Source organism: Spinacia oleracea, chromosome 6, assembly GCF_020520425.1.
Source record: "Spinacia oleracea cultivar Varoflay chromosome 6, BTI_SOV_V1, whole genome shotgun sequence".
Taxonomy (NCBI): Eukaryota; Viridiplantae; Streptophyta; class Magnoliopsida; order Caryophyllales; family Amaranthaceae; genus Spinacia; species Spinacia oleracea.
The window spans coordinates 119,149,521-119,221,609 of NC_079492.1; the positions used below are offsets into that span (position 1 = coordinate 119,149,521).

The 72,089-nt window shown below is 37.2% G+C and overlaps 4 protein-coding genes and 1 pseudogene across 4 annotated transcripts; 1 reads left to right on the plus strand and 4 right to left on the minus strand.

Moving 5' to 3' along the window:
* Nucleotides 1–14,913: 14,913 nt before the first annotated feature.
* Nucleotides 14,914–15,609, minus strand: LOC130463537 (uncharacterized). Its single transcript, XM_056832697.1, has 2 exons — nt 15,235–15,609; nt 14,914–15,142 (listed from the first exon to the last, which is right to left on the minus strand). Exons 1-2 carry the CDS (start codon nt 15,607–15,609, stop codon nt 15,017–15,019), a joined length of 501 nt encoding a protein of 166 aa, XP_056688675.1. The 3' UTR covers nt 14,914–15,016.
* A 128-nt stretch (nt 15,610–15,737) lies between these two features.
* On the minus strand, nt 15,738–16,445 carry LOC110793452 (protein MAINTENANCE OF MERISTEMS-like). Its single transcript, XM_021998326.2, has one exon. It carries the CDS (start codon nt 16,443–16,445, stop codon nt 15,738–15,740), a length of 708 nt encoding a protein of 235 aa, XP_021854018.2.
* Nucleotides 16,446–21,678: 5,233 nt separating this feature from the next.
* Nucleotides 21,679–22,848, plus strand: LOC110793451 (uncharacterized). Its single transcript, XM_021998325.2, has one exon. It carries the CDS (start codon nt 21,679–21,681, stop codon nt 22,846–22,848), a length of 1,170 nt encoding a protein of 389 aa, XP_021854017.2.
* An 8,237-nt stretch (nt 22,849–31,085) lies between these two features.
* On the minus strand, nt 31,086–37,470 carry LOC110793450 (peroxidase 57-like; annotated as a pseudogene).
* An 18,181-nt stretch (nt 37,471–55,651) lies between these two features.
* Nucleotides 55,652–56,513, minus strand: LOC110793447 (auxin-binding protein ABP20-like). Its single transcript, XM_021998322.2, has one exon. The coding sequence runs from the start codon at nt 56,420–56,422 to the stop codon at nt 55,796–55,798; it is 627 nt and encodes a 208-aa protein (XP_021854014.1). The 5' UTR covers nt 56,423–56,513; the 3' UTR covers nt 55,652–55,795.
* Between the last annotated feature and the right edge of the window lie 15,576 nt (nt 56,514–72,089).

Genomic DNA, 72,089 nt, shown 5'->3' on the forward strand with positions numbered 1-72,089 from the left:
GCCACAAGAGCAACTCCAATGGTGCCTCCCAAGCCAACCTTATTGAAAAGAATGAGGTGATAGCCGCGGTGGTGGTTGAAGCCAACTTGGTGGAGAACAAGGTGGAATGGATCTTGGATACGGGAGCATCAAGACACTTTTGTGCTAACAAGGCTATCATGACGGACTTTGAGGATTCTAGCGATGGAGACCATGTTTACATGGGAAATAGTAGCACCGCCGGAGTTCTTGGCAAAGGGAAGGTCCACCTTAAACTCACTTCCGGAAAAACTTAGTTTTTGAATAATGTCTTGTATGTTCCCTCCCTAAGGAGGAATCTTGTTTCGGGTGCCCTTCTCAACAAAGACGGCCTAAAACTTGTCTTTGAGGCGGACAAGATTGTTATCTCTAAGAATGGAGACTTTGTTGGGAAAGGTTACCTTAGTGAAGGCTTGTTTGTGTTGAATGTTTTGAACAATAATGAAAGTACTTCTTCTTTTGCTTACATCATTGAGTCTATGGATGTTTGGCACAATCGATTAGGACATTTAAATGTTTCTTACATGAAAAATTTAAAAGACATGAACTTGATTTCTTTTGATAAAATTGACAAAGCCTCTAAATGTCCTATTTGTGTTGAGGCCAAACATACTAAGAAACCTTTCAAGCAAGTGACAACGAGAAGTACTAAATTGTTAGAGTTGATTCACTCGGATTTAGCGGACTTTAAAAATTGCACAACTAGTAGAGGTGGGAAAAATTACTACATAACTTTTGTTGATGATTTTTCAAGGTTTACTAAAGTATATCTTTTGAAAACTAAGGATGAGGCCGAAAGTGCATTTTTAAAGTATAAAGCCGAGGTTGAAAATCAACTTGACCTTAAAATTGAAAGAGTTAGAACCGATAGAGTTGGTGAATATGGGAAATGTTCTTTAAAAGAATTTTTTGAAACCAATGGGATCATCCATGAGTTAAGTTCCCCTTACACCCCACAACAAAACGGTATTGCCGAAAGGAAAATCAAATCTTTAAAAGAGACTATGAATGCCATGTGTCTATGTTCCAGATTATCCAACAACATGTGGGGGGAGGCGGTTTTATCCGCTTGTTATGTACTCAATAGAGTGCCCCATAAGAAGTTGGATAAGACACCCTATGAGCTTTGGAAGGGTTATAGTCCTAACATGAGTATTTTGAAAGTGTGGGGGTGCTTAGCCAAGGTTGCTTTTCCAGATTTTAAGAAAACCACCATTGGGTCTAAACTTTTGATTGTGTGTTTATTGGTTATGCTCATAATAGTGCCGCATATAGATTCATGCTTTTAAGTGATCATTCTATTTGTGAATCTAGGGATGCAGTTTTCTTTGAGCATATTTTTCCTTTGAAATCCTCTTTGTCTTCACATGTGCATGAGTCAAGTGTTGATGTGCCTTTGGATGTTTCTTTGCCTAGTCCTAGTGTTCTTCCTCCTCCCACTATAGTGGAAGAAGCCCAACCTAGGAAGAGTAAGAGGCTTAGAGTAGAGACTACCTATGGACCAAATTTTTGACCGTTTTTCTTGTTGAAGACTTTGATGTGGATTGTTTGAGTGAAATGGTTGTTTCTTTGTTTCTCTTAGAAGAAGACCCAAAGACTTATAATAAAGCTATGAAATCCATAGATGTTAGTTTTTGAAAAGAGGCCATTAAAAGTGAATTAGATTCAATCATGTCTAATCATACTTGGGACTTATGTGATTTGCCTAAGGGGTCTAAACCCATAAGTTGTAAATGGATCTTTACTAAGAAGAAGAAACCCGATGGCTCTATTGATAAGTTTAAAGCTAGACTTGTTATTAGAGGTTTCACTCAAAAAGAGGGAATTGACTTTTTTGATACCTAGTCACCCGTGACTAAGATTTCCACCATTAGAACCTTGGTTGCTTTAGCGGCAATTCATAATTTAGTGGTCCATCAAATGGATGTTAAAACAGCCTTTCTTAATGGTGATCTTGATGAGGAAATTTACATGACTCAACCGGAAGGGTTTGTGGTTAAGGGTCAAGAGCATAAGGTGTTTAGGCTTAAGAAGTCTTTGTATGGTTTGAAACAAGCTCCTAAGCAATGGTATGAAAAGTTTGATAGTACTCTTAGGGGTGATGGCTTTGTGACTAATTCTTCGGAATCTTGTGTGTATTCTAAAGTGTTTGATTCCTCTTGTGTTATTATTGGTCTCTACGTTGATGACATGCTTATTATGGGCACTAACATTGAGGTTGTGAATGACACTAAAGATTTTTTGTCTACTAAGTTTGAAATGAAGGACTTAGGTGAAGCCGATGTGATCCTTGGTATTCGGTTGACCAAATCCAAGGATGGGTTCTCAATGAGTCGATCTCACTATGTGGAGAAAATCTTGAAGAATTTCGATTGCTATGATGTGGAGCCATGTAAGACTCCTTATGATGCAAGTGTAAAGATTACAAAGAATAAGGGTTCAAGCGTATCTCAAGAGCAGTATGCCAAGGTAATAGGAAGTGTGATGTTTTTGATGAATTGCACACGTCCCGACATTGCCTATGCGGTAAGTAGATTAAGTCGATATACTCATAATCCTAGTAGTGAACATTGGAATGCACTTCATCGTTTGCTTAAGTACCTAAGGGGTACCATGGAGGTATGTTTGCATTTTAATCGCTTTCCTAATGTTTTGGAAGGTTATTGTGATGCTAATTGGGTGTCTGATAATGATGAAGTTGTTTCTACTAGTGGTTATGTGTTTATGTTGGGTGGAGGTGCTATTTCATGGAAGTCCTCAAAACAACCATGTCTAGCTCGCTCCACCATGGAATCTGAATTCATTGCTCTTGAGTTGGCAGGTCAAGAAGCGGATTGGTTAAGGAGCCTACTAGCCGATATTCCGTTGTGGGGGGAGAGAACTTCCCCGGTATCCTTGCATTGTGATTCTCAAGCGGCGATTGGTGTGGATAATAATAGCAACTATAATGGTAAGAAGAGGCACATACGCCTTAGACATAGTTCGGTGAGGCAACTACTCAAAAATGGAGTGATTGCATTGAACTATGTAAGGTCCGAAAGAAATTTGGCGGATCCTTTGACTAAGGGGTTGGCAAGGAACCAAGTTCTTGACTCGTCGAGGGGGATGGGGCTTAAGCCCATGAAGTGAGTATGATTAGCATTACTAATATTCCATCCCTATGGCACTTTGTGGTTGTAATGTTTGTTGTAGGTTGAATTCGTTAGAGTTCTTCATGGATTTATACTTACGTGGTAGGTGCTCTAGATAAGCATTTGAGAAATCCACCGTTGTAATTTTTATTTTATTTTTGGAGGTTGAGTTTGTTTAAACTCTTAATGAATCCTAAGAGATGTTTGTGTTATTGAGAAGCACAAGGGATTCACCTACGTGGTTGTGAAGACTCGCCATCTTCTATGGAAACTTGGGCGGTTTCATAGATCTTCCATGAGAACTAAGGTAAATGCATGGCTTAAAAGGCATTCACTTTGCGGAGTTTACTAGATTTTTGGAGTGAGGTATGTGTTGTGGGGGGCTTGGCTTAAATCTTAGAGTTTCAAGGTTAGTCCACTCTTTGATCAAGAGTTTAAGGGTTTCAAGGTTTGTCCACCCTTGGACTTGTAAGTCATGATTCCACTTCACGAAGCATTTGGTTTCAATTTACTTAAATGTAACACCGGATGTTATGTATTGATCTCCTCTTATGCCCAGAAATTCATATCCTCTCCATCATTTCTTTTTCTATCTTTAGTGGGGGATTGTTGGAAGTAAAGCTTAAAAAAGTAGGCCACCCGATGGTCATCGGGCGAATTGCGCCCGTTCGGGCGCGCGTTCAAAGAAAAAATGGGCGAGTAATTCGCCCGACCGGGCGGTTGTCGCCCGATCGGGCGGTGGGCGCCCGATCGGGCGGTGGATCGGGCGAAATGCAAAAAGACGTAAAAAGACGTTTTTTGGACGTTAGTTTTGCTTCCTTGGGATTCCTTTTTTGGCAGCCTTATTAAGTATGGTTTAGGTGTTGTTAACCTTTCTGATTATGGTGAGTTAAGTGAGTTTAACTCCTTATTGATTAAGGGGGTTTCAACTCTTCATTTTCATATGTTAATTGTCATGATTAAGATCATTGGATTCCTTTGAGTCCTTTGATTTCCTTGGGCTGTTTGATATCCTCCACTATCCTATAAATACATGCTTTATTCTTTGTGTTGTTTACAGAAAAAACATTCTCTTATCATCTCCTTTTCTTCTTCTCTTTTGGGCATAAGTTCTAGTAACTCCATCTCACACCTAAGAGTGTCATTGTGTGTTGAGAGTTGTGTAAACCTTAGAGAACGAATCAGTGAATACAATTGTGCACCCCGGTTGCACCGAATCTCGTTTTCAAGGCAGTGGTTTGGTTACCACGGCACAACAAGTTCCGTAAGTCTTACTTTCTTTTTCTTCATTTTAGCCTTGAAAACACTTATAATACAACATAAAGTATATATGTACGTATATGAATGACAAATAATAAAACTCTTTAGCAGAGTGCCACGTGACAGACTGACAGATAGACCTTAATATAAACGTCTTTTAATATATACTACCTTTGTTTCTTAATGTTCTTTACGCTTACTAGTTGCACGAACTCCAATGCAATATTTAACAACTTATATATCCAATTTCTTATGTGAAAAAATTATAAAAAGTTGATATTCTCAAAATATATAAAGATACCAATATAACAAGATCTTACATGATAACGTTTTGACGTATATAACAGTGAGAATTTACGTTTAAAATTTTCATACTTTGGACACATATTCCAAATCATAAAAAACTTTTAGAAACGGAGGTAGTAGTATAGATAGAGAAAACTCAAATAATACCCATATAAAAAATAGAAAAATAACCCAAAAGACACAAATAACAAAAACATATAAATAAATGGTCATAACTTAATGAGCTAACATATTCCATAATAATAACAATAAACAACACTAGTACTTATTTCGTATAAGTTAATAGTTTTTTAAAAAAATTCTTAACTACAAAAAAGTGCGTAGTATGAGAGAACTGAACATCTCATCAAAATAAGCCACCAACCTTTCATCTTTCTTACACTCCAAATTTATATAACAACCATTTCATTATATCACTTACACAATAAACTCTATATGATCATCATTTGCACCTCGACTAGATCATCTAATCATTAGAGCATGTACATTGGTTGGCTCTTTAAAAGAGCTCTTGGAGGACTCTCCCCTCTCTCTCTACCACTATCTCTCTACAAGACACACTCAAGAATTCATTCTTGAAAATACCCAACATTGGTTGGTTACTCAAATGAACTCTCCATTATCATTTTTACCATTTGGTGGTCCACAATTAATTGTGTTTTTAACCAAAGTTACTATCCAATTTTCGAAGTTACTCCCCACTTTTCAACAAGAATCAACTCTTGAAAGCCTCTTGGGCAAGAGCTACCTTGAAGTAGCTCTCTACGAAGAGCTACTCAAGAGCCCCTCAAGAACCACTCAAGAGCCCCAATGTTGGCCAAGAGATAGTTCTTGTTGGAGAGCTACTTGAAGAGCCACTCCAAGAGCCCCAATGTACATGCTCTTAGAATTATAGGATAACAGATCTAGATATTCTAACAACTTTCCTGATTTATAGGGGAGTTAGTTATGCTATCTTCTAGAAGATCAACCAAATTGCAAAGCTGAGCATAGCTGATGCTACTGGTGTGCTGCTTTGTTGGTGTGTTGTTGTGTTGTGTTTAACTTAGCCTTGCATTGAGATTAGTTGGTCTGGACTGCAGTATGTAAACCAACATGTCAACTTTTATAATTTTATGCCTATAGAATTAGAGATATTTTTATTTTAAGTCGTGTCTTTAAGACTGTAAAAAATCAAATGGGGCAATCATTTAGGAACAGTGGAAGTAACATATCTTATCATTAATCAACATAACTACTAACTTATTAAGGATAATGCATTTATTAACCTATAAAATATTTACTTTCTCCGTTCCTTTTACAAAAAAATAGAAACTTCATTAGTTACGTACTCTATAATCAACTACTCCTTAAAAACAGTGTGTATAATCGGCCACGATTACGTTTTATTAGGCTGATATATTATTGGTAAGGCTGTAAACGACTCGAGTCGATCTGAGTTTTACCTTGTTCGAGCTAAGCTTGATAAGTATATTTTACTGTTCGAGCTTGTCTCGAAACCGAGCTTTGTAATTTGTTGTTCGAGCTTTGTTCGATCGCTAAACATTAGGATGTATCAAGCTCGGCTCGAGCTCGCTCGTTTAGCTCGAGCTTGAACCCGAGTCTGAGCTCGAGCTAAACGAGCTTTATTTGAGCTTATTAACGAGCTTCGAGAAATCGTCAAATTGATTAAAATCATATAATCAAGGAGAAATTTCACAAAATATACATTTAACCGGAATATTTTATGTGATATTATACTACATGATAGACTCTCTTCCGTTTTATATATTTCTTGACATTTAATGGTCATATTTTTTGTTTAAAAAAAAACTTATATTTTATTCCATTAAATTATTTTTTCAATCTTGAATGAGTTATAAACGGGCTTATAAATGATTAACTAATGAGTTATAAACAAGTTCTCGTGAACATTAACGAGCTGAATGGTGACGTTGTTTGAGCTTGACTCATTTACGTATCGAGCCTGGAATTTTTGTTCAAACTCGTTCATTATGCTTTGACCGAACTTTGACTGAGCTTGTTCACAAATTGTTAGCAAACATATCAACTCATTTGCAGCCCTAGTTATTGACAACTTCCGCCAAAGTAATAATATATTTGGTTCAGAACTACCTTTGGTGTCCCATCTTGCGCACCCCAGTTACATTCTATATATGACTAAAAGTTTAATCCATATTATATCGATGATGATCCCAAATAGTATTCAATCATTAACTTGAAAATTCATGATTCTTTCAAGAAATAATTTCCATGCTAGAATTTAAGGCCTTGATCTCTTTAACTTATAAAACCTTATTTGAATAAGCTTCGGGTCTTATAAATTCATATAAGTTTAGATAAATTCTAACAAATTTCTATAAGTTAAATAAAGTCTTATAAGTTCCAATAATATAAGTTTCAATAAGTTTTTTAAAACTCCGATAAGTTCATATAAGCTCAAATAAGGTCTTATAAGTTCTAACAAGCTAGGTCCAATGAATAAAATATGTACTATTATGATTTTTTTTTTTAAAGTATATTAGAACAAGGTAATAATTTAATAATAACATATATAAATATATAATATTAATATAAGAAGTAAATAATCATCACTTTATGAATTTATAGTTATTAATATTTGCGGTCAATTGTTATAAATATTATAATTGTTAAAAGTTTAGAAATAATATAATCTAATAAACTACGGAGTAGTAAATAAGAACGAATAAGGTTCAATACGGTCTTATAAGGGCATATAAGTTAAATAAGGGCTTATATGTTCAGTTCAGTTCAAATAAGTTTGAATCTTATAAGTTGAAGTGAAAACACCCTAAGTCGGCATATGTATATGACATAAAATATCTCAGCTCCAGACTTTGTAAGTAGTATTGTTAGGTTACGTTCCTATTTTTGGAAATATAAATGCCAATTAGTTTTTGTTAGCTTCACCAACTTTATTTTTATAATCAAATTAATTCAATGAAAAAGTCATATGACATCTACCTAGAGATTAAAAATATTAAAAAAATCATTAAAACTACGATCTTTGAATATGAGCATTCTTTATACCTCTTTTATACTCCCCCGTATTTATTTAAGAGATACACTTGGCCGGGCACGAGTATTAAGAAGAAGGATTAAATGAAATAAAATAATAAAAAAGTGGGGTTAGTTGGGGTAGATATTTTAATAAACAAAACAAGTGTGGACCATGTTATATTAGAGGGGTGGGAGTGTGAAATCATATGTTTAATAGGGTGGTGGGACATAGGATATATTAGATAGATTATTTAATTAGATGGTGAGGTTGATAAGTTACTAAAAATTGCAAGTGTAATTCTTAAATAAATACGACCGGAAAAGACAAATATATCCCTTAAATAAATACAAATGGAGCATCATTGTATTTTATACCTTATTTAACTAGAGGGTATATAGATTTGTTGTATCGGTGATGTAGATGATCTCATCTAATTGTAGTCAAAGGGTTAAAATCTTTTTCAATCCAGTATGAAACTTTACCCAAGAAATAACTTGTACTACCTAAATTCACAAAATTTAACTAAAAATTTATTCTTTGAAGAAATAAAACTAATTATATTCGTTATTAATAAAACTAGATTTTAGCCCGTGCGATGCACGGATTCTATTAAATTGTTAAGTTAAAATAAAATTCCTATATATATATCAACTGTTATATTATTATTTTTGATTGAATTTCATTTTAGATTTATTTTTTAATTATTAGAGTGTTTGATTTCGGATGAAATTGCAGATGCATAATATTAATAATTAATTAATTAAAATATCTACGTGGCACCTAATTATTTATCTACATGACACCGGACTTTTTTAATTCAAAAATAATTTTAAAATCTTATTTTTCACCTAGCCGAAACCATTGGATTTCCTACGTTGCACTTTAGGATTTATGTTTAATTTTGGATTGAATTTTATTTTAGATTAGTCTTTGATTTTGGATGAATTTTATTTCAGATTTATTTTTTAATTATTTGAGTGTTTACTTTTATATGGAATTGTATATATTAGTAATTAATTAAATAAATATCTACGTGGCACCTAATTATTTATTTACGCGGCACTCGACTTTTTTAATTCAAAAATAATTTAGAAAATCTTACTTTTCATTGGCCGAAACCATCAGATTTCATACGTGGTGCTCTAATATAATTTGTATTAGTGTTTGACTTTGGACGGAATTTTATTTTAGATTAGCGTTTAATTTTGGATTAGATTTTATTTTAGATTTTTTTAATTAATAGAGTATTTGATTTTGGATGGAGTTTTACATATTATTAATTAAATATCTAAAATATCTACGTGGCACTTGATTTTTTTAATTCAAAAATAAATTAGAAATCTTATTTTTCATTGGACGAAACCAATAGTAATCCTAGGTGGCGCTCTAATATTTCAACAAATATGCCTCCTTTATATATATAATATATTAGATTTGTAATGACAACTTCAAATACAGGATACGAAGTAGTATAAAAAATTGTTGCTAGAACAGATCGGATCGGATCCGTTTTAAAAGTCTGACCACATTCTACTTTTTTTTATTACGCGGATGATTTGCCTGAGCCTTTAAATACCAAATAACCTAGAATTTATCTTTCTTCTTCAGCCGCTCGCCCACACAAAACAAAACAACAATACTTGTCTCGTTACTCGTACGAATGAAGGAGAATGTTACTAATTACGTTGTTACCTCGATCTTGGCTTTGATTGCGACAATGCAAGTGCATCCGACCGTAGTTTCTCTGTCTAAATTGCCGATGTTCCAAATTTTCTGTTACGTGTTGTCTCGTTCAACACAAGGTATTGTTTCATAAACCCTAGCACATACCTTTTTTTTAACGTATTTTCTAGGTAATCTTGAATTTTGGCATTATCACCATGATTTTATAGTTTAATTGTTTTACCAATGGCGAACCAAAAAAATTACATTGGGATACTGTTAAGATTGTTGATGAAGTTAGAAAAGGAATCAAAATGTTAAAATAATGAATTAAATATATTTTATCAATTATTTTAAAAGAGTAGAAAATTTATATTTGTGCAATTTTTTACGGTAAAGAAATAAATAAATAAAAAAGATTGTTGCATCATTGTTCTAGGCTTCTAGCACTATAGATCGTAAGTTCCTACCAATTTCCAGTTTAGTATATGTAAAGAAAAATGTAAATTGATTTAATTGTCGATGTACAATTAATAATGGTTTGAATGACCATAAATTTGATCAAAAGAGGGATTCATTTATATACTCCTTGTTGTACAAGTGGTTTTTGTAAAAAGGAAAAATAAAATTGTCCCAAATTGTAAACAAATGATCATTACAAAAGAAACAAATGTGATACTTGAAGAGGAGGATGACATTTCCGTACCTTCATTCCATAATAATTTGGTTGCTTTGAGTCGACTGAGTTACCATATCGATTGTACCAATAGAGTGTTTGGTACTTTTATTTACCTTTTTTAATATTCATTTATCTTACATGTGGTTTATTAATTGAAACCCTTACTGTGTTTTAGATGCAATGAGATTGGTTCTATATGTTTCACCGATTGAGCATATTGGAGTAGATTCATTCAAAAGAGACGTGACAATAATGGATACAACGTAAGTTTTCTAAATTATTAAATTGTTATTTACTTATCGAATTTATATTTATTTCATGAACATTTGTCTTAATATTGATTTACTTTTTACTTGCAGATGGACCGTTATTAAATTAACACTTTGGAATGATTTTGTGCCTGTTCTTGGTGATAAAAATCTTAACCAAGTTGACATTTGTCCAATCATTGTTGCATGTGGACTGCATGTCAAGAGCTCTTATGGTACATTATCCAAATTAAAATATCAACGAACATGTAGCCTTTTTAATACTCCGTATATATTTCAGAGTATAACATTCATATGTGATAACATTCATATGTGATAACAATTCTAATTCATACCTATAAACAGGTACATATCTTACCAAAGGATATCACACTAGGGTTTATGTTAACCCGGTTAATGCACTTACTACATCCATATCTGCATGGTATGCTCAAGTTTGCTAAATTCATGTAGAGTATAACCTTAAGTATTAGGCTTAAAAGTTTTTATCAATTGTAGGTATGAATCGGAAAATTTGGCAAAGATAAGAAGAGCATGGTTTTGTTCGTCGACATTTTCGTTAAAGTCGTCTATTGATATTTCTAATGCTCCCCGGATCCATTTATCTCAATTTTCTACTGTGAGAAAGGTATTATTCTAGCCCTTGAAGTCTGAGTGCTGTCGACAAATTAAATACAGTGCTACTTACATGATTGTCTAACTTTACTTATTTTATAGGTACAATATTGCGTTGTCTAACGTATTTATGCATGTCATGCTGATTCGTTGAACATGTTGATCTCATACAAACATGAAAACATTGCCTCAAAAAAAATTACATTTTTCAAGGAGTTTGAAATGTGAATCTTACAATTTGATAAATGTCGTAACTATTTCAAGGTATGAATCTCATAATATATATTCTTAAACTCATATGATAATACAAAATACAAATTTAATATCCGATTTGTTTTTATAGGTTATTACTCCCAATGGCGGATCTTGAACATTTTGTTTTCGGGGGCCAATCAAACTTTACCTTAACATGTATTTCCTACGTTTTTAAATAATTTGGTTCCTATAGAATTGTACGCTACTTAACGCATAATTTGACTATTTTACCTTGACATGTATTTCCTATGTTTAAAGGAAATCTTTATTAATTGGCTACGGCCACCATCTGATTGGTGCGCGTTAAATGTCGACGGTGCAGCAAAGGGCTCACCAGGCCCAGCAGGTGGTGGGGCGATCATTAGGAATCACTGTGGTGAATTTATCTCAGCCCTCGTAGCAAACTTTGGTAATACGAATGCCTTTAGAGCTGAAGCTGTTGCTCTACTTCGTGGACTTGAACTGGCAAGGAGCCTACAGATTGATAAACTCCTAATCCAACTCGATAGCTTGGCTGGTGTGCAAGTCATCAAGAGCAAGAACCAGGGCAGAAATCATGTAAGATGCTTTGAACTGATTGATTGTCCATCATGGATGGTGAGGATTACCCATGTCTACCGGGAAGGTAATAGAGCGGCTGATTGGTTGGCAAATCATGGCGTCACTCAACACATAGGAACTCATATTTTTCATTCGGCTCCGTTAAAACTTCATAGAATTTTAGTCGAGGATGCTAGCTTAGTTCATAGAATTCGCCACGCTTAGTTCTTCAGTAAGCTTTTGTTGTTTAGCTGTAGTTTTTGGTTTTTGCTGTTTCTTCCTTCTTTTGGATTTACATCCTCGTTTGAATAATAAAAAAAAGTTATTAATAGAATTGATATTTTAAAGTTACTTCCGTGATGAAACTAAAATTCGCACGTTAAAATTTTTTTTCAAAATAATATATATGTATAAAAAAAAGGATATCTAAATAATAGATGAATTATGCAAATTTTAAAACGGGGAAGTATGCAATTTCACAATAACTACAACTAAAAATCTTGAATAATTCAAAATCAGGTGATTGTTAATTTTTTTTCCCCTTTGTTCACACGTATTGGGTATTTGGGTTGACTCAATTTTACAACATCATGGAAAAAGAGAGGAGAGAGAAGGAAGGTTAAAACTTAAAAGGGTCACATGGTCATTATAATACCAAATATAATGAGTCAGCATTTTAGGGATTTGTGAAGTGAAGTTGAGAAAAAGATAGTGGGAAGGTCTGATGTGTGATAAACTGATAAAGCTGTTTGGTTTATTGGGTCGTATGACTCGTATAGCCCACCATTTTCTTTTCTTTTCCGCTGGGCTTATTTTACTATGGGTTAGTTTTTTGGGTTTCTACCGGGGGCCAGGCCCCATATGGCCCCCATTGAAGATCCGCCTCTGATTACTCCGACTTATCAAATTCGACAAAAGTGTTACGTTAAGGTTCTGTTTGAAGGAAAACACTTTTTCGGAAAACAATTTTCTATTTTCTTTGTTTGTTTTGGTAAGGGTGGAAAACTATTTTTCCATATGTGAAAAACAACCTATCATGGTGGAAAACAACTTTTCTTTTAGAAAGAAGAAATACGCATTTTCCTTTCTTTTCCTTCATATTTCTTTTAATCTCCTCATATCCCATCTCTCTTTTCCACTCCTATTTTCTTGTAAGGAAACATAAAAACTATATTTTCATGATGTTTTCCATTGAAAATATTTTTTTTATTGAAACAAATAGAGCATCTTACAGTCACAATACTACATGACCTTGTCCAAGATGCTCGGCTACTAAATATCAAATTTTAAGAGCTTCCATGGTACTTAAGAGGCCCTTCATCAATGATTCGCCCTTGCTCCCTCAATATCAAGAACAACACTGCTTATTGGCATCACCACCAATCATCTGTGCAATATATTGTGCTATCTCTATTCACATTCATATTCATTACTCGTACTATCTTTATACATGCGTAGTACTATGTTACGGTACTGCCCGTTGGCCTAGTACTACGTATATTTATAAGTCTACAAATTTTGCCAAGAAATTAAAGTTCGATTGATTTTCAAAGTGTATCGCTATTCGACGTCCGCATACGCTAAAATTGCATGCAATATTTAAGGTGAAAGTACAATGTTACCCTTATAAAAGAGAGAACCCCACTTCACTTTTCACCTTAAGTTTTCACCTCAATTTTTCACTCTCCACTTTCCGGCAGCCCTCCCCACCCCGGTTAAATTTTCCGGCCGCCCACTTATTTTTTCCGGCAGCCCCCAATTGCTAAACGTTTCTGGCATTCCTAATTCTTCTTTGCTCCAACCACCATCTCGACCACCGCCACCCTCCACCGGTCCACCGCCACCTACCACCGACTTGAGCTGACCACCTCATGGACGATTTCGCTCCTTCAACGTCGTAGTCGTCGTTCATGATGGAACCATCGTCGTCGGAGGTTTGAAAATTAAATTTTTTTTTAATTTTTGGGCCGCCCAGAGATGGCGGCCCGTACATGGTTTGGGCCGCCATCTTTGGGCGGCCCAAAAATTCTGAATTTTTTTTTATTACTATTTTTTTGGGAATTGTAGGCTACTTAAAAATATAAATTGTTATAATTATTTTTTAAAAAAATTATTTATTTATTTATTAATGTAGATTAAAAAATAATGTGATTTTTCATATAATTCATTTATAATTTATATAATGTCTTAATGAAAAGTGAATAATTATAATTTTTTATAATTTATATTTTATATAATGTCTTAATGAATAATGAATAATTATAATTTGAAAGCATATATTTGTATATTTAATGTTATCAAATGATATAAATAAGTTCAAAACATATATTTGTTCTTATCGTCGAGTTAAAAAATAAGTTATGAACAACGTTGTAATTATATAATTTAATTGGTGATTTCGTTATTTAAATGGCATGGAAATTGTCAAATTATTAATAGGATGTTTAAAAAATAAATTCAATGCACGCTATATACTATAAATATTTTAGCGTATGCATTAAGTAATAAAATAATATTGAAATTATTTTACTATAAATATTATTTTAGCTTTGCGTTAATTTAAATTAGAGAAATATAAATATCAATGTTGTGCTTTTTTAATAGGTTCCACTTCCGGATTATGGTGGTGACGGTGTTGACTATAGTGATCGATTTGTGACAAATGAGATTTTTGATGGTTTTGAGAACGCGGCGAATTGGGCAAGGCGAGTTGCTATCGGATTAGGATTCATCTTGATAGGTAGCTCGTACAAAAAGACGCGAAAGGATGGTCGAATGTACCGGTACTTGAAATGTGACCGTGGAAGGAGAGAAAACAATTCTAGGGATCCAGAGATCGCAAAACGTCCAAACACAAAAGGCAAGGCAAGGCAAGGCAAAACGTTCGTGAATGGGAATCAAGATATGAGACTAGGATTCAAGCTTGGACTCGATATTCCGACGAGTTTAATTTTAGGATGGGCAGATATTAGTGCAATCATTGTAATTGATTTAAGTATGGTCAAATATTAGTGCAATCATTGTAATTGATATCAAGTGCGGATGTAGTATTAATATTACTACTTTAGTCATTTTTTCTGAGCATAATTCCATAACATGTTAATCAAATAAAATGTCCATAAAACGAAATTACATATAAATCCATAAAGTGTCCACAATATGAAATAAATAACAAAGTCTAAAACGAAATTACATATAAAATCCATAAAATGTCCACAGAATGAAATAAATAACAAAGTCTATAGAAACTCTCATACGATCACATGCTATCACAAACAACCTTCCACTCCTGCATTAACTCTGTAGCGGCTAATGTAGTCGGGTGACTCGGATCATTCTTCTCTTGTAATAACGCATGGATCACTTGCTCATATCGGCCAACCCACTGCAATGCAATATGAATTAAATTAAAATGAAATCGACCATAAAATAAATAAATAAAAGGTTAACGACAATTAAACGAGCATTTGTACTTACATATTCGGTATGAGTCCGATCATGTATAGGCGTAACCACTGGAACTTCACCAAAACCAGGAGTAATGTGTGGATGAGACCGTTCGAGGAACCAGCTCATGTACTGCTCATCAAACGCGTAAGGCACACCTTCCGGAACAGGCGTCAAAGACGAGAGAATCAGGCAAGGGGAGTAACCGGCTGCAAAACGATCCCACCACTTTGATACATATGACAAGTCGTGGAAATCCACCTCATAATGCCTAAAGTTAGGTGGCCTATACGCTTTGCCAATGAACAGGACATCCCGCGGAATACGCTGCATATACCCCAACTGCCTAGTAACACGATCAGGGTTATACATCTCACCGATATCACGATAACATATTGGCCCCATGTAAACAGTTCTCACACTGAACAGCGGGGTCGTCGCAAAATGACGTCCACACAACCTAAGTTAAAACACAAATTATTATTATAACTATGTTAAAAACACAACAAAACCAAAGATAAAACAAATGAATTTCACAATACCTCCTCTAGTGTCAATCTATCCAGCCTAGCACGAAACGAAACCAATCTAGACTTGTCCTTACTCTCAGCAGCATAAACCCAACTCGATGCTAGAGGTTCATCAGGTCCTACATCTTTCCGGACCGAGCGAGGTCGGAAACAAGGAAAATGCTCATAAATCCACGCCTGTAGAAGCGTCAAACAACCTCCGATACCTCGTGACTCTGACCGTGAAGCTACACCTAGCTGGCGGTAATGAAAAGCTAAACAAGCCGATCCCCAAGAATATTTTGGTACATCATCCAGTCTATCGAGATCAAGCAAGATCTTTGAAGAAAGCCGACTCTTACTCTTATCAGTAAACAAACAACATTCAATAGTAGACATCAACCACCCAGTCACTTGGCACGTTTCATCCCTACCCGACGCTGAACATTTTCCCAAAATAGAGGAAACCTTCACACCGCCTTTCACACAATGGGCCCCTCGAAGGCTCTCCTCTCTAACCAAAAGTAACTCACCAACCCGACTAATCAAGGACCTCTCATGGTCTGTCTCAGAGCAACTCAATGCACGCCCATCAATAGGGATCCCCAGTATCGCCTGAACGTCGTGCAACATGATCGTCATCTCTCCAAATGGAAGGTGAAAAGTGTTCGTATCCGGTTGCCACCTCTCCACGAAAGCAGATATCAAAGGAGCATCAATGTGGGGAGCCATGATCATAGGCAAATGACTCACCGAAGAACGAAGAACCTACTCTTTCACTTCACAACTCATGCGATAGAACCAGTCATTAATCCGCTTACAAACCAAAAATCTACACTGGCAATGAAGATTACCTCGATCTAAAGTGCCATCCCATAGACACGCAGCAACGTGAGCCGGATAGCTAGGAATCAGGCTACCAAGTCTAGGACCTCCGCCCATTGGGCCAGTAAAGACAGAATCGTCTCTAGCCCTAACCCTGCGATCTCGACGGCTATGCCCGGTGGTCGCCGAACTCCCCTCAGAGCTACGAACAAATTTACCCTCACGTCTCTAAATAATAACAGGATCCGAAGAGCGATTGGGTGGAACAACACCCGTGACAACCCTCTCCTCAGCGCGCGTGACCCTGTCCTCGGCGCGCGTGTCCTCCTCCTCGGTGCGCGTGTCCCTCCCCTCGGCGTCCTCTTCATCGCACGAATCATCGTCAAAGTCCCCATCAACCTCACAATATCCATCATCCTCAAACCTATCATCATCCTCCTGCTGAGTGGGGTCAACCCTCGATTGACGTGACGAAGGACCCATCGAACGAGGTGGCGAGTAACCCAATGAATGGTGAGGCGAGTAAATCATCTGCGTCTGTTGCGAAGTGGATCCCAAACCACCTCTCTCCCTTCTAACCGAAGCATTTACACAACGACTTCTCGTATGTCTGGCTCTAGATCCGTCAACGACACCATCCACATCATAACTAACGTCTCCCTGAACGAGTTCCGGAAATCTCTATTATTCATCAAACGTGAAATTTGTTAGCTAGTTTCATTTTTAATTTTAATCACTTTTCATAAATTATTTATTCACACAAACTCGCATCAAACCAATGTTATTCGTCAATTACTATACTTATAACATATATATTAGAACATACATTATATATATAATATTAATCATTACTAAATTATATATATATATATATATATATATATATAATATTAATCATTACTAAATTATATATATATATATGTATAATATTAATCATTACTAAATTATAATCATAATAATCCATTAACGTTAATTTTAATAACTTAAAACATATTTATATTTATTCACACAATTATAATAACCTTCATAGCATTTAAATAACATTTATAACATTTATAATATTTGTAATAACGTTATAACATTTATAATAACATTTATAACGTTTATAACATTTATAATAACTAATAACGTGAATTAATAACGTGAATTTGCTAAAATGTTATAATATTAAATTACCATAATAATAGTAACGTTAACATCAAAATATAACAAAAATATTAGAAAATCAAGTAATTCCATAACTGATTTTTTTTTTAAAATATAGTGTATCATCCTCAAACATATCATCATCCTCCTTCCATGAATAAGTAAATATAACTGAATTTCTTAACAACTATTTTTTATAACTTTTTTTTTAAAACAAATATTTCAGAAATTAAATTTCAGAAAATAAATTCAGAAAATAAATATTATACATATATATATATATATATATATATATATATATATATATATATATATATATATAATTTAGTAATTAAATTCAGAAATTAAATTTCAAAAATTAAATTCAATTTTTTTTTTAAAATGACAGGGGTGCCGCCCAGAGATGGCGGCCCCTGCCATGTGAGAGCCGCCCACCGATGGCGGCCACGACCATGGGTCAGCCGCCGCGAAAAATCCATTGTCGTGGCCGCCATCGGTGGGCGGCACTCACATGTCAGGGGCCGCCATCTCTGGGCGGCACCCCTGTTCGAGAAAAAAAAAATGATTTATACCTGACGTTGTGCCGCACGCGTCGTCGTGGCCGGAGGGGTCATCGTGTTCCTCTTCGGCGGCATCCCCTCTACTTCCTCCTCACCGCGTTTCCTCTCCTCCTCCTCGCCGCGTTCCCTCTCCTCCTCCTCGCCGCGTTTCCTCTGCTCCTCCCTTCGCCGCGTTTCCTCTCCTCCCTTCGCCGGCTCTAAGCTTCCCCTTAGGTGTAGTGCGGTGTGTGCTGTGGTGGTCGACTTGAATGGTGGAGGTGTTGGGCGTTAATGGTGGGGGTGGTTGGAGGTGGTGGGCCGTGAATGAGTGGTGGTTGGAGGTTTTCAGATTTGAATGGTGGGGTGAGAGGTTAGAGGTGAAGGAAAGAGGGGTTAATTTTTATAAGGGTAACATGGTACTTTTGTCATTAAAACGAGGACGTTTTTAGCGAAATAGGACGTCGAATAAAAACCCCCTTTGCAAATTGTAACTGCTACGTAGAATACAATTGATTTCTAACTTCTTTTTTTCGTTTCTTTTGATGTTTTATGTCTATCATGAATCTCTAATTTCCAAATGAATAGCATTGTCTTTCTTTTCTCATTCTCATTCTCATTCTCTTACCTGTCACATTATCTGTATACAGCTACGGGCTACCACATCATCAATCACATCATACGATTTTTTTGTCTTGGTTCGAGACCTCAATTTTTCGTATCAAACAAACGAATGTAGATATGGAAAACGTGTTGGATCGAGTTTGTGTTTAATATTTAGCGGGGTGGAAAACCTCAACACTAATCCCAATTGTTTAATTAAGCGTGTCGTGTTGGATTGATGCGGTTAATTAATCATGTCGGAAAATCTTAACGCTAATCCGTTTTTTTTCATGTCCGTTTTGTGTCTTGTTGTCATTTTTCTCATTAATGTTGGCTTCATTCTATAGGTTTATCACCAAATACATTAAATTATTTGGTTGATTTTTCTTAGGCGGTTGGAATCGTCTTGGTTCCGTGTTAGAATCTCAAATTAAAAAAAAATTGAAAGAATTTTAAAAATGAAAATAAAAGTAAAAATAAAAATAGAGAAAATCATAAACATTGAATTAAGATGTATAAGTTAAATGAAGTCATCAATGTATATTCTCTCCCTCCACTCTGTCCTGTCCAACGTCATATTTTCCTCAAAAATTCCAAGAAATCTCATATCGTGCTCAATCACCTTCCTCCAATTTTTCTTAGGTCTTCCCCTACCCCTTGCAATTCTATCACTTTTCCACCCTTCTATTCTCCTAACCGGGGCATCACTTTATCTTCTGCTTACATGTCCAAACCATCTTACATGATTTTCCATCATCTTAAACTCAATTGGTGCAACCCCTACTTTCTTCCTAATAAGCTCATTCCTCAAACGCTCCTTTCTTGTATACCCACACATCCAACGTAAAATTAGAGTTAATTAAGCATAAAATTAAAATCAAGTTGTCCTCTGAGATAAGCAATGCATATTCGTGTAATGTATAAAGATAGCCATAAGATTATTACAATTAAGGGTTTGATCAGCATAACTGAACGTAAATATAATAAAATACGAGATAATAAACCACGACGATAATGATAATAATATATTTCCTATTTTTTTGACGGGAATTATAATAAATTCCAATATATCACTGTAGTCTGTAGGCGATATAAAATATGGTAAATCCTCTTTTTCTTTTAATTGCAAAAATTAATTTCCTATTAATTTATTTTTGCGACCAATAAATAATAAAATATACTCAAAAGGTCTTTCACGCATAAGGCATACAATAAATTTTTTACAGTGATTTTGAAAAAATATTTTTTATTAAAATAAAAATATTATCACTAAAAATGAGGGTTCAAGAGGGCGCGCGTTTCTCTCTCTAGTTTTTCTCTCCTGTTTAGCAGTGACGCCATGGCAAGGAAAGCTAGAGCTCGGATGAAGGCAACAAATTCGAACCTCGATAAGAATGGAAGTGACACACAAGCTACTGGATCATCTGCGAGAATCTTGGAGGACCTTGCACAGGAAAGGGAGGTGTTGGCGCCACTAATTGTTAATACCCAGAATGTTGGAGATGGCGGTTTTGGGGATATTTTATCTCCGGCGGCGTCGCTTTTGGCTCTGCAACACCAGTCATCAGCACGAAGGGATTTCTCTGAGTGGCTATCACACATTCACTCGAACTCGAGGCCGATTGCGTGGGTGGATGACATTGAAGGTAACCCTGTTTCTCCGATTAAATTTGGGGATATAAGGAGTAACTTGAACACTGATTTTGACATAGCTGCACATAATACTGTTAATACTGAAGCAACTCCACATAATACTGAGAACATTTTGAATCAATCCATACCTTTCCATAATCTGGAAACAGGGGATTGTGTGACTATTGATTTAGAGGACATTCAGGAGGAAATTGATTATTGGAACTTTGCTGTAATGTGCTATGTGGTGGGTGCTAATCCCCCTATTCATGTCATGGAAGGGTTCATTCGAAGAATTTGGAGGAATATGGGGGTGGACAAGGTGGTATTGGGGGCAAAGGGGGTATACTTGGTGAGATTTGCTACAATGGAGAATAGAGATGCTGTGCTAAAACTGACTCGACCCTTTTTTGATAGTAAACCAGTTGTACTGAAGCCTTGGACTCAGGACATGGATTTCACAAAGGAGGATTTGAGATCTATCCCAATCTGGGTGAAACTGCACAGGTTGGGATTCATGTATTGGGGGGAGAGAAGTTTGAGCAAGATAGTAGGGAAGCTTGGGATACTGAAAAGGGTAGATAATGCAACTGCAAAGAGAGATAAATTGCAGTTTGCTAGGGTGCAGGTGGAGGTGCTTGTAGATCAAGAATTTCCTGAGGTGCTCAAGTTTGTAAATGAGAAGGGGGTGATGGTGGAGATTGATGTGGAGTATGAGTGGAAACCACTGGTATGTACTGTCTGTAAGACTATGGGGCATGATGCCAGAAAATGCAGGAAGGGTGGTAGTAGAAAGATGTGGGTTCCTAGACAACAGGCTGCACCTGTTGTTGCACCAATTACCAGAACTGTTTTGGTGCCTGAGAATGGTGGGTTCCAAACTGTGTTGCAATCTAGTAGGAGGAGAGAGCAAAGACCTCCAATTATTCCCATTGTGAACCATTTCCAGGTGCTAGACACTGATGATGCCACAGTGGATAATGCCACAGTGGAGGATGATGGGGGTGAGGATCAACTTGGGGGTGATGATGTAGGAGGTGAGGAGATGTTGCAGAACATTGTTTCTGGGAGGGGGGACTCTCCTGGTCACAATGGATAGGATTGTTAGTTGGAATGTGAGGGGGATCAACACCCAGAGGAAGCAAAATGAGGTGAAGGCTTTTATTCACTCTCATGGAGCTGGGTTAGTTGGTCTCCTTGAGACAAAGGTGCCTCATACAAAAATGGGGGCCTTATATGTTAATATGTTTAATGGTTGGTGTTTCACTACCAACAGTAGCAGCTGTAAGGGAGGGAGAATTGTGTTAGCATGGAATCCAAATGCTTTCACTCTTAGTGTTCTGAAAGTTACCAGTCAATTGATTCATTGTTTGGTTTGTCCAAAAAGTGGGAGTGTGGATTTTTGCTGTACTTTTGTCTATGCTTTTAATCAGAGCAAGGAAAGAGAGGATCTATGGAGGGATCTGTGTGGCTTGGGTATTGGTGTGCACAAGCCTTGGATAGTTCTGGGTGATTTTAATTGTGTTCTAAATATAGATGAAAGGGTGGGAGCTCCTGTGAGGCATCAATCAATGGTTGCCTTTAGGAATTGTGTAGATATATGTGGCCTAGAAGATGTTAAAGCTGCTGGACACTTCTACACTTGGAGTAATAAACAAGCAGGGGAGGCTAGGGTGTTTTCTAAAATTGATAGGGTTCTGGCTAATGACTTGTGGTTTCAGAATTATCCTAATGCTGAAGCTGGTTTTTTGTCTAAAGGAGAATATGATCATTGTCCTATTGTGCTTGCTGTGTACCCCTGTGATAACATTGCAAAGAAGCCTTTTAGGTACTTTGTCATGTGGAAGTATGCTGAAGGCTATACTGATCTGGTCAAGGTGAATTGGTCAAAGGGTGTGGTTGGTACTCTGATGTATCAGGTGGTTCAGAAGCTAAAAAGAATGAAAGAGGTTTTTAAAGAGCTGAATAGAACAGGTTTCAATGATATCCATGCTGCTGACATAAAAGCTAAGCAAGATTTGGATTTGTGTCAGAAGAATCTTCACCTAGCACCTGGTGATAGTGAGCTTGCTGATAGAGAAGTTGAAGCTGCTAAGAGGTATAAATTGATGCATGCTGCTTATATTTCTTTCCTGAAACAGAAAGCAAAAGAAGCCTGGGCAAAGGATGGAGATGAGAACATCTCTCTCTTCCATAAAAGCATTAGAGCTCGAATTATTCATAACACAGTGCATGCTATCCATGATATGCATGGTAAGTGGGTGTGTGATCCAACATCTGTGTCTGCTGCTTTTCTGGAGTATTACCAGAATCTCTTGGGCACTAAAGCTTCTAGTAGAAGTCATGTTATGATTGATATTGTGCATGCTGGTCCAACACTTGAACAGCTGTAGAAAGACCAATTATTAGCCCCTGTCACTAATGAGGAAGTCAAGTATGCTATGTTCTCTATTAATGGTGACAAAGCCCCTGGCCCAGATGGGTTTGGGAGCCATTTTTTCAGAGAAAACTGGAACATAGTTGGGGAGGATGTAACAAAGGCTGTTCTGGACTTTTTCCACACTGGAAAACTCCTAAAAGAGATTAATTCCACTACTATCACTCTGATTCCCAAGACAAAATGTCCAAAAAATGTTACTGAATTCAGGCCCATATCCTGTTGCAATGTAATTTATAAATGCATCACAAAAATCCTCTGTGAGAGAATGAAATGTGTACTACCTATGTTGATAGCTGAGAATCAAGGGGCCTTTGTGCATGGTAGATTTATCATGCATAACATAATGATGTGTCAAGAAATTGTCAGACAATATGGAAGGAAGAATGCATCACCTGGTTGCTTGATCAAATTAGATATGCAGAAAGCTTATGACACAATTGAGTGGGATTTCTTGGAAGAGATGCTGCTTGCTTTGGGATTTCCAGCTCAGTTTGTTAATTGGATCATGGTTTGTGTTACAACTCCCAAATTCTCAATCATGCTAAATGGTTCAGCTCAAGGATATTTTGCTTCCAGCAGGGGGTTAAGACAAGGGGATCCCTTGTCTCCTTTATTGTTTGTAGTATGTATGGAATATCTGTCTAGAACTCTATACAAGGTGGGTGAGGATGGCTGCTTTAAATTTCATCCAAGGTGTAGGTCTACAAAGTTGACTCACCTCTGCTTCGCAGATGATCTCATCTTATGCTGCAAAGGTGAGTTTCACTCTATTCAGCTGCTTCTCCAAGGTTTCAAACTCTTTTCTGATACTTCTGGTCTGAAGGCTAACATTCAAAAGTCAGCTGTGTATTGTGCTGGTATGAAAACAGGGGTAGTTCAGCAGGTAGTGGACTTTTCTGGATTGCCTTGGGTTCTTTTCCCTTTAGGTATTTAGGGGTTCCTATTTACTTTAAAAGAATCACTAATGCTGATTGTGAAGGATTAGTTGATAAAATGATGGCAAGAATCAAGACTTGGAGTTCTAGGAACTTGTCTTTTGCAGGAAGGATAACTCTTATCAATTCAGTCCTCTTAAGCATCCACTCTTACTGGGCTCAAGTGTTTATCCTTCCCAAACATGTGCTTAAAAATGTTGAAGCTATCTGTAGAGCCTTTTTATGGCAAGGCACTTACTTCTGTTCTAAACCAGGTTATGTTGCCTGGGATAGAGTTTGCAGACCTAAAAAGGAAGGGGGGTTAGGAATAAGGCAAGTTCAGGCATGGAATATTGCAGCTTTAGGGAAATATGTTTGGGCTATAGCTAGAAAACAGGACACAATGTGGGTTAGATGGGTCAATGCAATCTACATTAAGACTGCAGGTTGGTGGAATTATCAGCCAAAAGCTGATAGTGGTTGGTACTGGAGAAAGATTTGTAGTGTGAAGGAGAAACTAAAGAGTTTGTTTAGTGAGGCTGAGTTGGATCAAATGCCTAAATACTCTATCCAGAAGGTATACCAGAAGTTGGTTCAACAGCATGAGAAGGTCCCTTGGGGATCTGCAGTGTGGAATAGAGCCTCTATTCCCAAGACTAGAGTGATTTGCTGGCTGATGGTCCAAGGGAGACTGCAAACAAGAGAAAGGCTACATAAGATTGGGGTCTGTAACACTACTACATGCTTGCTTTGTGAGGCAAAAGATGAAACTCACCCACACCTTTTCTTTGACTGTGAATACAGTAGAAGATGTCTACAGGGGGTTGAGGAATGGCTAGATATTCCTACTAGCAAAGTACATTATATGGGCCTGCTGAGGTGGGTTAAATGGAAGAGCAAGTGCAGCAAATTTCAAAAGACAGCAATACACACTCCTGTCAGTGCTACTGTGTATAATCTATGGAGAGCAAGAAATGATGCTCTCTGGAATCAGAAGGTTCCTACTCCCTCAACTACTATCAGATGCATTCAGAGGAGTGTGATTGACAGATTAGCTCATATAGGTGCTAAGCAATCTAGCACAAATGACCAGATTTGGTGGAAGAGCAAATGCACTGTTTAGGCTTTATTTCTTCTCTTTTCTTCCCTATGACTGTTGTCATGTTGTTTGTTCCTTAGTCTCTCTGGCCTAGGACTTTGTTTGTAATCTGATTTTTTCAAGCAATGAAATCTACTCTGACTTATCCAAAAAAAAAAAAATATATTATCACTAAAACCAGATAAATAAATTTACGTATATATGTATATATATAAGGTTAAATTTTAAAAATTTTAAGTTAACTTTTACTTCCTCCATTTTTTTATTATTGCACCATTTTCCTTTTTCGGAAGTTGCATATTAATTGCACCATTTCCTTTTTTAGTAAGTTTACTTACATGAAATGACATTTTTATCCTTGTATGGGTGGTGGGGACCAAACCCCACTTGTTCTTTACCTACAACTTGTACTTAATCACATGGGTATTTTTGTCAACCTCTCACCTTTTACCACCTTTCTTAATTCTTGTGCCCAATGTAGATGGTGCAATAATAAAAAAATGGAGGAAGTATTATACACCACTAATTGACTACGGAGTACATAATATCACAAATAATGAATTTGTGATAATTTCAAATATATCACTGTAAGAGATAATAAAAAAATGGTAAATCCTTTTCTTCTTTTTTTAAGTTTAAAGTGCAAAAGTTATTTTCATATTAATTTATTTTTGTGATCAAGGAATAATAAAATATATACTTTGGAAGTTCGGAGTTCGGGTGAAATGTAAATAATAAACCACCTCATTTAATCGTTTAGACAATAATTATAAGTAATTGTTAGTTTTGAAATTAATTTTAATTAAAAAAAAGGAAAAAAAAGGAAGAATTGACCACCGACATTAATGGTTTCAGTAGTAATTTGTATAAAAGGATGAAATGCGTATCCAAGATTTCAATTACAAATTAATTCTCTCCAAAAAAACAAAAACCCTAACCGATCAGTATTTGTGAGTTACGTTGGTTAAATCAATAATGGCGGACAACAATGAATCCAACAATCGGAAGAGAAAGAACATCCATGAAAAAGATAATGGTATTGATTTTAAACTGGGTCTTTCTCTCTCTTCTTCAATTTCAAACGACGATGATCATCTAAATCTTCAACTTGGTCTTCCTTTCCCCTCTGCAACTTCAAACGGCAACGATCTTGTTGTTTCTTTTCCCGCCTCTTCAACTTCAAACCACACTAACCCTGATAATCTGAATCTTGATTTGAATCTTTCTTTCACCTCTTCAAATTCAAACCCTGATAGAAATTTGAGGACGCACGCAGAAGTTTTGATGGACCCGAATAATATAACAAAATTGTATTTTTATCATTGCATTACATAAATAAGAATTGTACAACACTATTTGCTTTGGTAGAACACTTGTTTCTACCCCTCATATTTTGTGGGAGCTCTCTTGATTGGCTCACCTCTCAACTTATGCATACAACTTATTTATAGTTGGTGTATCCTACTTTCTAGATTTTTTTTACACCTTATCTAATATTACATAATTCCACATCACATGTCCTAGATGCTTCTAGATACACCATCACTTGATTTTTCATTACTCATGTAGATTTTTCTAGAGTAACCTCTAACACTCCCCTTAATCTAGAAAAATCTTGTACTTTAAAAATATTTCATATTTCGAAAATCTCGTTGATGCACTTGTCACAAACCACCAATCGACATGAACGCTTGAGTTCCATTAATGTTGGCACCCGTGTTACCAACCTCTATCTTCTCGATACCTTTTTATTAGTCTTGATCATTTTCTCGTTGGTATCCATGTTACCAACTATCTCACTAGTGCACATGTCACCAGTTATCTCCTGAAATTTTTCCTCAAATTTTATTTTGTTATTGGTGCTCATGTCACCAATCATCCCGCTAATGCTCTTGTCATTAGCAAACTTTAAAATTTTCTTCAAAATATTTTCTTCTACATTTTCTCCATTGGCATTTGTTTCTCCAAATTTTTCTTTTGTTGTGGTGCTCATGTCACCACCAATCACAGCTAATGCTCATGTCATTAGCAAACTCCAAAATTCTCTTTGTGAATCTTTTTTTTGTCACCAACATACTCTGCTAATGCCCTTGTCATTAGCATCCTTCAAATAATTTCTTCTTCAAAACCTATTTTCTTCTTCATTTTTTTTTCATCCTTCCTTATTTTTTATCATCAACTTTAATTTTCTCCATTTTCCTCCATAAATTTCTTCTTCTAGTTTAATTTTCCCAAATTTGTTATTCTTTAAGAAATTTTAGATTTAAAACTTACCTCTTTTCTCTTCCATATTTTCTTTAAATCTTGTAACCCTTCATGTCTTGGGTATTCGGTCTTCGATCTTCAATTTTGTCGTAATCAATTTTCCGGCTCTGATACCATGATAGAAATTTGAGGACGCACGCGGAAGTTTTGATGGAACTCAATTATATAACAAAATTGTATTTTCATCATTGAGTACATTGATAAGAATTGTACAACAATATTGCGAGAGCACTACAAGAAATAACGATTTTAGCGACTGCCTTGTTTAGTCACAAAAGATGTGAAAACGGTCGTAAAAATGGGTTTGCGACTGAACAACAGTCGCTAAAACCCTTGTCGCAAAATACTTTTGGTGACTACTATGGCTGTCGCAATTGGTTTGCGACTACCTATAGCGACAACGTTGCGACTGATGATGTGCGACTGCATATCAAATGTTTGCTACTAAAGAGCAGTCGCAAATTCTTCAAAAAAAAATTAAAAAATATATGAAATTAACAACTGAAATTAGTTGCTAATTTTATTTCAAGAAACAATTCATATAACGTCTCAAAATTATAGAATACCAAAGAAGAAATTAATAAGGGAACTATTATTCATTGCACAATTGCACGCATACACCAAAAAAACTAGAAGTTAATTACATATCTAATCGAGAAATTAAATTTACTAAAAAAGAAATTACTAAGGGAACTATTATTCATTACACAATCGCACAGATACACCAAAAATCTAGAAAATCGAATACCAGTAATTTAATAGAACCATCTTGTCCTTCATACTCAAGAACTTTGACCTATAACCAGTTTAACAAAATTAAAATTACAATGGTTGGACAAAAATTCCAGATCTGATGTACTAATAAATATCCTAATACTTACTAATAAGCTATAACTTCCGTATATCTAAATCTTAGCTATAGTCGTCAGGTTGATCTGGTTCGCCAATAAAAATGAGAGAGAAGAGTGAAGGTTTGACTAGTTGTGCTTGCAAATTGGTCTTGCTGGACTTGTGTGCTTCATTAGAATAATTACTGAAGAAATGTAAACTGCTTATAGAATTAGAGTTTGCTTGTTGTTGGATAGGAGTTGAGAAGTGAAATAAAGAAAGATAAAGTGGAAATTAAAGAGATAGGAAACGGCGGAAGATAATGAAAATGGGTTAGGGTTAGACTACTTTGTTTATATACTTGGGTTAAAGTTGTTGAGAAAAGCAAGGGTGGGTTTTTGTTTTTTATGCGTGCAAGAATGTGGGGCAGGTTTAATTTCTGAATTTCGCTAAACATTTAAGCTGTATTATTTACTCTTAAGTCTTAAGTGGCAATTTTTATTGAGCATTAGGTAGCGACGGCTTAGGTAGTCGCAAAAAAAATATACGCCGTCGCAATTTCTTTTGTATTTTAATTTTATTATGCGAAAGGCTTTGTTACTATACTGGAGTCGCAAATGTTTGGAGGTAGTCGCAAAATTGCGACAACTTTGCGACTAATCTTTTTTCAGTCGCAAAAAAAATTTTGCGACTACATTTTTGTCCGTCGCTAAAAAACAGTCGCAAAATCGAGTTTTTCTTGTAGTGGAGCTCATGTCTCTCACTTATCTCTTTTGTAGAACTCTTGTTTCTACCCCTCACTCATATTTTTTGTGGAGCTCTCTTGATTGGCTCACCTCTCAACTTATGCATACAACTTATTTATAGTTGGTGTATCCTACTTTCTAGATTTTTCTACACTTATCTAATATTACATAATTCCACATCACATGTCCTAGATGCTTCTAGATACACCATCACTTGATTTTTCATTACTCATGTAGATTTTTCTAGAGTAACCTCTAACAAACCCCACTACTACTTCTACTTCAAACCCGACACCAGAATTGAAACGAAGGTGTGGCAAAGAACCCATGAACCCGACAATCCACCACCGTACAAGACATTCCCACCACCGCACCCGACATTCCCACCACCGCACCCGACAATCCAACCACCGTACCGTTGGGCGAATAATCAGCCAGCGTCCGTCCATTCAATCAGCTACTTGTTACAAAAAGGGATAACAACAGTAAACGACGAAATTCAATGCACGCGCACGTACTGCAAACGCAAATTCAACCTGGAATTAAACATCGTGAAAATGTTTGTAGAAATTTCGGAAGCTGTATGAAAACTTAAACAAGATGGGTCAGGGTGGAACAAATGCGCTCCCAAGAATTGGATGGACCCTTCTTTGGTAATTCCCATTTGCAAAGAGTGAAAGCATACATGCAAGATGTTGGTGTCTGGTGAAAACAATTCAATTAACTGGTTATTTTTGTTATTGGGAAAAGGCCTGAAGTTTTGTAACATGCACAACTAAGGTATTTCTGCGGCAATAAACTCAATAACAAACCATGGCCCTCGTGTGTGAAGGATGAGTTAATTTTTTTGGTTGCTCTCAAGCTTTGCAGTCAATTAGATCCAGATAAAAGTCATGAGTACAACCTTGATGATCTCAAATGTGGTTATATGCCATAATGCCAATGCCGTAAGTACACGCGTACAATCATGCATATTTTCTTTCAAGTAGCTACGTACTCCCCTTTTGATGATAGTGCCTATAAGTACGTGTTTGTTGTTTCAAGGAATATTTGGTCGATATTCCTAATAATACTAATCATAGTTTTTCTTTACGTAAAATGTAGCAATTTATTGTTTCTTTTTAATTCATTTTACGTTTATGTAAGCACTCGATCCATTCTAATTTAATTTCACCATGAATATATATATAATTACAAACTTACAAACGGATAACTAACTAATAAGAAATAATCTATCAATTACAAATTTACAACGTATTTGTTTATCTAATTCGTATCCAAAACGAAACCCATTTAAAGACCCAAATAACTAATACATTAATTAAGTATTTATAAAGCATACATAAAGTACGTATACGTGTTTGATCAGTAGTAAGACTAGTAACATGATAAGTACAACATAATTCTTTAATTTTAATTTAAAGTTGCCAAAAAAAAATCGATTAAAATGTTTACGTTCGAGGAATAATAAAATATAGAATGAAAATTCTCCTATTTCATTAACAATAATCTAAAGTTCTTAACAAATCTAATGCTCGACAATGCTATACGTCAATTACAAAAATATGGCCGAATTTGACATAACTTAGTATCAGTTCCCTCTATTCTTGAATTTTACTTGCATTCTGATCTTGCTGGATTTGCTTCTGCCTACTATTCTTTCTCACCTTCCAGGGACGGATGTACACGTCGCTTCATTTTGAATCTGTGTGTGATACCAAGCTCTCCACATAAGTATCAACATCTCCGCAAAACGTTTTCATCACACACCGAAATTCTTGATTTGTGATATTATAAGATATCAATTGACTATTCAACCCTATAAAAAACGTGTTACTGTCTTGGAGATAAAGAATCTTTGAAGGTAAATAATATCTACGAATTAACTCGCCACAGTGTCTTACCATTGCCACGATCTTTTTCGAGTATCCATACACATGTGCTTTCGGTAGGCACACAAAAAACTGCTAATGAATCATCTATGCTGCATAAAAACCTAGCTATTATTTCTTTCCCAATAACCTTATCCGGTAGTTCCAAAAGGTTAATTTCTTCCACATCCAAATCAAACGAAACAATTTCGATGGTGCCTCCAATAGTCCAGTAATCCTGATTTGTGAAAACCTTTAGACGATGGTGCCTCCAATAGTCCAAAGTCACACATTCTCCCCTCATTACTTTTTCATAAACCATCTTGATTAAGTAGTCTTCAAATTATTAACCCCTAGTAGCATGGTATGGGTTTAGACCATTCTAAACTCATACCTCATACCTAGAAATCGCAAACCAAACACCCCCAAATACAATTCAACGATAAAAGTAATTTAATTTGGGTCCTTTAATTCTTATTAAAGACCCTACAATTTGTCCTAATTTCACCAGCAATCCCTTCAAGAACTTGGATACCCCCCATTTTAACCATGGCTTTTGCAAAGTTTTGTACAAATCCACCATTATTTGATGCCATATTATTAGCCAACGCAGAGCTCAAGGGATCCACCGCTAACTCTTGGTCAATTTGTAACACGCCATTATTAATCTTAAGCTGGTTATAGTATTCGTTATCAAACACAAATGGTGTCTTCTGGTCAAGGAAAATACTAGGATCCGCGCTCGGGTTTGCCCCGCAAGTTCCCTTAAGGTGCGTAAGCAACGTCTTGTTCATAGTAGGGTCCGGAGCTCCGGTCCCTTGGAAGTTGGTTAACCTATCACTAATGAAACTACAATGAGTTATACCAACGGTGTGACCACCTAAAAGGACCACCATGTCGTTTATGGTTAACCCTTTTATTTTGAAGGATTGTTAGGCCTGGGATACGGTGGAAGATGGGCTTGGAACGTTTACTTCGTTGGATTTTGAGATGAGCCCATCACGCCTACCTGTTGGGACGTTGTACTTTGGGCCCCCAACTAGGGCAACTGAGTCTCGAGTAGCGAGTGTTATGATATCTGCACAAGAAACCGTTTGAGGGCATGATTGTTCGAAGTTGGCCTTGATTTGGTCTATGAGTGCAAATTCACGAACCGACCCGTTTGCGCCCGAGGCCTTTTCAGCTTGGTTGGTTGAGGTTGAGTCAATCAATATTGATGCATCACAACCCTGTAAGTAAATTATGTGAATAGTGTGAAAACCAAAACGTAGCAACTAATTAATCAGAGAAAGGAGGTAGACATCTAAGCATCATAGGTTTATTATGTTTCATCGTCAACTTCTATTATATCACATACTTCGTATCTAAGATAGTAAGTGTTATCCCGCTTTTTGTATTAACGACGTAACTGTTTTGTCGTATGATCATGTTGTGTTGTCAGGTACTGTCATGACTACAGGGTAGGACGTGTCACCTATTAGAGACGTGTGCAAGTCCAAGCGACTGACGATAGAGGCTAAGCGACCAAAAATTAGGTTAAGATCATAGCCCAAAGCCCAAGATCCAGCGCCGCCAAGAAGGTTGAACACGTCAAGGAAATAACCGAAGATTGAGCAGGCTGTTGGAGATTGGCGAGAGACGTGGAGATGCTGGTGTCCAACGACTCCCTACTTCTTAGGGATTCTATCAACCAACCTATTCGCTGGGCTCGAGCTATATAAAGACGAATTCACAACAAGCAAGAGGCACGTGAACTCAAGCATTCAAGCAACTTAAGAGCGTTATTGAGTTTTAGCCATTACTAAACAATTATTGTGTTCTTATAATTCTCGCAAAGTACTTTTTTACTTAGATTATTAGGTTATCTAGAGGATTGGTAGCCTCATAGCTACCCGCGTTTTTTCTCCCTATTCCTGAGTTTTCCGCGTCAACATCTCCTTGTGTCGTCTCTCTTTATTTGCTTTCCGTAATTATTTGCTTAGTTAGCGTCGACCCAAGCCAAGCGTCGCCTCTAGACGAAATTTGGCATAAACAGTTTGGCGCCGTTTGTAGGGACATTAACTAGGTTTTCCGTAGAAAAATTCCTTCAAAAAATACCCCTCTCAAAATGTCTTCCGGAGATATGACACTCAAGGAGATCCGAGCGGCCTACGTCAAGGCGCAGGTAGAGTTGAATCGTCAGAAAGAAGAGAACGAGCGACTAGCATCTGAAAACCTATCCTCTAAGCTTCTGTCGAAGACCTCCAAAAGGAGTTAGAGTCTGCAAAAAGTTACAAGTACCGGTCGCGTTACAAGCCCGGTGGAAAAGCCCCGCAAATGATGTCCTTTGACATCCACGACGAGGAAGATCCAACCATGTCCAAAGAAGAAGAGCAAGAGAACCCGTTGTAGGGGAATACAGTTAAATACATAATGACATGTGCGGAACAATCCCCAAAGCCAGGAAGCATATATAAAGTACACATTAAGCAAACGTACATTCAAAGCGTGTTTCTCTAGTTTCTCGATTCACGAACGCGAACAAAGAACTCCGAATTTCGTTCCTCTATTTGGTTTACCGCTTAGTGTTACTTGCTGAACATAAGGTAAGATCCAAGCCATCCTTATTAGGTCCAGAAGTGTTTCTCGGATTACAGAGCTCAAGTGTCAAACTTTTACAGAAGGTTAAGCCTTAACGATTCTAAGCACGGCCATACAATTTCACAATACCTAACTCTCCGAGAGGCCTTGTTACAATACAAGACCATATCCTATCAAAGATAGGAGGAAAATCCATTCTTGCAATCTATGAACACTCACTTTGATTCATAGTACGCCCAATAACTGCTTTTATAGCCTCCTTTTACGGTGCGACATTTTGCTAGCATTAGATCGAACTAATTCTCAAACGAGCAGATATAATCACTCATGTTCTGAGGAATGGTTCTAATCACCATTAATGAGAACTACTTATGACATGACTTTAATCTCTTAAAGTGTTCTCATGGTCAATCCGATACAAGATCCAATAAGTATCTATGCAAAAGACTCTGACATCCAATCAATCTAGTTCAAGAAACCGAACTACGTACAAATCTACTTGAAATCTAATCTTCATTAGTCATTGGTCGACCACCTTTCAATGACCTGGATCAGGGATCCTTTGTGACTTCAATATTCAAGTTCACTTATGGGTGTTTCTTTGTCGAAGAATCCATCTTGACATCCCATTTGAATGTTTTGAATCACATGGACTTATCATTTAATACTAAACCAAATTAAATGAATACGAAATAATAAATTTCATAAATATGAAATGGTTAAACCAATTTTTTTAAACAAAAATCTAACAGATGTTCTAAAACAAAACTTAGAAAATCAAAGCCATTCTCCAATATGCTTGATTCCCATGGTTGCTACATGTGCGTTGTGCTTCACTTGTGGCAACGGTTTAGTCAATGGATCCGCGACGCTGTCGTCAATTCCTAGGCTCCTTTTCCTGGGCAATAGCTCCGCTATTATCGGAATACAAAGCCATTGGTCCTTTAATGGAGGGGACAACCCCAAGTTCTTCGATGAACTTCCGAATCCAAACAGCTTCCTTTGCTGCTTCTGAGGCATCACCGGCTTCAGTTGTAGAATCTGAAATAGTGCTTTGCTTAGCACTTTTCCAGCTTACTGCTCCGCCATTGAGGCAGAACACAAAACCAGACTGTGATCTGAAATCATCTCTGTCGGTTTGAAAGCTTGCGTCCGTATAGCCTTTAACAATAAACTCATCTGTACCACCATAGAACAGAAACTGATCCTTAGTCCTTTTCAGGTACTTTAGGATATTCTTGGCAGCAGTCCAATGCGCCTCACCTGGGTCTGATTGGTACCTGCTCGTTGCACTGAGTGCGAACGAAACATCCAGCCTTGTACAAATCATAGCATAGATGATGGATCCAATAGCCGAAGCGTATGGAATTTCACTCATCTTTCTATGCTCATCAGATGGCTTGGGACACTGAGTCTTGCTTAGATATGTGCCATGTGTCATGGGCAGATGGCCTCTCTTGGCTTCCATCATATTGAACCTAGCTAGCACTTTGTCAATGTAAGTGCTCTGGCTTAGTCCAATCATCCTTTTGGATCTATCCCTATAGATCTTGATGCCCAATATGTACTGTGCCTCTCCTAAGTCTTTCATAGAGAAACACTTTCCAAGCCAAGTCTTTACAGACTCAAGCATAGGAATGTCGTTTCCAATAAGTAGTATGTCGTCTACATACAAGACTAGGAATGCAATTTTACTCCCACTGACTTTCTTGTATACACAAGATTCGTCCCGATTCTTGATGAAGCCAAACTTATTGACTGCTTCATCAAATCGTTTATTCCAGCTCCTTGATGCCTGCTTTAATCCATAGATGGATTTCTTAAGCTTGCATACCTTTCCTTGATTCTTTTGATCGACAAAACCCTCCGGCTGCGTCATAAACACAGTCTCTTCAAGAACACCATTCAAGAAGGAGTTTTGACATCCATTTTCCATATTTCATAGTCATGAAACGCGACAATCACAAGGATTATCCGAATAGAATTAAGCATAACGACTGGAGAAAAGGTTTCATCGTAGTACGTCAACGCCGTGAACTTGCCTGTAACCTTTTTCTACCAATCTAGCCCTGTATATGTATACAATTCCATCCTTGTCTTTCTTCAATTTGAAGACCCATTTGCATCCGATAGGTGTAAACCCATTCGACAAATCTACCAAATCCCAGACTTGATTTCCAGACATGGAGTCTATCTCAGATTTCATGGCCTCTAACCATTTAGTGGAGCTTGGGCTCGTCATAGCTTGCTTGTAGGTCATAGGTTCATCACTATCTAATATGAGAACATCTAAGTTTCAGTCAAGAGGACGCCTGTCCATCTGTCCGGCTGAACCTTAGTTCTATGTGACCTACGAGGGGCAACAACGTCTTAAGGAACTACTCCCACTAGCTCTTCTAAAGGCCTTGAAGGTTCTTCACCTTGAACTGCTTCTAAAGAGTTCTTGGGTCGTTGTTCGTCTCGAATCTCTTCAAGGTCTATTATTCTCCGACTTGTCAATTTGGAAATATGATTTCTTTCCAAAAAGACACCGTCTCGAGCAACGAATACCTTGTTCTCTGACTTGTTGTAGAAGTAATACCCCTTTTTTTCTTTTGGATACCCAACGAACAAACATTTGTCAGATTTTGGTTCGAGCGTTTCCGAAATTAATCACTTGACATATGCTTCGCAACCCCAAATCTTTAGAAAAGACAACTTTGGAAGTTTCATAGTCCATAATTCGTTTGGAGTCTTTTCAACAGCTTTTGACAGAGCACGATTCAATGTGAGTACTGCTGTTTGCAACGCATGTTCCCAAAATTGTTAAGGAAGTTCGGCTTGACCCATCATTGGCCTAACCATATCTAGTAAGGTCATGTTTCTCCGTTCCGACACTCCATTCCATGGTGTCCCCGGAGCAGTCAATTCAGAAAGAATAATGCATTCTTTTAGATGGTCATCAAACTCGTGGCTAAGATATTCACCTCCTCGATCTGATCTTAGAGCTTTGATTTTCTTGCCATGTTGATTCTCTACTTCATTTTGAAATTCTCGGAATTTCTCAAATGATTCAGACTTGTGTTTCATTAAGTAAATATAGCCATATCTACTGAGATCGTCCGTAAAAGTTATGAAATAGCTGAAATCACCTCTAGCTTTCGTACTCATAGGCCCACATACATCCGTATGTATTAGCCCTAGTAGTTCTCTTGCTCGTTCTCCCACCTTTGAGAAATGTTGCTTTGTCATTTTGCCAAGTAAACAATATTCGCATTGATCAATCTCTCTAAGTCAAATGATTCTATAATGCCCTTCCTTTGAAGTCTTTCCATGCGTTTTGTGTTTATATGGCCTAATCGACAATGCCACAGATATGTGAGATCGGAATCACCAGTTTTAGCCTTTTTGGTATTTATGTTATAAATGTGTTTGCTCGTATCTAGCACATATAGACCATTTTCTTGTTGTGCTGAACCATAAAACATTCCATTTAAAGAAAAAGAACAACTATTGTCTTTAAATTGAAAACTAAAACCTTTAGAATCCAAACTTGAAACGGAAATAATGTTTCTGGTGATACTAGGAACATAGTAACATTTTCTAGTTCCAAAACAAAACCACTAAGCAAAGAAATAAAATAAGATCCTACTGCTAATGCAGCAATCCGTGCTCCATTTCCCACGCGTAGATCCATCTCGCCTTTATCAAGCTTTCTACTTCTCCTTAGTTCCTGCGAATTGGAACATAAGTGTGAGCCACAACCAGTATCTAATACCCAAGAAGTAGAATTAGCAAGATTACAATGTATAATATACATACTTGTAGGAGAAGCGACGTTTCCGTCCTTCTTTTCTTCCTTTAGTTTAGGGCAATCTCTTTTGTAATGACCAATTTCATTACAATTGAAGCATTGCGATGTAGAAGGAGAAGCGTTCTTCCTCATCTTGCTCTTGGAAGACGCCATTTGCCCTCCGGGAGTGGATGACGATGCAACCTTGCTTTTCTCCTCCTTGCACTCTTTCTTAAATTTAGTGCACTTCACATTCAAAGGGTCTTGCTTGAACTTAAGGATTCTCTCGAATTTGTCGAGCAATTCCACAAGTTCACTGAACGTGTTCTCTTTCTGATTAAAGAGAAGTGGATCTTAAGACCCTCATAATCCCTATGAAGAGAATTCAGCACAAGTGCAATGGCTATTGGCTCTATGATGGAACCACCAAGTCTCTCAGTTGTGAAGAATAATCCAGTCATCATATTCACATGAGACCAAATTGGTGTGTTTCTGTCCATCTTAGTTGAGTAAATGCGCTTTTGTGCCTCTAGAAACTCGTTCTCTAGACACGACCTATGTGGGGTAATGAGTTTGAGATTGCTCATTGAATTAGCCAATTCATCAACCTCGTTGCCAACAGTTTGGCCCTTGGGTTGATACCTCACACGACATCTATCCCTTAGATGACTTAGGAGTGCATAAGGCTCATAGGTAATGAACCTCCCTCTCCAATTTTTGGGAATAGACTTTTAACTCAGAGACAAGGTACTTGTGAAGTGCCCGATTTCTTTACCTTTCTAGAGTCATACCTCGCGCATAATAGCTAGGAAAGGGTTGTTCTATGACATAGCGCATGTCGTTAACATTTAAAACTTCGATAAGTTTCCTTTTCCGTTCAAGAAAGTTAGTCAAGTTTAACTCGACATCCAGAATTTCCGATGATTTGATTGTTGTTTTAGACATTCTACATTTGAAAATAATTCGCAATAAATAAACATTCATAATCTTTAATAACTTTGAAATAAATGCGAACATGCAATCATTAAAGCTATTAAACATTTCATTCATGCAAAAGCAAAACATGGTCCAAAAATGAAGGAAAAGATTCCAAGACCCTAAAAGTCCTAAATCCTTAAGCAGCTTTTGCATGTCTTCAGTCTTTTAAGATTCTAGGTAAGCAAAACCTATTGCTAGTAATCTCCAAATTACTCTTGGTTAATAAATTAAGACCCGTAGACACCTGCTTTTGTCCCCATTCCCAAAAGGGAAGGTTCGATGATGAGAACATAAATCTCCACTTGGCAATGCATCTCCTATAAAATAACGAATCTCAATCACCCTTTCATTTCAGCCAAAGCTGCTATTTATAGAAACCTGCTAAGAATAGTAACTTCTGTAAAATGTAGTTGTTAAAAGTGGCAAAGTCATAAAAGATAGGAACCTGTCAGAATTAGGTGTTGCACTCCAACATAAATCCCAAAAGAGATAGAATTTGCATTCCTGGTATAATTCGAAAATAAGACTTACGTATTAATTAAATTCCTAACGAACCTAAAGTTCGTAACGGGCCCAGACGCATTCCGTCATAAGTTAATACGCATTAAAAGACTCGGATAAATCTCAAAAGCTTCGTGTTCTAAGAGTCCAAATCTGAAAAAGAACTCGGCCCAGATCCCATTTTCAATGCTTGGATCTGGGCGCCGAAATCTTCGGCGCCCAGCCCTGGGCGCTGAAAATGCCTGGGGCCGTTTTGTCTCCGGATTCTTTTTGGATTCGTATCTTAAAATCTATCTTTCCACACACTCTTTTCCTATAAATACAGCCTAAAACCGACGTGAAAAGAACACAATTCCATAACCTGAGTATTGACTCTAGCCTTAAGCCTAAGCCTCACGCTGCGAAATTGATCCGGCGTTCTGTCGCAATCGACCCAAAAGTCGAACAGAACGCGTCCTGCCCCTTGTAGCTTGATGAATTAAGCCTAAATACTGGAACATTGCTTAGAAACCCGAGATTCGTTAAATAAAAGGAGAAATAGCAAAGCCAAGTGGTTAGTTTTCTGAGAACCACAACGCACCTCTCAAGGGTGCGTTGTAATGTGTCCCTCATATGATTTAATCGCTTTCATCACCCTTTTATAAAATTGTCAAACTATTAATTTGATTGATCTATCATGCCTAATAAGATAATACCTTGGACAATTGAATTATCATGCTAGGTACCTTAAATCAATCTAAATAAGATAATCACGATCGATTTAGTGTTATGTGTTGCATATTGCTAAAATCAATTCAGAATAGTTTAATAGTTTAACGCATGTCCCTTGAATTATTTATGCTGAGCTAGTAAGGATAACCTGCCTCTGGAGTATTATCGATGAGCACTCCTCTAGGTAGTTCCAGTCCCCCGAACTCTCAATCTCTTCCCTGCGGATGTACGTTAAGCGATCCCCACACCAGGGATCATAAGGGAACCTATGGCAGTCGTGGTCGAACATAATTGCACTCCCTTTATTTCACGATAACCGGGTTTTGTCATTTTTTCTCATTGTCGTTAAAAACTGAATGGCGACTCCTATATTACTAGTCGATTGGGTGTAAACTCACAGGAAATCCAATTACACTTGATCTAACAACGTCACGCCCACGAGGGACGAGGTCACGCATTAGCCTCGTAGGCAATCCATGATTCGGTCCAACCAATTTGCAAAAATGTTAAAGCCTACAGAATAACAAGAATAAAAAATAGAGTCCTTTATTGAAATTTAATTACTTGCAATCCAAGTCGAAAGAAAAATTTAAGTCAAAGGAAGAATCCAAATCATCAAGATGCCAAAACGAGCACACACCGAAAAATAATGAGGGCACGTACCCTTGCCAGAAGGAGCACTCACACTCCTAGGCACTTAGCCAAGACTCAAAAGATCTCTTTGCCTCAATTGAATGGGGGCTAGCGCAAGCGTCCATGATCTCTAAAGTACTCGATTTGACCCTCCCTAAAGCGAACTAACTCACTTAAAGACCTTTTTTCACCACTAGACATAGTCGTTCGCTTAAAGACCTTCTTTCACCCCTAGACACAGTCATAATCGCCAACAAGTAGTAAAGGCAGTAAGCTTGCAATAAAGAGGATTGTTCTACGGCGTCGTCTCATCGTTCCTTCGAGCTCAGGGCACCCGTTCATGGTAATTCAAATGCTTGCGAATCCCCTTTGAAAAAAATCAGACATTGTCAATAGGACTTGGCACTTAACCAAGGCTCACCCTACTCAGACATATGACACGGGCATCTAAAATCGAAATCTAAAAGCATCATGGGAAGACATAATAGCAACTGGGGGCTAAAAAATTGAAATGAAAGAGCTAGGGAAAGAATTAAGTATACCTTGACCTTTTGTGCAGACATACACCAAGTAATCTAAGTCAATTTGAAAACGGTTTATATTCCCGCAATTCTGGAAAAGATGGCCCTAAAAGCCCAAAGCATGTGCCACACGGGCACAAGTAATATCTTGACGCCTGCACTCTGGCTTCTAGCAAATCCTTAGACAGCATTTCGAAAATCGTAATAGTATTTTGATTCACTCATGTAATCCTGTACGAACCCTTTTATAAGTCAACTTACTTAGGACACCTCGGATTGTACACAGTAGGACTCGGATTTCAAATAATTTTCAAAGACTTCGTCGAACATAATAAAGTGTCGTTGGTTTAAGCTAAGTATGCGTTTATCTCAATGTTGCAAGTGAGTCAAAAAAATTTTCTAAATATGATTATGGGTAAAGAAAGGCACCTAGCTTTTGGTCAAGGCACACTTCAACATGTGACTACCTTGACCATGGCAATGTCGCACAATACGACATTTACAAGAGAAGTAGCAAATCACTAATCGAACGTACCTCGCACTAAACGAGTCTGGTTCAATTTATTCATGATCCATGTCACCATGAATGCATAAAAACGTATGCCAAGCATTATAGCACCAAGCCAATCCCGTAGCTACAATTGGGGGCTTGAGAAAAACACTCTAAAAATGCTCGAAATGACGATTTTATCGCAAATTTTCGACGCTAATGCTATACACACGTCATAGGGGCACAATCCTAAGGTTTGATCGTGTAAAACGAACCTTAGAATGGCTACAACCCCTCCTAAATTCTAAGCTCTACTTAGAATATATAAAGTCACCCCACTAACAAGGGTAACTGAAAATCGCGAGTCACCAAAACTCCGATCAAACTACTGCACATAAAGCTCGCCCTACAAGCGCCCGTTACACAGTCTACGTCGTTCCAAAGCAAAAGCGAAAGAAAAATCAAGTATAAAAAAAAGAAAGAAACATCTATGAATCCTCGCATCGAACGAAGTAATAAGCCGTGCACACCCACGCAGAAGGTGCTACACTTGTTCGAGCACCTGAACGAGGCGTGATGAAGTACTCTAATGCAAAAAATAATAATGATATCCCAACACCTGGAAGAATGTTCTGAGACACGTTGTTAGGCCACACAAGCCTACGTCGCACCATAAGTTCAACCATCCCACGGTACAAGTCTAAAAAAAGATGAGTAAGGCATATTGCACTAATGCGGGCACGACCAAGAGTATGAGGCAAAGACTACTTATCGCCCAAATTCAAAATGCAAGCCATATAACTTCTACATTAAGGATTAAAGGTAGCAAAATATTACCTACTATGGAAGGGATAGCTCGCACCTACACGAGTGGGACCCCAAGGCATCTTTCTCGAAAGAACCTACAAAAATCGTACGCCAAAAGGAAGCATCCCAACATGCATACTTGGGGGCTCCAAGCTACGAAACGACCGTAGTAAAATAAAAAATATATATGCAATCAAAGTCTTACGCCTCAAGGTATCTTCCCCGGGTCATATAGACTCGCCCAACTATTGCAATAACTGTACGCCTTAAGAGCGACAGTTCCTTTAAATAATCGCCCCAAAGCGACAAACACCGTAGTCCACCAATCGGCTAAGGCCTCTCGAGAAATCATCACGATCACTCAACTCATTGTGATCTCTAATAAAATTCTACGTTCCAAAAATAAAGAAAAACAAAAGAGAAGAGAATACGTAGAATTTCCAAGTGAAATAAACGGACGAACAAGAGGCCAACTGTGTCATCAAAAGACCAGCCCAAACAATATTTTCAACGCCCCACTTGGGCGTGAATTATTTCTAACGCCCAGGCCGGGGCGCCGAAAATGAGCCCAGTCCCAAAAGAAGCCCTGACTTCTATAGGGTCCTGCCGTATCCATTCGACTCTAAAATTATCGATTTCTTTACTGAAAGTCGCACCTCACGGCTTTGTTAACAGTAGCACACCACTACAAAGATCGCTCGCACTTACGAGCACGATCCCAAACAAGATCAAGGACATTACAAAATGCGTATCCCCAAGGAACCTATTTGACAAGAAATGACCGTCAAGCACGAGTGCTTGGGGGCTCGAAAGAAAATATATATTTCGAAAGAGAGTATTGAAAGTTAAAACAATATTCCTAGACTACGTTGTACGAAGTCCCGTGTTTGGATAATCTCAAAAGATAAAACCAGGATTACGACCTCAAGACAAAGGTCGCCGTTGATACTTATACATAGTCCCCTAATCAAGGACCCAGGTAGTGGCGAAATTGAGCCGTAAGGACTAGCTCAAAGCTATGAAAGATGATGACCACGAGACCATGGTCCGTCTAAGCACGTTGTCAACCCACATTCAGGTTGCAACTAAATCCGAGCATCCCTCGAAAGAATTCGCTCTTACAAGAATGAATAAAAAGAAATTCTCAAAAGAAATAACAAGAACAAATGAAATAGGGATTTGCCCACCTCAATCGGGCAAGATTGCGGCACGTACCACGCGAGTCCCAAATCGAAAAGACGAATTCAGGTTCTCTCACCCTTAGCAGACAGGGCTCGCCCACCTTCAGCGGGCGGGGCGTCCACCCTTAGCGGACAGGGCTCGCCCACCTTCAGCGGGCGGGGTCTGCGTCACTAACCGCGCAGGTCCTCAGTTTTCGAAAATGAAATGAAAAAAAATTCTTAAAAAACAAAAACAGGCTCGCCATCTTCAGCCGGCGGGGTCTACATCACAAACCGCGTAGGTCCTTATTTTTAAAACATCAAAACAGATTCGTCCACCTCTATCGGACGGGGCGTCCACCCACAGCGGACAGGCTCGCCATCTTCAGCCGGCGGGGTCTACGTCACAAACCGCGTAGGTCCTTACTTTCAAAACATCAAAACAGATTCGTCCACTTCTATCGGACGGGGCGTCCACCCTCAGCGGACAGGCTCGCCCACCTTCAGCGGGCGGGGTCTGCGCCACTAACCGCGCAGGTCCTTAGTCGCTGCAGCGACAACTTTTCCTGGTTTCCCTTTTCCAAAAGTCAAAAGATGGTTTCCCTTTTCCAAAAATTAAAGGATCGGCTTTCCGTTTTTTCCAAAAAAAAGCGATGTGCTGGATTTTCCTTCGTTTTGCGTCCTATAAAAACAAGGGGGTTTTCTCGTTTAGCTAAGTCTGAAAATGAGAATCTTTAAAAACGTTTTACCTCATGATTGGGTTTGGCCAGGCCTAGTTACACTTTATAGCTTTGATTTCGAAAACATCTTTAGACACTTCCAATGACAAAGTGAGGGAGTTTCTATACTATCAGTTAACAAATTACAATGACACGTGAGGAATGTGTTAACACTTCAAGTGATGACCCTTAAGTCAAATGTTATCATTCGGGGGCTCGTGAGACCTTCGCAAAATAAGTCACATACGCCATGCCTTGTATGACGCACTCCGTCTAGTACTTTGACCATCGTCTCATCTCGAGACTCGGTCAAAGTGGGGGCTAACTGTAGACACCTGCTTTTGTCCCCATTCTCGAAAGGGAAGGTTCGATGATGAGAACATAAATCTCCACTTGGCAACGCATCTCCTATTAAATAACGAATCTCAATCACCCTTTCATTTCAGCCAAAGCTGCTATTTATAGAAACCTGATAAGAATAGTAACTGCCGCAAATGGTAGTTGTTAAAAGTGGCAAAGTCATAAAAGATAGAAACCTGTCAGAATTAGGTGTTGCAGTCCAACATAAATCCTAAAAGAGATAGAATTTGCATTCCTGGTATAATTCGAAAATAAGAGTTACGTATTAATTAAATTCCTAACGAACCTAGAGTTCGTAACGGGCCCAGACGCATTCCGTCATAAGTTAATACGCATTAAAAGACTCGGATAAATCTCAAAAGCTTCGTGTTCTAAGAGTCCAAATCTGACAAAGAACTCAGCCCAGATCCCATTTTCAATGCTTGGATCTGGGCGCCGAAATCTTCGACGCCCAGCCCTGGGCGCTGAAAATGCCTGGGGCCGTTTTATCTCCGGATTCTTTTTGGATTCGTATCTTAAAATCTATCTTTCCACACACTCTTTTCCTATAAATACAGCCTAAAACCGACGTGAAAAGAACACAATTCCATAACCTGAGTATTGACTCTAGCCTTAAGCCTAAGCCTCACGCTGCGAAATTGATCCGGCGTTCTGTCGCAATCGACCCAAAAGTCGAACAGAACGCGTCCTGCCCCTTGTAGCTTGATGAATTAAGCCTAAATACTGGAACATTGCTTAGAAACCCGAGATTCGTTAAATAAAAGGAGAAATAGCAAAGCCAAGTGGTTAGTTTTCTAAGAACCACAACGCACCTCTCAAGGGTTCGTTGTAATGTGTCCCTCATATGATTTAATCGCTTTCATCACCCTTTTATAAAATTGTCAAACTATTAATTTGATTGATCTATCATGCCTAATAAGATAATACCTTGGACAATTGAATTATCATGCTAGGTACCTTAAATCAATCTAAATAAGATAATCACGATCGATTTAGTGTTATGTGTTGCATATTGCTAAAATCAATTCAGAATAGTTTAATAGTTTAACGCATGTCCCTTCAATTATTTATGCTGAGCTAGTAAGGATAACCTGCCTCTGGAGTACTATCGATGAGCACTCCTCTCGGTAGTTACGGTCCCCCGAACTCTCAATATCTGCCCTACGGGTGTACGTTGAGCGATCCCCACACCAAGGATCACAAGGAAACCTATGGCCGTCGTGGTCGAACATAATTTCACTCCCTTTATGTCACGATAACCGGGTTTTGTCAGTTTTTCTCATTTTCGTTAAAAACTGAATGGCGACTCCTATATCCTAAACAGAGTTCCTACAAAAGCAGCCACTAAAACCCCTCATGAGTTATGGACTGGGAAAAAGCCTAGTATAAGGCACTTAAATGTTTTGGGATGTCCAGCTGAGGCAAGGCCTTATAGGCCAAATGAAAATAAGTTGGACTCAAAAACAGTTAGTAGCTATTTTGTGGGATACTCTGAGCGGTCAAGAGGGTATAAATTTTATGATCCCACTACTAGATCAATCTTTGAGACAGGAAATGCCCGGTTCTTTGAGGATGTTGAGTTTAGGGGGAGAGATATTAGGGATTTTGTCTTCGAAGAGGAATCTGTTCCCCTTCCCTCTATTGTTGAAAACAGTGATCAAGATGCAGTTATTGGAATTGTTCAAGAAACAGTCCAACAACAGCAAGACAATATCGAAGATCTCCCTAATCAAGATCAACAAGTTACACAGGTCATTCTTGAAGAACAAACTCAAGCACCTCAAGAACAAATGCCATTAAGGAGATCCACTAGAGAAAGGAGAAGTGCAATTCCTGATGATTATGTTATATTTCTTCAGGAACATGAGGATGGTTCTGAAATACAGGAAGGTGATCCAATCAACTTCCATCAAGCCATGCAAAGTCCTAATTCTCAAAAGTGGATTGATGCCATGAATGAGGAGATTAAGTCTATGAAAGACAATGGTGTATGGGAAATCAATGTATTACCTGAAGGTGTGAAACCTATTGGTTGTAAGTGGATATTTACAATAAAAAAGGATTCAAAGGGTAATATAGTGAGATATAAAGCTCGCCTTGTCGCAAAAGGATTTACTCAAAAGGAAGGCATTGATTATAAAGAGACTTTCTCTCCAGTTTCATCGAAAGACTCTTTTAGGATAATAATGGCACTAGTGGCACACTTTGACCTTGAGTTACATCAGATGGATGTAAAGACTGCGTTTCTCAATGGTGACATTGATGAGACAATTTATATGGTGCAACCAGAAAACTTTGTGTTAGGCGATGCAAAGAAAATGGTATGCAAATTAAAGAAATCCATCTATGGACTTAAGCAAGCTTCTCGTCAATGGTATTTCAAGTTTCACGAAGTAATCATCTCATTTGGTTTTGAGATGAATGCAGTTGAAGATTGTACATACCATAAGTTCAGTGGGAGTAAGCACATTTTCCTGGTCTTGTATGTTGATGACATATTGCTTGCTAGTAATGATATAGGTTTATTTCATGAAACCAAGAGATTTCTATCGAACAAGTTTGAAATGAAAGATCTTGGTGAAGCATCCTTTGTACTAGGAATTGAGATACATCGAGATCGTTCTCGGGGTATTCTTGGATTATCACAAAGGAACTATATCGAAAATATCTCAAAAAGTTTGGCATGCAAGATTGTAAGCCAGGTGATACCCCTGTGGCTAAAGGAGACAAAGTTAAGTCTCGATCAATGTCCCAAAAATGATTTTGAAAGTAAATAAATGCAAGATGTTCCTTATGCTTCGGCAATAGGGAGTCTTATGTATGCTCAAGTTTGTACGCGTCCGGATATTGCGTACATTGTTGGCGTGTTAGGCAGATATTTAAGCAATTCGGGAATGGATCACTGGAAAGCAGTCAAAAAGGTTATGCGATATCTTCAGAGAACAAAACACTACATGCTCACATATAGGAGGTCGAGTCAGATAGAGATCATTGGGTACTCTGACTCTGATTATGCTGGATGCCAAGACAGTTCTAGATCCACTTCAGGCTATGTGTATCTGCTTGTTGGAGGTGCTATATCCTGGAAGAGTGCTAAACAGGAACTTATAGCAACCTCTACTATGGAAGCATAGTCTATCGCATGTTTTGAGGCATCTAATCATGCTCTATGGCTGCGGAATTTGGTCATTGGACTGCGAATTGTAGATGGTATTGAAAGACCACTAAAGATTCTTTGTGACAATAGGTCCGCAGTGTTATATTCTAATAACAACAAGAGATCTTCAAAGTCAAAGCACATTGAAATAAAGTTCTGTGTTGTTAAAGAAAGAGTTCAGAGTGGAAAAGTGTCTATGGAACATATAGGAACAAACTCTATGGTTGCGGATCCGCTTACTAAGGGATTACCACCCAAGGTCTTTCATGAGCACACTGCTCACATGGGTGTTATGTCATTCGATGATGTTCAAGTTTAGTGGGAGTTTGTGTTAGAATGTTCATTTTCTTAAAGACACATATTTTGTATTTGGATTTTATGTTTCTGCAGAAATAAAGTTTTCAGTTTATGGTTCACTCTGATCTATTTTGGTATGATCTCACTTAAGATTTTAGTAGGACTAGTTGGAAATAGACATGTTAAGATCACGTTTCATGAAATTTCCATGCTACACATCCATACTTGATCTATGTCATTTGGTTATGTTAATATACGTGATCATTGAGGGCTTAGTCACAATATAGATGACGAAAGTCGCTTTGGTTCTATGTTGGCATGATTAATGGACGAGATTGTTCGGTGATACCTTTGGTAATGATAGCAAAGATTTTGAGCTCATAAGGTTATACATATTACGTAAGGTAATACATGTGGCCCAAGTGGGAGATTGTTAGAAATAATCATGTGGGCCTACATGTATGACCGTATGTGTATAAAAGTTATCTTAAAGTTAGCCCATAAAAGTGATCGGTTTTTATCTTTAAGTATATTGGGCTTATAGGTATCTTATTGGTATGGGCTAATATGTGTAGAGACCCACTCCCATGTCTCTTATTTTATGATGGGCTTAATAAGGGATATGGGAGACCCTATATATATAGGTGCTAGGGTTAGGGTTATGGTCCCCGATTCATATGGCACTAGAGGAAAAAACCTTATAGGTGGCTCATCAAAGGTTGCCCTTATACAACAAGAGCAACTTTTGAGAAAAAATTAATTAATTTCTATTTTTTTTTAAAACGAAAATTTTCCTAAAGTTTCAAAAGCGCAGCCTTTAAGGTAGTTAAACACAAACTCTCATTTTATCCGTGTTCAGCTCGATCGGGCACCCCATTGTCATCTTCCTCCTCCTTCTCCACCGGCGAGCTCTCATCTCCATCCTCTTTCTCATACCGGCGAGCTCTCATCTCCATCCTCTTTCTCATACCGGCGAGCACGCCCACTTTCTTTAAAACCTTGAATCAAACGGTTTTTTATTCTTGAGTTTTTCCCCTAAATTTTAGGGTTCTTGAAGATTGTTCTTCGATTTCTTGCACCTGGTAATGGTAGAAAAATCGCAGATGAGTTTGGTGGTTTTGGTTCATATTCTTGGAGTCCATGGAGGTTTATCCAAGCAACTGGACATTCTTCTTGAGATTTCCAGAATTAAACTTCTACCGAATTCTGGTATAATTCTCTTGTTCTTAATCCTTGTTTGGTGTGGATTGTTGTTTGGATGTTGCAATGTGGTGTTATAATTGTTTGATTACAAATTATAAGTGTTGTTGTTTGTTGAACTTGGGGACTTCGAATATTTTGATATGCTGAATGTTATGCCCTGCTCTATTTCATTATTCTTAGTTTACCTGTATGATAAGTGATGAGATTGGATATGTGATTGCCGATGTTTCGTGGACTATAGGATTTATGATTACGATTTAGTTTAGCGTGGTTCTTCTTACCATGATTTAAAGCTTGGTGTCAGTGTTCTAAGTTGCACTCTAGAAACTATAACCAGAAACTGTAAATCTTCTTTGAGCGAGTTCATAATATCAACGGAATAAGTGATCATGACAGCGGAAATAGAAATTGTAGAGATCAGATGTAGTAAAAAGCTAAGTGTCAGCTGCAAGCAACATTTTCTCATGAATAATAGACTAAATTATCTTGGCAACAGAGGCATGTATAGCAGTATAGGACTCTTCGACCAAAGCCACAGTGAAGCAATTCTCTTACAATAAATTCAACGACAAAAGTATTTGGTTTCCTTGTATTATGAGACAGAGTGGCAACAGTTCTGAGGCTGTGGAGGTTTATATGCTAGCAACCTTTTCCAACCAGTCAAAGGTTATTAAAAAAGATTGTTTCTAAAAGATATCTGTGGGAGTAAAATCTCCTTATCAACTCATCCACGGCATTGAAGTCTGTTGGAATCATGATTCAGCAGAGAAGTCAACATGGAACCATATTAAGGCCTTCGTTATCAAACAAGCATAACCTATTTACATTACAAGGATCTAGCGAGATTTCAGGTCAATAACATATCCAGCAACTTTAGCTTTAATAAGCTAGTTTAAACATATCTAGTATTTTTTTTTAATTAAGTTGTAATCATACGTAAGTATATGTATCACAAAGAAGAAAATATATAAGTGTCTCACCACCTTCAACTTTAGGAGTCCGTATTGATTCCCTTCCATTTTCATTTGACTAAAGTGTTTCACATGATGTATTTAAGTTCTCAATATATTTTAGCTACCTTCTTTTAAACTTTGTGTATTTCTTACAGTTGAATATGCTTATCATTATGGTCGGTCTCCTCTGTCTCAAATTCGTTTGCTGCATGCTTTTCATTCAGTGTTGGCTGGAAAAAGTGCTATCAGTGTCAGTCACCTCATCTTGGGTAGTTGGGTGACACCAATGTTTTCTGACAAGTCATGTAATTTCCCTTTGTTCCTGCAGATAAAGGGTGATGATTATCTATTATACTTTCCAGCAGAACTTTACACAGCTGTTCCTAGTCGTGGAGTCTTCCCGCGGGGATTTTTGTGGGATGAAGGTTTTCATCAGTTGCTGATCTGGTAAGTCCCATGATTCCTTTTGTTACACAATCCAAGTTCAAGATCTTCTCTAATTTTGTCCTCAGCTGTGAATGATGTGACGGTAGTACTGCATTTTTCATTTTGATCTATGTATGATAATAGGCGTTGGGAAGTCCGTATTAGCTTGGACATCATTGGCCACTGGTTAGATCTATTGAATATTGATGGTTGGATTCCTCGAGAACAGATTTTGGGCGCTGAAGCTTTAAGGTGACTGGAACATTTTTGTTTAGCTACTGTCTTTATTGTTTTCATTTGAATTTTATAATTCACCTTGGCGGTTTTTTCTGCAGCAAAGTCCCCGAGGAATGGGTTCCCCAACACCCAACAAATGGCAATCCCCCTACATTGTTTCTGGTTTTACATGGTACTTTTCTCTTTTGACTCAGCTTGTATTTTTAACTACTGTGGGTTTCTGCCTGCCACTGACAGTTAATGTAGTGAGTAGTGACTCGATTTGCTGAGTTAATCCGGAGGTCAAATCTTTAGTTAATGTAGCTGACCCCATCCTTTTGAGATTAAGGCTTTGACATTAAGATTTTGGTTACTGATTTGCATATAATTTATGAAATTAGGATTTTTATATACCCTTAAACCTTTATTTTGGTGGAATAAGTAAATGAAGTTGAGAGTAGATTATTAGATTATATTGAAATGTGTGTAGGGGGTTGGGGTAGAATGCACATCTTTCTTTTATACTTGTAATGGGTTGCTTTTGTTTAGCGAATATGGAGTAAGAAAGGAGGGGGAAATTCAGAAAATTAACTTGCTGGAACACAACGTCGGATTAGGAAGAAGCACTTTTACAATATTTCCGTAGAAGTCCTTTGGTACTCTATATAGTATATACTATACGAAGTAATCCTTACCTGTTTAGATGACTTATTAATGTTTTGTAAGAGATAAAAAAGTAGGACTCCCACCACACGCACACACCCTCCCTTCCTTTCACTTCTCCTGCTACCAGTTTGTTGGTCTTCAGAGCATGTAGAATATTTATAGGTAATTACTGAATTTTATGTCTGTATTTATTCTGTCTTTGGTTTGTTATTGTAATTAGTTAATGCTGATCCCTTTTTTGCTGATCCCTTTTTTGTCCTGTGCGTGGTTTTGCAGAAGCCAGGGCAAATGATAATCAATTCAGGTGGGATCCTGGGGAAAAAGCAGGGAGGTGGAAAAGCTGTTGAAGTTGATAAGAGTAATATCTCTGTGTTATTCTGGATGAAGGTGCAAAGATCCACTCAACTTGGGGTTCGAAGCAAAGATGGATTGTAGTATAAGTTTACAGGTTTCCCCGGGATACGGTGTGTTGCTTTTCTCCTGCACATTCTTTATTTAATTGGTTTACATCTGATAAAGTCATTTTGAATGTCTTTAATGTTAGTATTGTCTTGTTTCCTTTTTCTTGCCTATGCAAGTCCAACCAAATTTCCAGTTTTGAGTTTACCTCATATGTTAGCATGAGCAAAGTTAAAGCAGAATATGGAAAAAAAAATCAAGAATTATACTCTAATTGATATCAGATTGGATTCATAGATACACAAAAACTGCATCCATTTCACATCAATAAGAAAAGCAAATAGTTGATTGGTCTATTTTAATCTGGTGAATTTTTATTTATTTACGATTGATAAATTTATCTGAGAGGAAATGTCAGCTTTAACAGAAAACCAGAAGTTATAAATAGGGGTTAGCTGTTCATTTGGATTTTGCTAGTATATTGCCTTTTGTCATCGCCTCCTATGGAACTGCGAGTTAAACAACGTTCGATACATGGTTTTATGAGCCTGGGAATGCTGCTAGTGGTTAGTCCTGTGGCTGATTTTTATATTCTTCTGCATGATCAAGTTTACATTTTCAGTATAAAGACTGAGAGAGCGAGAACCCTTAAATCTTCTGGGTATCTATTGCCCTATTGGTAGATATTTGGATGTTTTTAAAGTGTACATCTACATCTCTTGAGTCTCGACTGTTGATTGCTTATGCTATTCTCTTCCTTGAAATTTTCTTTGAGTGAATACTTAGTACATTGCAGTGGTTCCTTTGTTACAAATGCTTGAAAGTCATATGAATCTCTAGTCGTTCTATTACTGTTTAAGATCTTTTGAGGGGAAACTTCTGGGAAGCTGATTAATTCTTCTGCTTTAATAGGATGTTGCCACTCTGACCACTTTCTTCCGAAGCAGCTTTGGAATAACCCCAGAAGAGAGACAAGTGTCAGTCAGTGGGCATAATTGGGGAGAAGTTGACTTCAATGGTAACATGCTTCAGATATTTGAAATGTCAATCAGGAGTTCCATTATTGATGGATAAGTTCGTAATATATCTCCATATTTGAAATCAGAATTTCTCTCTTGAGGTACTTATCTATTCTTTCAAGTTCAGGGTTTTTGGGTAATTGTTTTGAGTTTTAACACTTAGGTAAGTGGTAACTACAAAACCTAATATTTTGCAAAGAAACCTTAGGCAATCATATGAATGACCTATATAAGTTCGTTTGTTGATAGTTGGGATCGAAAATGCCATTTTCGGCCATAAATGACCTATATCGACCCAAATGACCCATAGGCGTGCATAACGAACTTGAAATGAGTCTTATAAACATATAACTAATCATACGAATCAGGAAAAAGGTTTAGAATTTGAATATAAGTTTGTTTGTTGATAGTTGGGATCGACAATGCCATTTTTGGCCATAAATGGCCTATATCGACCCAAATGAACCATAGGCGTGCATAACGAACTTGAATTGAGTTTCATAATCATATGACTAATCATATAAATCATGAAAAATGTTTAGAATATGGAAATAGGTTCGTTTGTTTGTAGTTGGGTTCAAAAATGTCATTTTTTGCCGTAAATGAACTATATCGACCCAAATGACCCATAGGCGTGCATAACGAACTTAAAATGAGTCTTATAAACATATACTAATCATATGAATCATGAAAAACGTTAAGAATATGGAAATAGGTTCGTTTGTTTTTTTTGCCATAAATGACCTATATCGACCCAAATGACCCTTAGCGTGCATAACGAACTTGAAATGAGTCTTATAAACATTTAACTAATCATATGAATCATGAAAAACGGTTAGAATGTGGAAAGAGGTTCGTTTGTTGGTAGTTGGGCTCGAAAATTTCATTTTTGGCCATAAATGACCTATAATGACCCAAATGACCCATAGGCGTGCATAACGAACTTAAAATGAGTTTTATAAACATATAACTAATCATATGAATCATGAACAAGGTTTAGAATGTGGATATAGGTTCGTTTGTTAGTAGTTGGGATCGAAAATGCCATTTTTGGCCATATATGACCTATATCGACCCAAATGACCCTTAGGCTTGCATAACGAACTTGAAATGAGTTTCATAAACATATAACTAATCATATGAATCCTGAAAAAGGGTTAGAATGTGGAAATAGGTTTGTTTGTTGGTAGTTGGTATCGAAAATGACATTCTTGGCCATAAATGGCCTATATCGACCCAAATGACCTTTAGGCTTGCATAACGAACTTGAAATGAGTATCATAAACATATAACTAATCATACGAATCATGAAAAAGGGTTAGAATGTGGAAATAGGTTCATTTATTGGTAGTTGGGATCGAAAATGCCATTTTTGGCCATAAATGACCTATATCGACCCAAATGACCTATAAGCGTGCATAACGAACTTGAAATGAGTCTTATAAACATATAACTAATCATATGAATCATGAAAAAGATTTAGAAAGTGTATTTAGGTTCATTTATTGATAATTGGGATCGAAAATGCCATTTTTTGCCAAATATGATCTATATCGAGCTAAGTGAGCCTTAGATGTGCATAAAGAACTTGAAATGAATCTTAGTACACTCAGAAAGTTTTTTTCGCGACCAATATAATTTCTGTTTTCGCATATGAAACTTAATTTAATTTATTGGTTTGCATGTACGTTGTTCTTTTAAAGGTTTTTACAACTCAAAGCTAGGGAAGAGCCCTTTACCAAAGAGGAGTTGGATGAAGTTCGAGACATGTAGACTACTTACTTCAACGATTGTGAACTACCCTCAGTGTAATAAATAGAGCAGGCTTGTAGTTATCCGCGACTCTTACTTTATTTTGTTATTCATCGATTTATTTAATTACATTTGAATTAATTCGGTAATATTATTGGAAATTTGATATTTATATCATTTTTGAGGAATGACAAGCTGATGTTTGGTGAAACAGTATTCTATAAATTATAATGTAGAATTTTATATTGCAAAATATCAGGAATTATATTGCAGATTTTTTTTTTTAAAAAAAAAAAAAACTCAAAAGTTGCCCTTGTTTGCAACAAGAGCAACTTATGTGAAGCTTATAAGTTGCCCTTGTTTCAAACAAGAGCAACTTATGTGAAACTTATAAGTTGCCCTTGTTGCATAACAAGGGCAACTTATAAGTTTCACATAAGTTGCCCTTGTTGCGAACAAGGGCAACTTATAAGATTATAAGTTGCCCTTGTTAAGGGCAACTTTTGATAATTTCACAAAAGTGACCCCCCCATATGTTGCCCTTATAATTGGCAACTTATAAGCCTATTTTAAGGGCAACTTATGATGTTTTTTCCTCTAGTGTGGTTTTCTATTCTCTCTAACATCCCATCATCGAAAGAATATCAAGGGAGACCATATAGAATTGGAAGATCCAAAACCCACCGTTCATCAATCCAATGGAGAAAGGTACGCTTCCGCAATTATACTACCGATTAATCTAGTATGAAGTATTTAGTTTGAATTAATTCCAACATGAAGTGCTTAATTAATTGGGTTTAATTTTTTTTGTTCTACTACGAGGAGTTCCCACTGCCTTATGTGAGTGGACTAATCTTTCGTGGGAGTTTGAATGGGTACCTCGATGGGCAGCATCTCTCCCAGTTGAGTTTTTTTCCATACCCAAGGCCCAAACCCGAGACCTTGGTTAAGGAACAAGAGATCCTTAATCACTTATGCCAACCTTTAAGACTACTTATTACTCTGTATAGACATATCTCATTAGTATTTTATCCAAAAAAAAAAAAACTTGTACTACACAATTTCGATCGTCTTAAAAAGTTGAATTTCTTTTAAAGTGATCGATCGAGTTAAAAAAAAACCGGAATAATTTATTTACATGTAAATAATTACGAGAATTACAGTCTCACTTCATTTATGTTGTTTTGACAATGAAATTAAGCAGAAATATTTGACAAGGAAAAATAATAATTTTGGTTTCACCTGGAAAATAATTATAATTAATATTAATAAAGTTTAATGATGAAGAATTTCTAATCTTGGAGCCAAATTCAAATGTGATGGGGCCGTCATTACCGCCAATTCTCATTCGACCCTACCTACGTTACATTTGAGATTATTTGAAAAATATAAAAAAAGATCATAATAAATTAAAGTATTGACCCCACGAATAAACTCGATCTATTATTAATTGGGGGTTACTATGTATACGTTAATGACGCAACTTAACTTAAAAGGTAAGGATTAGATCTCCAGCCAGCCTCAATATATAATGAGCTATTGTTATTCCATTGCAGCTTCATTTTATTCAAATGACACTCCGGCCATTTGGTAAGGTTCATTCCATATTGAAACCCTTAGGTAAAAGGTGAAAAGCTAGAAGAACATTAATTACTTGACTAACTTGTTTGAACATAATGGAAAAAAGCTGAAGCTAATTAAATCTATAACTAATTTCGAGAAAGATAATTTTATTAAATGTTAAAGTAATACAATGTATACATATGGTTGTTTTCACAAATTTTGAGTACAAAAGGGAAGGGGAACACGCAAATGAATCAACTTTGGTAAGAAAAGTACGTAGAGAAGCATATGTAACTAAGCAGTGCCAAATAACCTTTTCATCCTCATCACCTCGTCCTGACTTAGAAGAGTGATCTGTTGAGCAATATCGGCAGGTAAATTGCCGGCGAATAAGGAGGTGGTTGTGAATTGGACAGCTGGGTTAGCACCGTTCAAGCTAACAATTGCAGTAGCTGGAGTTCTACCAACGTTGATTTGAAAATGAAGCATGGCTTGTGGGAAGATCATAACGTCTCCAACCTCGAGCCTTCTGTAGAATGCATTATTGCTTGCGTCAATGAATCCCGCAATTATTGATCCTCTGGTCACGATTATAACTTCAGATGTTCGGTGGGAGTGTACTGGGATAACACCACCTACAGCAAAGTCTAACCTTGCCATGGAAATACCTAGGCCATTCAAAGCTGGGAAATTATCCACAAACCCTAAAGTGACATTACTTCTAAATAGGTTTGCAGTGAAGCTTTCATGACGAAAGCCTGTGAAAACAAAATCATCTGTAGTGACGTTAGCGGGATCCTTGCAAGCGAATCCTTCAGGTCCCCTAGGGAGAGTAGTATCTCCTACACAAAAGTCAAGCTCGATAGCTTGACAAAGAGAAACCAAAAGAGTGAAGGCGAAGAAAGCTACAAGGTTATTCATTTCAAAAAATTAATTGCGGTGTATATTTGCAAAGAGCAGTGTAATTAGTTTGTAATTTTGTTTAGCTTGAGAGGGTTTCTTTCTTGGTTATAATTGCCCCGATTTGCACCCTATTTATAGAGAGTTGTTAAAGTATTATAATCAGGAGCTGACTTTTGTAGATTATTTGACCTTTTCATGTTCAAAGGTCAATAATGTATAAATTGAAATGGTCATAAAACTACGGGACTAAAGTATTCGCTAGAAATTGTATTATTGTAGCTTAAAATGAAGACTTCATAGATGGCGTACTCTATAAAAATATTAAATGACTTAAAAACGGCGTGTAATGATTATTACTCCGTAGTCCGTACTAATTGGTTTGAAGATGTCTATACTTGTTAAATACGGGCCTGGACTGCACCCGTCATCAAGAGAGAGAGCCTACTTAACAAGATCGTAGGAGGTTCCACCTTAAAACCATATGGCAATAAGGGGAGTAGCCCCTTGGCCTTATTAAGCGTTTAACTCTCTTCTCTTTTATCAATGTGGAACTCTCACACGTGATGTTCATGGGTCAGATCTTAACACTACTTCTTTTAAAATAATTTTACGGTTATTACATACAAGTAAATATAGTCTATCTGTTTCATAATAATGTTTTAATTTAGAATTTTAACACTAGTCATAATTGAAGATAATTTTCTAAATTATTGTCAATATTACATAATAAAAATTATATTCATGTGAGGTTTTGTTTGATTCATCTCAATGAACACTCTAATAATATCAAGATTATGATTTTTGATAATGTATGATTAGATATACAAATGATATAAAATACGCATTGACAAACGTGAAAAGTATAAATTGGAACATTATTACAAAACGGAGGAAATAATACATTGTTGTTAAATTGTGTAATTAGGGCTACACGATGGGGATAAATTTAAATGCATGTGACATGTGCTTAATATTTCAAGAAATATGTATCAGTTGTACATATGCAACTTGTACAATATCAAAATATATTAGAATTTAAATCATACAAAATACCAAAGTAAGGGAAATATATATTTAATGTGAATCAACACAAATTGGTGAAGTTGGTGGGAAACTTACCATGTGACTTAAAAGTTAAAGGGTCAAACCCTATTAATTGTGATATACTACGTACTACGGAGTGGCTCAAGCGTAGACAAAACCAAATTAAGTAGCTTATCACAAAGTTTTATTATTGAGAGAAAATGAAAAAACCATAAGAAACATGAGTGAAAATGTGAAGTATTGAATGCATTATCAATTGACAGGAAAAACCAACACACGTATTTTAAAACAGACTAAAACGTAAAGTGTAAAGATCATTTTAAAACGGAGGTAATACTACACAGGGCCGGTCTGCCATTTTATGGGCCCTAGGCGAAACAATAATGTAAGGGCCCCTAATATAAATAAGTATTTTAGCTTTTAAAAGATTTCTCCGTAACATTTTATTTTTATAAAGTAATTAGTTTAATTACATTTTTGATAAAATACATTCAATTACATGACTAAATAACACAGAACTATCAAATAAGTGTAAATTAATTAGATGCATCAAAATTTTATTTCAACTCGCTGCTAAGCTATCATCATAGAAAGAGACATGGAGATACGTATGTATATATATTTCTCAGTTTTATAGGAGTAGGAGCCACGAAAAAGAATTATATGCAGTAAATAATTTTAGATTTTAAGAAAAAAAAGCTATTCATTTCTATTACTCCCTCCGTATTTTAAAAAGATATACACTTTGATCGGCACATAGTTTTATGAGAATGGGTTAAATTTATTAAAATAAGATAAAAGTGTGGTAGTGGGTGAATTATTCATTATAGTAAAATGATGATGTGAGTAACTGTGGGAACACAAGAAAGAGAGAAATTAAATATCCGTGTAATTGGAAGTGGGGACCAAGACATGTAAAAGGAAAGTGTATCTATTTTCAAAATACAGTGGGAGTACATTTAAACAATCGTAAATTTGGTAAAATATCAATAGTATAGATGGCAATATTTTTTTTTTTTTTTTGAGCAGCATATAAAAGCCTAGTACAGTAGTACTACATGTATAAAATCTGAAAAAGAAGTAGCACACACAAATTAAAAAGGGAATATGTAAAAAAAAGAACAAAGAAAAGAATCTGATTCATACCACAACACCGAAAATGTAAAGGAAAAAAGCATTGAAAATTTTAAACAAAGGAAGAAGAAGGATGCAAGCAAGCCTCAAACACTGGGCAAAAACGTAGAACTAAGTGCTCTTCACCAGTGTGCCACATGCAAATACATGTTTTGTTGTTGCGCCAATTTTTATTAAGATTTTATAACTGGGCACAGATTTTTGGGCCTCCACCGAGCCCTGGGCCCTAGGCGGTCGCACTCCTCGCCTAGGGTCAGGGTCGGGCCTGATACTACATTAAAAAGCATATGCCATTCCCATTTCCGTTGCAATAAGGGCCTAATTAAAATCATTGCATTTCTTTAAAAAAAAATTAAAATCATTGCATTAAACCTAATGCGGCGAATTAGGGGTCATTATTTGAACCAGTGAAGTTTAGATTGTGAGAAACCCCGCACATGTTAGGTTAGATAAGTAAGGGGGTGTTCGGTACTGTTATGATTTTTGGTTTTTTCGTTTTTTTCTTAAAAAATAAAAAACAAACCTGTTCGCCAAAATTGTTTTTAAAATCAACTTCCATTCGGTTTTTACGGAATTTAAACGCAAAAGCCAAAACCACTTTTAGTGGTTTTTGGATTTTGGTTTTTTTGGAAATGCGTTTTCTTTTTACAAAGCACATTCTCTCACCTATTTCCTCTCTTTCTCACTGTTATCAATCTTCTACTCCGTAATACAGTACTGCTCAAGTACTCAACCCCATTCTTCATTTCTGCATGATATTTTTCTCTCCTCTTGTTATTCAATGCTTTGAAATTGTAAAAAAAACCTTGTTAAAATCTCAAAAACTTTTCATCGTTAGTAGTAGATGTTACGAAAATTCCAAATAAAAAACTTCATCAACCCCATATATTTTTTGTATCCTATGATTTAAGATCTCCGTTCATCTAATTTCCAGGAAAATCAACCACTCGTCGGAAAGTAGGTTGAAGATTTTCGAGGTTCATTATTGGTATTTATGGATGTTCAAGAGAGAAAAAATGTGTGGTTTATTGTTGGTATTTCTGCCTTCCATAGAACTTAAAGATCTACCAAATTAAATAAAGAGTTTCTGAGATTAATTCATGAAAAATTAAACATGGAATCCGGTGTTTGCTCTTTGCCTTAGGAAGAACTGAAAGACTCATCCATGGTGGTTTAGAGCATCTCCAATGGTTACATATAAGGACTAGCTTGTAATTTTCATAAAATTTCTAGCTACTAGCCAACCATTGGAGTACATATGAACAATTAGCCAAGTTAAGCAAATTAACTCTACAAAGCTAATTAGCTTAAGAAAAAAAAAGAACGGAAAATTTTGTGTATTTGATAAACATGTGAATTGAATAATAAAAATAAAGTTAATAAAATTGTTAAAAAATTTCAAGCAACTTGCTTACCATTGGAGCAAAATACACATGAAAAAATAGTAGCTTGAAAATCTGATGTGGCATATGAAAGCAACTTACTAATTTGCTTACCATTAGAGATGCTCTTAGTAGCTAGAGGAGAGAGAAAGAGAGGAAGCCCATAAATTTAAGAACATCTCTTTTTTTCCGTGGGGACTCATCCAGGGTGGCCTTTCTTTTGTTTTTTAAATCAGTTTTTTGTTTTGGTAAAACAAAACTAAAACCGGTTCATCGTTTTCATAAAACTCACAACTCGAAATTTAAAGTGATACCGAACAGACCCTAAGTAAGTGAGTGAGATTTTGATACTGAATCATATAATTGAACTGAACCGTAATCTAATATATATATATATATATATATATATATATATATATATATATATATATATATATATATATATATATATATATTAGAGCGCCACATAGGATTACTAATGGTTTCGGCCAATGAAAAATAAGATTTCTAATTTATTTTTGAATTAAAAAAATTGAGTGCCACGTAGATAATTAATTAGATGTCACGTAGATATTTTATTAATTATTTACTAATATTACGCATATACAAATTCATCCGAAGTCAAACACTCTAATAATTAGTATATATATGAGTTTTATTTTAACTTGGCAATTTAATAAAATACGTACATCGCACGGGCTAAAATCTAGTTAAATCTAGAAAAAAAAAAAAAAAGACTACATCATAAATCTGTCTCGTGTTTAGATTTTAGAGTATGGTCTGAACCGCCACGTCCAAACCGCAAATCACACTCTATTTTATCAGTTTGGTTGGTTTGTGGTTTCAAAATATATAAACTGCAATTTTGGTTATTTTAGAGTTGTTTAGCTAATGCTAAATATGATGCAACAAACTATGTTTAGCAAAAGATATTAAGCTTTGTTTTGTTCGATTTATTTTGACTTATTTCAGATAAAATAAGTACAGATAAATTAAATAAGTTCAGTTAAGTTCAGATAATATAATTCAAAAAAATAAGTTATTTCAGAAATTTTAACACAGAAATAAGTATATTTCAGTCAAAATAAGTTTTATTCAGATAAAATAAGTTCAGATAAGTTAAGATAAGTTCAGTTAAATTCATATAAATTCAGTTAAATTCAAATAAGTTCAGATAATATAAGATCATACAACATAAGTCGAATAGAACATAGCATGATTGCTAATAATTATTAAAAACCGCTTATCAAACAACACCAAACTGTTTGGGGCTTACTATTTACCGCCCCATATTACTCAAAGCCGCTCCATTCATTTACCCATATACCCTCCTATATTTACCCTCCCTTTTCAACAATTACCATCCTCATTTACCTTTTACCTTCCCACCCCAATCTTGACCACCACCACCGGATATCACCGTCGCCGGAAACCACCGTCAGGAACCACCACCGGGAACCACCGCCGGCTGCCACCGCCGGAAACCACCGCCGGCTTCCACCGCCGGAAAACTACTCCGGCCACTGCCTGCTAACACCGCCATCATCAATGGCCGATTCATCGTCAATGGCCCATAGGGCAATAAGAAAATCTTCTTAAATAAGAATTTTCATATCGCGAATGGTACGCTTTTAGGGGTGGAGTTCCTGTTTATTACTCTGGTATAAGCTTTAGCATCCACAATAATGGGTAGTTTAACATACAATTGGCCCCTAACGAAATAGAAAAAAATGAGGTATGTAGTCGCTTAAGCGAAGCTTTTGGACAGTTTTGATTTCGCTTCGTTTGATCACTTTAGCTCGATTTTTGTCAGATCTGATTGTCGAATCCAAATTGAAATTCAACCGTCTTCACTAGTAGAAAAAACCCCTGTTGCAGCCCCCTTGTTGCAGCGTACATGTATAAATACGCTTCAACAACCAGTCGGTCAACGCGGGTCAAACCCTTTAAAGGGTTATCGCAGCGTACATTTTAATTGTTCGCAGCAAATGTGTTTGTTGAAGCGTACAAAATAAAAGCCCGCAGCAACAACCCGACGTTATCGCAGCGTACATGCTATTGCCCCCTGCAACAAGTCCACGTTTCAAAAAATTTTGCTGCAATAACGTACGTCAATAGTTTTGCCCTTTAACAATATTTTGAAACCGCGCTCAACGTACGTACCTTCTCTCCAAGCTTTTTCCCTTAAACAAATATCCAAGCAAGCCGTCGAACTCAGCCGTCGAACTCAGCCCTGCGTCGCCGTCGAACTCAAGCGTTGCTCAGCCCTGCGTCGCTGTTTCGCCGGTGTGTCTGTGTTCTCGCCTCATCTCCCCCATCCCGTTCTGTTCTCGCGCGGCCTACTCAGTCACTGAAAGGTCTATATTCTTGGTCGGCCGGGGGTTCAGCGTCCCCCCGTCGCGTCGTGGTTCCGGTGGTTGCTCGGCGTTACTCTCCTTGCCACAACAAGTAATTATGGTTTGTTCAATTTTTATTTTCGTTTTTGATTTTCGTTTTCAGATTAGGGTTCAATTTTCGTTTATGATTTTCGTTTTGATTATTGATTTTGATTTTCGTTTTTGATTTTCGTTTTGATTTTCATTTTCAATTTTCATTTTTGATTTTCGTTTGTTCAACTTTTATTTTTATTTTGATTTTTTTGATTTTTTTGGTTGTTTTTCAATTATTTCTTTAATTTGCAGTTAATTGTGAAGATGGGTAGATACGCATATGGTTGAAGAGAGGGGCGATGATCGTACTGCCAGCATAATCTATCATCGTGCTTGTTTGAATTTCAACAATTGCATAAGGTATTGATATATCTAATTATCTTCATAAAATTTCTCTTTTTCTCTTTTGAAAGTTGAAATCAATAGTACAGTAAGTGCATATCATTTTTACGATAAATAAAATTTGGATAAGTACAGTAAGTGTAATAATAAAACGTATACATTAGTATTCTATGCTTAAGTATCCATTCCGTTTTACTTATTAGGATTGTTTTTGGACTTCTAATATCACTTCAGTGAAGCATTGATAAACTTAAATGATGTAATCAAAGATTTGCGGAACTTCTTAATGATTTTGTGACTTCTTAATATATGTGTTTATGTGTGGAACCTTTTGTTGTTGTTATTAGTAATGAGTCGTCGTTGGATGTATGGTGACCATACTACGGCAGAATACTTGAGTGGGGTCGCAGAGTTCATTAGATGTGCTTTAGCACACCAACAGAGTACAAAAGCCGAAAAAATCTATTGTCCCTGCCGTGATTGTAACAATATCAAGCGGTTAGGTGACATTGATGAAGTTGAGGATCATTTATTTCGCCGTGGGTTTAAGCAAGATTACCATGTTTGGTTTTGGCATGGTGAAACAATACCTGATCGTCCAAGTTCTAGTGTCCATGAATTTTATGTTCAGAGTAATGAGAGTGATGATGATATTTATGAGAATAATGAGACGGATGATGATGAGGAAGAAGATGATGAAATAAATGAGATGATGGATGGGCTGAAAGATCACTTGGACGAACGACCTCAGATGTTCGAACAAGTATCAAAGGCTGCTGAAACTCCTTTGTATCCCGGTTGTACAAAATTCAGCAAGTTGGAATGTGTGTCAATACTTTACAACCTCAAATGTAAAGGTGGTTGGAGAGATGAACACTTTGACACCTTATTGGAGTGGGTAGGTGAATTTTTGCCGGAAGGGAATGATATCCCCACCTCTACCTATTATGCCAGGAAATTGATGTGTCCCTTAGGCTTAGAGGTCGACAAGATAGATGCTTGCCCAAATGATTGTATGCTTTACAGAAAAGAGCATGAACATTTGGATGAGTGTCCAACATGCGGCGCATCTCGTTACAAACGCAAAGGGGCAAATTCAGCTAAGAGGGGCCCGCCTGCTAAGTCTTTGTGGTATCTTCCAATCATACCTAGGTTTGGGCGTATGTTTTCATTGAAGAAACAAGCAAAAAACTTAAGGTGGCATGCGGAAGTGAGGAAGAAAGATAGACTCCTTCGACATCCTGCAGATTCTGTTCAATGGAGAAATATTGATAAGAAATATCCTGAATTTGCTAAGGAGGTTAGAAATCTAACGCTTGCTTTATGTGCAGATGGTGTGAATCCATATGGAACTCTAAGCAGTCAACATAGCACATGGCCGGTTCTTCTAGCAATTTATGATCTTCCTCCATGGCTGTGTTGAAGGAAATAATGCCCTTGGTCCAAGTATGCATTCTATGTTAAGTCTAATAAATGCGGTTCAGTATTAATTAACAAGTTAATAATTCAGTGAGATCAAGTGAGATGAATGCCTAGCTAGAGGCCGCTTCAGTTCAAGTGGAATTAATGATATTAATCCACAGCTTACTCTTGACTGAACCCGTAGGGTCACACAAATAGTACGTAAACGGATCAAGTATTTAATGGCATTAGATTCTCCATCTATGGATATTCGGAATCGACGGATCTTGGTTTCAGTGGGAGCTGAGATCGTCACAGGCAAGAAATGAATATTCCGGAAACGATGATATTGCCGGAAACGGAAATATGGATCGTATCGGAAATATAAATATTATCCAAGTCGTAGATGTTGCCGGAAACGGAAACATGGTACGTATCGGAAAATATTATCGGAAATGGAAATATTGCCAGAATCGGAAATATTGCCGGAAACGGAAATATTGTCAGAATCGGAAATATTATCGGAATCGGAAAATAATTCCGGAAACGGAAATATTAAATATTTGTTCGAAACGGAAATTGATTCCGGAATCGGAAATATTAAATATTGTTCGTATCAGAAATGAATTCCGGAACCGGGAATTTAATCGGAAGCGTATCGTACGAATTAGCATCGGACGAGGCCTGCCGGACGAAGGCCCAGCACGAAGTCGGGCCATCGCCCAGCAAGCCAAACGCGCGCCCAGCCAAGGCAGCGCCCAGGCCCACCGCAAGGCAGGCCCAGCGCGCGCCAAGGCCATGGCCTCGCTGCGTGGGCTGCTGCTCGCACGCACACGCATGGGCGGCCCTCGTGGCTGCCGTGTGTGTGTGAGTTTGTGTTCATGCATGATTCCTAAAACTATTAGAATTAGTATATGATTAAATTCCTATTCCTAAAAGGACAAATTAATTAATTAGAGTTTAATTAATTCGTATCCTACTAGGATTCCAATTCCCTTTCCATAACTCTATAAATACGTGCCTAGGGTCACATATTTTCAGAGATTAATTGAAGTATTCAAAGTGAGTTTTGAGAGAAAAATTCAGTCATATTTCTTACCTAAGAGTGCCGAAAATTCTAGTACCTTAAGGGCGATTCTAGTTGGTCAATCTTAAGGCGGATCCGGACGTGCTGTGGACTATCTACGGAGGGACGACACTTGGAGTCCTAAAGACTTGTTCTTGTTCGGTTCGGGCGCAGCTAGGGAAGGCACGCAACAAAGAGTATGCATCTAAACTATGCTATATGATTATGTGTAAATAATATGTATTCCTGGCTAAATGGTTTTTCCGCATGATTTATGAATTGTCATATGTATCATAACCCTACAGTGGTATCACGAGCCCCTTATTATTGTCATAATCTAAATTGCATGAACATGGTTAAATATTACAAATTTGCAAGAATTAAAAGGGGTGATTAATTTTCGTAATTGTTAATTAATTGCAAATTGCGTTTATTTAATTATACGTACGCAGTTTTTCGGCAGTTTCTTCGTTACTCATCCAAATCGAGTGATTTTTGTGTCAATTCCGCATGTAAAAGGCATTCTAAAATTTTGACAAAAACAATATTTTTCTGCCGAACCCAGAATTCTCAAATTCGAAGCCTAACTATGACTTTTAGAAGGATTTAGTTTTTCGAATGCAAAATTTCGTAAATTTAAGATGTTAAATTAAATATTTGCGATTCTTGTTGATAAATCTTGAATTTTTGATTGACCTACAGTATATGTTTAACAAGTTTGAATGCCTAGCCTTGTTAATTATGCAATCTAATTTGTAATTATGATTAAATTGTTGAAAATTAGAATAATTTAGAATTAATTTGATTTTCATAATTAATTATAATCTAATTAGAAACCTATGATTAAAAACCACCATAAAAATTGTAAATTTATGATAAATTTTAAATTTTTATGACCTAGACTTGAATCCATGACAATCGGAAATCAATTGAATAATAAATTTTCGATTTTTCGCCCTAAAATTATGAAATTAATATTATTTATTAATTTGTCATTAATTTTAAATATAAATTTTAAATTTTTATGCGATTCGTTCATATAACTTGCACGCACAAAGAAATGGACGCTTCGTGTTACCATTAAGGGGTGTTGTATAGTGTGGGCATGCGACGACGAGCAAGGGAGCTCGTCGCCCGTGCGGCACGAATGCAATGAGCAAGGGCATGGTGCATGAGCACAAGGCAGCAGCCCTGCCTTGTGTCGTGGGCCACGAGCTATGAACAAATGGGCATGGGCGAAAGGCAAGCCAAGGCAGTCGCGTGTGGGCAGCAAGCGAGCTGCGCCACGACGCGCACTGCCTCGCGCGCAGCGAGCGCAAGCTCGCGTGCCACGAGCGCTGCACCCAGCGATTGATCGCGCGCAATTGCTCGCGCGCACAGCGAGCGATGGCTCGCGCGCACAGCGAGCGATGGCTCGCGCACAGCGAGCGATGGCTCGCGTGCGTCGAACGCTGGCGCGCGCGCAGCGAGCACCATAGCGTGCGATGGCTTGCGATGGAAGATGCAGCAGCTATGCGACGAGCGCATGGGCTGCGCGCACATGGCCAGCGATGGCTGTGTGCGTGCGGCCCATGGGCGTGCAATGCATAGGGTGTTTGCGTTGCGATTAGATCGTTTTGAATGTTTAATTTGAAATTTTTCAGTTTACGTAATTTTAATTAATTTTAAAATTAATAATTTAAATTATTTTCTTGGATTTTAATTTTGAATATTGTAATTATAATAAATTTTATTTATTCTAATTATTTTACTAAAATTAAAATCATGAATTAATTTAAATACGACTGAAATTAAATTAAACTTTTTGGATTCAATTATAAATTTATATGAGCTTTAAATTTTAATTAAATTTGTATGTTTCCGGTTAGACTTGAAATACATTTTTATGTTTAAAATTAGTAAAGCATATGAATTTATTGGTTTAAGTGGGAGCCCTTTTAGTCATAAAACTCTTGATTAGGTCTACAAATCCTTAAGGTTAAAACAACTTGATTAGAATTAATAAGGACTGAATAATTGGTAGATTATTGGTGCCCTTGATTAATTGCTGCAAATGTTTACGTGATGCATAATGTGTTTTACTAACCAGCTATGTGGGCCATTCATGATAATGAATGGGTGAATGGTATATATTGTATATGTACTGTTTTGCAGGTTATGAAGTGACTAGTATGGCCCAAATAGGATAGAAAATATGGTCTGCGTACCATTAATTTGAATGTAATTGGTCTAAAGTACCAAAGTTATTTTTCAATTCAAATATGGTCTGCGTACCATCAAATAGTTGTAATTAGTTATAGCTTATCCTATTTGAAGAAAATGGTGCCTCCCACGGAGATTTTCAAGACGGACTTTGAAGTCAAAGCTTCAAGATGAAGTCGGGCCATACTAGATCACATTTATCTTATGCATGTTTTAAGTTATTTATTGCTTTTAAATATGTCTTAAAATGCATGAGATCAAAAGCTTGATTATGTTGCATGATTAAGGATTTTAGTTCACTTAAAATCTAACCAACATAGTAAGAGCCTTAAGTTCCAAACTTAAAAATTGAGTTAAAAGGTGCCATGCCAAAATATACACTTGCTTGGATATCCTTTACATCAATCTAGTAATAGTTTTCGCTCAGCGAGGTGTTACTTATTGGTCCTAAAGGGGCAAGGTACACAAATAATTGTGAGTACATGTTAGTTTTGGTGAAACTCAACGATATAAGTAAGGAGTCCTTTTATGTCGTGGCAAAATCGATAGGTTTACCTAATAAGTTCTTAGACGTACCTATCAACCAAGAATAGTTTCTAGACTATTAGCAAAAGGTTTTTGCTTACCTAAGATGTTTTAGGATTAAGTCGACAAACTGTGCTTAGTTCTTCAATGATTTTAGGATCTTGGAATCATTTTATTCACACCTGCCGGAACACATAACTTGAATAAAATGCTTAATAAACATTGAATTATGCATGTATGCTAGAATTTAAGTTTATTAAGAGAAACTATGAATGGTTATTTATTTGTTTATTCTTTTCAATTGTAGTTTTTAATATGGCAAACAACAATTCATTCAACATTCGATCAATTCTCGAAAAGGAGAAGTTGAACGGGACAAACTTCCTTGACTGGCAAAGGAACTTGCAAATAGTTCTTATGTAGGAAGAAAAGGAGTATGTCCTAGATGAGGCGATGCCCGAAGCCGCAGGCGACGGGGTCACTCAGGCAGTCCTCAATCGTTGGATTGATGCCAACAAGGATGTGAAATGTCTAATGCTCGCCACCATGAGTGCGGATCTGCAGAAAACGTTCATCAACTCAGATGCTTTCACAATCATCAGTGAGTTGAAGAACATGTTCCAAGATCTGGCTCGAGTCGAAAGATTCGAGACTCATAGGCAAATTCTTGAGACCAAGCTTAAGAAAGGCGAGCCCGTAAGTCCACATGTTCTCAAAATGATTGGACTCATTGAGAATATGAGTCGGCTGGATCAGCAATTTTCTCAGGAAATGGCTATAGACACCATCCTCCATTCTCTTCATAGCGGGTATGATCAGTTCAAACTGAACTACAGTATGAATAGTCTGGACAAAACGCTCACTGAGCTTCACGGTATGCTGAAGACCGCTGAAAAGACGCTCAAAAGTGATAAGCAGGATGTGCTTATGGTGCGTGGGGGCAAGTTCAAGAAATCTGGAAAGAAGAGGAATGCTAAGAAAGGTGGCAACAAGGCCAGCCCAACTAAGCAAACTGGCGCCAAATCTGTAAAGAGGAAGGTCAGTCAACCCACTTCTGAATCCGAATGCTTCTACTGCAAGAAGAAGGGGCATTGGAAGAGAGATTGCTTGAAGCTAAAGGAAGATCAGAAGAACGGAACAATCGTTCCATCTTCAGGTATTTTCGTTATAGACTGTATACTTGCTAATTCAACTTCTTGGGTATTAGATACAGGTTGTGGCTCACACTTATGTTCCAATCCACAGGGACTAAGAAGAAGTAGAAAGTTAAGCAAGGGTGAAGTCGACCTACGAGTGGGAAATGGAGCACGGATTGCTGCATTAGCTGTAGGAACTTACTATTTGTCGTTGCCCTCCGGGCTAGTTTTGGAACTGGAAGATTGTTTCCATTTTCCAAGTCTTACTAAGAACATCATTTCAGTTTCTTGCTTAGATGCTAAGGGATTTTCCTTTTTAATAAAAGACAATAGTTGTTCGTTTTATTTTAAAGAGATGTTTTATGGATCTGCTAGATTAGTCAATGGACTTTATTTATTAGATCACGACAAACAAGTTTATAACATAAATACCAAAAAGGCCAAAAAGGATGATTCAGATCTCACCTATCTGTGGCATTGTCGATTAGGCCATATAAACTTGAAACGCTTAGAAAGACTTCAAAAGGAAGGAATTTTAGAACCATTTGACTTAGAGGATTATGGTAAATGCGAATCATGTTTACTTGGCAAAATGACAAAGCAACCTTTCTCTAAAGTTGGAGAAAGAGCAAATGAACTATTGGGTTTAATCCATACAGATGTATGTGGACCAATGAGTACAAATGCTAGAGGTGGTTTCAGCTACTTTATCACTTTCACTGATAACTTCAGTAGGTATGGTTATGTCTACCTAATGAAGCATAAGTCTGAATCCTTTGACAAATTCAAGGAATTTCAGAGTGAAGTAGAGAATCAATTAGGCAAGAAGATTAAAGCACTGCGGTCTGATAGAGGCGGTGAATATCTGAGCTATGAATTTGATGACCATCTGAAAGAATGTGGAATTCTATCAGAATTGACTCCTCCTGGAACACCACAATGGAACGGTGTGTCGGAACGGAGGAACAGAACCTTGCTAGACATGGTCAGGTCAATGATGGGTCAGGCCGAACTTCCATTAGAATTTTGGGGACATGCACTAAATACAGCTGCACTCACTATAAATAGAGCTCCGTCTAAAGCTGTCGAAAAGACTCCATACGAGTTATGGTTTGGAAAGCCTCCAAATGTGTCTTTTCTTAAGATTTGGGGATGTGAAGTATACGTCAAACGATTAATTTCAGACAAACTTCATCCAAAATCTGACAAATGTATCCTTGTGGGCTATCCAAAGGAAACAAAGGGGTATTACTTCTACAATACATCTGAGAACAAGGTGTTTGTTGCTCGAGATGGTGTCTTTTTGGAGAAAGATCACATTTCCAAAATGACAAGTGGGAGAAAAGTAGACCTCGAAGAAATTCGAGTCGAACAACAAACTCTAGAGAATGCTCAAGATGACATTCAGGATGAAACTAAGAGATCTTTAGAAGAATCTGGTGAGAATCATGGTCAATCTAGAAATGTTACCCCGCGTAGATCGCAAAGATATAGATCTCAACCGGAAAGGTACTTAGGTATTTTGACGAACGAGAGCTATGACGTTCTATTACTTGAAAGTGATGAACCTGCGACTTACAAACAAGCTATGACGAGCCCTAGCTCCAAGCAATGGCAAGAAGCCATGCAATCTGAATTAGACTCCATGTCTGAAAACCAAGTATGGGATTTGGTCGATTTGCCAGATGGCTACCAAGCCATTGGAAGCAAATGGGTTTTCAAACTGAAAAAGGACAAGGATAGGAAACTTGAAGTTTTCAAAGCTAGATTGGTTGCAAAAGGTTACAGGCAAGTCCACGGTGTGGATTACGATGAAACCTTTTCACCAGTTGCAATGCTAAAGTCTATTCGGATAATGTTAGCAATCGCTGCATATTACGATTACGAAATATGGCAGATGGATGTCAAAACTGCTTTCTTAAACAGCGTTTTAACAGAAACTGTGTTTATGACACAGCCTGAAGGTTTTGAGGATCCAAAGAATGCTAAAAAGGTATGCAAGCTAAAGAAGTCAATCTACGGATTGAAGCAGGCATCCAGGAGCTGGAATATACGTTTTGATGAAGCAGTCAAGGACTTTGGTTTCATCAAGAACGCGGACGAATCTTGTGTATACAAGAAGGTCAGTGGGAGCAAAATTGCTTTCCTAGTATTGTATGTCGACGACATATTACTTATCGGAAATGACATTCCTATGTTGAACTCTGTCAAGATTTGGCTTGGGAAATGTTTTTCGATGAAGGATCTAGGAGAAGCACAGTACATATTGGGCATCAAGATTTACAGAGATAGATCTAAAAGGATGATTGGACTTAGTCAAAGCACTTATATCAATAAGGTGCTTGATAGGTTCAAAATGGCGGACTCCAAGCGAGGCTACCTACCCATGTCTCATGGAATGACTCTAAGCAAGACTTAGTGCCCAAAAACACTTGATGAGCGTAGACGAATGAATGGGATTCCATATGCATCATTGATTGGTTCAATAATGTATGCTATGATATGTACACGCCCGGATGTTGCGTACGCACTCAGTGCTACGAGCAGATACCAGTCAGACCCAGGAGAGGCGCATTGGACTGCTGCCAAGAACATTCTGAAGTACCTGAAAAGGCACAAAGATGACTTCCTGGTCTATGGTGGAGATGATGAATTAATTGTTAAAGGCTATACGGACGCAAGTTTCCAAACCGACAAAGATGATTTCAGATCACAGTCTGGGTTTGTCTTCTGCCTCAACGGAGGAGCAGTAAGCTGGAAAAGTGCTAAGCAAAGCACCATTGCGGATTCTACAACTGAAGCGGAGTACATTGCTGCACATGAAGCAGCAAAGGAAGCTATATGGCTAAGGAAGTTCATAGGTGAACTTGGTGTAGTCCCCTCCATTAAAGGACCAATAGCCCTGTATTGTGACAATAACGGAGCTATTGCACAGGCAAAAGAGCCTAGACACCACCAGAGAGTCAAGCATGTACTTCGTAGATTTCACCTTATACGAGAGTTCGTTGAAAGAAAAGAAGTCGA

Coding starts and splice junctions, on each gene's coding strand:
- LOC130463537 (XM_056832697.1), bottom strand. CDS start 15,609: ATGGGGCCAATATGTTATCGTGATATCGGTGAGATGTATAACCCTGAT. Junction 15,143..15,234: donor ATCGGACTCATACCGAATAT/GTAAGTACAAAT, acceptor ATTGCATTGCAG/TGGGTTGGCCGATATGAGCA.
- LOC110793452 (XM_021998326.2), bottom strand. CDS start 16,445: ATGGCTCCCCACATTGATGCTCCTTTGATATCTGCTTTCGTGGAGAGG.
- LOC110793451 (XM_021998325.2), top strand. CDS start 21,679: ATGGGGGCCTTATATGTTAATATGTTTAATGGTTGGTGTTTCACTACC.
- LOC110793447 (XM_021998322.2), bottom strand. CDS start 56,422: ATGAATAACCTTGTAGCTTTCTTCGCCTTCACTCTTTTGGTTTCTCTT.